Source organism: Hibiscus syriacus, unplaced genomic scaffold (assembly GCF_006381635.1).
Source record: "Hibiscus syriacus cultivar Baekdansim isolate YM2019G1 unplaced genomic scaffold, ASM638163v2 tig00110174_pilon, whole genome shotgun sequence".
Classification (NCBI taxonomy): domain Eukaryota; kingdom Viridiplantae; phylum Streptophyta; class Magnoliopsida; order Malvales; family Malvaceae; genus Hibiscus; species Hibiscus syriacus.
Window position 1 is genome coordinate 837,376 of NW_024062612.1, and position 72,089 is coordinate 909,464.

The 72,089-nt window shown below is 35.9% G+C and overlaps 2 protein-coding genes and 3 pseudogenes across 2 annotated transcripts; 3 read left to right on the forward strand and 2 right to left on the reverse strand.

The window, feature by feature from the left end:
• The first annotated feature begins 13,347 nt into the window (after positions 1-13,347).
• Positions 13,348-17,046, forward strand: LOC120216871 (annotated as a pseudogene).
• Positions 17,008-18,060, reverse strand: LOC120216980 (annotated as a pseudogene).
• A 1,477-nt stretch (positions 18,061-19,537) lies between these two features.
• LOC120216872 (proteasome subunit alpha type-2-A-like) lies at positions 19,538-33,545 on the reverse strand. The gene is made up of 11 exons (XM_039214157.1): positions 33,423-33,545; positions 33,261-33,337; positions 33,088-33,152; positions 32,589-32,635; positions 21,545-21,620; positions 21,243-21,310; positions 20,644-20,713; positions 20,446-20,531; positions 20,163-20,225; positions 19,956-20,021; positions 19,538-19,868 (listed from the first exon to the last, which is right to left on the reverse strand). Exons 1-11 carry the CDS (start codon positions 33,461-33,463, stop codon positions 19,820-19,822), a joined length of 708 nt encoding a protein of 235 aa, XP_039070088.1. The 5' UTR covers positions 33,464-33,545; the 3' UTR covers positions 19,538-19,819.
• Positions 33,546-34,707: 1,162 nt separating this feature from the next.
• On the forward strand, positions 34,708-35,823 carry LOC120216981. The gene is made up of 2 exons (XM_039214234.1): positions 34,708-35,331; positions 35,395-35,823. The coding sequence occupies exons 1-2, from the start codon at positions 34,708-34,710 to the stop codon at positions 35,821-35,823; spliced, it is 1,053 nt and encodes a 350-aa protein (XP_039070165.1).
• A 510-nt stretch (positions 35,824-36,333) lies between these two features.
• LOC120216838 lies at positions 36,334-54,512 on the forward strand (annotated as a pseudogene).
• Positions 54,513-72,089: the final 17,577 nt, after the last annotated feature.

Below are 72,089 nucleotides of genomic sequence, written 5' to 3' on the forward strand. Positions count from 1 at the left end.
TTCTGGCATTGTTTGCTCTTTTCTTCGCTAGAGGTAGAATGAGCTTTATCAGCTTCATGAACCTTTTTAACTTGAGACTGTCCTGCTTGAAAATGTTTCTCTTTCTTTTATTTTAAAAATGTGAAAAAATGTTATCGTTTTCTTTCGACTCACAATCAAAACAAATTGTAAAACGAGAATTCATTGAATATCAAATAAACCAAATTTCTTTCAATACTTCAAAAATTATATACATTTAAAAAGTGTAAAGATTGATGCTGATAAAAGGCTTAGGCTGACTTACGAAGGTAATGTGTTTCAGGTTAATTTGGGGAGGTAATGTGTTTCAGGTTGGCTTATTGAGTTCTCGATTTAGGTGTTCATTGATCTGATGAAGCAATAATCATGCTTCTCTTCTAGAAATGTGCACTAGTTTCCAGTCCTCGCGAGTGCCTTTGGACTGTGCAATGCTTTATCAAGAGCTGTATAAGATTCTCCTTCTGTACAGTGACAATCTTCGTATTCGAGTTGCCTTTTCAGGTTTTCAACTCGAATCCTACTTTGGTTCAAGACATCATCTAAAATTATGCGTCTTGAACCCTCCTTTTTTTTCCTATCATGCATTAAAAATTTTAGAAAACTAATTTTTGCAAATAAAATTAACCCTGAGGGGCGGAATAAAATCTGAAGATAATCTCTCTACTTTGAAATCCATGTATAATTAGAAGGGATTTTTCAGGCATGTAACGTAGACTAGGGCTCATGGTTATGAAAGAAAAGGATAAATGGGCCTAAATAAGTGTTTAAAGGTTATCGAACCAAGGATAAATTCATTCTTGTCATCTTCAACCTTGCTCTACCTTTTTTGAATCTTCTTGCGTGTCCTTTATTTTTCTTTTGGTGTTCTATGGTCTTCTGGTGAATTGATTCTAGATCTTTGAATTGCTCGTCTTGAAGTGTTGGATCTGTCTATTTTCTTCTTTCTTCGTTTTTTCTTTTTTTCCTTTTTTTTTCTTTTCTTTTTTTTTCTTTTTTTTATATCTCTTCTTTTTCTTTATGTGTTGTTAACTCGATTTGATCTTCGGGCGCTTCGTATTTGGACCACGTTGTTATTTCTTCCTATGACTTGACTCTGTAGCGAAATCCAGATGGATGATGTTCACTCATGTGAGTGGATGTCTTCATCTTTGCCCTCCAGTATGGAGGGTGATCCTTGGTTAAGGTTGAATCAGAAGAAACAATATTATAGGCTCAGATGGGGACACCAAGGAATATATATATACATATAAAAGGATAAATGAAACAAAGTCGTTCATCATCTCATACACGGAAGTCTTTGTAAAAGAGGTATTCCCAGGGGGACGAGTTTTCAGGATTAACCTTATTTACATGAAAACAATGCATGATAGAATTTTTCAATGATTTCCTTTATTTCTACTTCACTTTACTCCTAGTATGCCCCAATTATTCGAATTCTCAAAACTTGATCTGCAATACTAAATCTTGTCTTTCTTGAAGCAAAGGTCCACGTCATACCCCCAGGATTTATTGAGGATGGGTAACGAATGTTGGTTCTATGTCTATGAAGGGAAATGTGTGACTTTAAAGTCGTTATTCTGAAAAAGGTAATGTTATTGAAAGGTTATTTCTATCTGGAAAGGTAAAAATACAGATTTTTGTGCCTCGGGGAGGATAAGAGCATGAATTTATTGTTTCGAAGGGAAGAGATATCAAAGTTCGGTCTTTTGGGAGTAGATGTGTGTTATTTCGGGTAAGGAACCCAACAATGGTTATTTCAGTTTTGGATAGGGTATGAAAGGTCTATTCTTGCCCCTTGCCAAATATCTATAATTAATGAAGTAGTAAAAGAATCTTTAATTCATTTGATACTCAAAGAATTACAAGATTAAAACATGATTTATTGCTCATAATCTTAGAAAATAAGTTTATTTAAAAATCCTTTCAAAAAGCTAGGAAAAAAGACAAAAACAAGTTCCAAACAATATGATGTAAATGAAAAAGTTTCATGTTGGATGAAATGATTTCTGCATAGTCAGGATGTCCTTATTACTTATCTGATGCAATGGCGTTCAATTCGATCAGATGTTACATATTGCGCTCTGATGCCCCATTCGAGTTTGTCACCTATTGTTCAACCAACTCTCGAGTTAACGTTCTATTACTGACGAGCATCTCTATTTCTTTCATCAATTGACCGTAACTTTCTGTAGAATGCCCAGATGCCCCCATGTGGAAATCAAAAACATTGTCTTCATCATAACTATTACCAGAAGGGTTCGGTATTACTTTCATCAGTCTCGGAGTGATATGTTGACTTTTAACAAGATGCGGGAATAATTCTGATATGGGTGTCTGGAACACCTCCAATGTTTTTCCAACTCGAGAAATCTTCTTTAGTCGATCTGGGTGACTAGCTGTCCTTCCTCTCTTGCGGCTCTGGGGGATCTGGACGTGACATTCATTTACCTAATTATCTTTTGATTTTTGAGTAGTTGATCCTTCGGAGGTAGTCTTCAAATTTCCCTTGGCGATTACATACTCTATTTGTTCCCCACTTGACACAAGATTTTCAAAATCGTTTGTTGAATTTGCAAGCAACAACTCAAAGAAAGGATCTAAAAGGGTGCTATGAAACATACGTAACATTTCCTTTTTTAGCATCAGAGGCTGTACTTGAGTCGCCATGCTTCTCCATCTCCGTGCGTATTCTCTAAAGCCTTCAATAGCTTTTATCTTCAATTTCTGGAGATCTTGACGATTTGGAGCCAAGTCTTTGACATATTTATATTGATCCAAGAAAACATTGGCCAAATCGATCCATGACTTAATTTGCTTTCTTCTCAAGAGATTATACCACACCATTGTTGGTCCTGCAAGACTTTCGTGGAAGCAATGAATTAGTAAATCATCGTCATTCAAGTACCCCTCCATCTTTCTGCAGAACGTCTTTAAATGGATTAAAGGGCAACTGATACCATTATATTTTTCAAACTTAGGTACCCTAAACTCATGGGGAATGACCAAAGTGGGGACTAAGCTTAATTCTCTTGCGTCTAAGTTTGCACGAGATGCCTCACCAGCTTTTATTGGCTTAATCGACCCTTCTAACTTCTTAATTCTTCCTTTGACATGCTCAATGACCGCGATATCTTTCCCTCCAACCCCATAGGATGCCCCAGGATGGTCAACCAACCTTAATGTGCCAATTTTTTGACGTCTCTCAGCAGACACGTTTTCTCTATTATCAACCAATGTAGCCAATACTTCAGTCATCTGACCCAATACTTCTTCTTGAGAGACTAAGGCTTGACTCTTTATCCTCTATTGCAGAGTAGTTGTTTGATATCGCATTTGATCCTGTTACTCTCCTTGGGACTGCTCTATTCCTTCTAATCTCTTATCCATCGAGAGTGGAAGAGAAATGTAAATGGGTGATCTTGGTATTACTGTCATGTATGCTTTCAAAAATTAATCTGATGATTTTTTTATATTAACAATGTATTTAAAAATTAAATCAAAATAAATGCAATGCATGCAAAAGAAAGGTGTCAATCCAGAGTAACCATCCTAAAATGATTTTCATTGATCACAAAAGGTTTCAGCACATCGGAAAACCAAGCTATAGATATTGAATAACTTTAGCTCCTAATTTTTCTATCTCATTTAGGAGCCAGGTTGTCTTCCAAGCATGGTCTGGTGTTGAGTCATTAATCTGCTTCAAATCACCTGCAAAGGCAGCTAAGTCGACCAACTTGTGAGCCACGTTGCTTGCTTGAGTAATTGCTTCATTTATCGCGTTATCTTTTTTCTCCAGTTTACATTTCAACTCTTGAAGCTGTAGGCGATATTGGTCATTTTCTTTCTCAAAAGACTCGACACGATCATAAAGTACTCATGCCAAGTTCTTACAGTCAACTATTAGTTCGGTCAATGTTTTATTTTCAGCTTTACTAGCTTCTAACTTGGTTTCTGAGTTGATGAAAGCGGTTGTCCACAATTCAATCTTCTTTTTCCAAAGCCCCAAATATTGTAAGGCTATCCTACGTTCACCTTCTGCAATCTGCAGATCTCTAGAGTACTTCTTAGCCCGTCCTTCATGCATTTTACAATTCATTTTCCATCGTTCAACATTATTTTTTAATTTAGAGGCCTCCTTTACCCACTCTCCCGGAGTAATGCCTAAACCAATACTTTGGAAGGTTTGACTGATTCTTTGAAAACTATCTTTCATGGATTCCAAATCTTGGTTCTGAATGTCATTTTCTCTCTGCAACTGTCGTACTTGAGCTTCGTATTTCAGCAGATGCTCTTCATTTTGGCTTTTCTCACTTATGCTTTTGTCATTAGACTTCATTGGCTTCACTTTAATCAGATGTTCAGTTATTGAACCAGGATGACATTCCTTCTCGAATTCCAGTATTCCATGCTCTATTAGGCAATAAACTCGACGTTTAAATGCCACACAGGTATCAATATAATGTCCTTGAGCTCCTGCGTGATATTCACAGTTGGCATTGACATTATACCACTCTGGATACGGAGGTTGTAGAGGCTTCACACACTGAGGGGTCACTTCTCGTGCTTCTAGCAACTTAATATACAAATCTCCATATGCGATAGGAATAAGATCAAAGTCAGGTTCACTCCCTCCTACATCTCGGTCATTCATGAGGCGCATCTCTCATTTGAAGTGATTATATGTTTTTTCTTCCTCCATATTTCCTTGAAATTTTACAGTTGTCACTGTTTCTTTTGTACCTCCTGATACCTTGTTGATGCGGGCAATGATTGTACGAGGCTCCTTAAGTTTTCTTGGGTCACTTTGTTCACAAGTAGCCTCTTGTGTTACTATTTTATTTTTGTCGAGTTCTTCCTCTAATTGCATATCAACCTCTTTTCCTTTGGCCATCATATTTATTCTATCCATTATCTTGGACATTTGTTCCCTCATTTATTGCAGTTCTCTTTGTTTTTCTTTAGACATGTGATCCTCGGATGTACCATTCCCTGCTTTTATTAGAACTTCTTTCGAATGCCATTTCTTGGTTGTATCACGGTTTACCTGAATATGAAACCCCTTGTCCATTGTGAAAACCTTTTAATTGGTGACTACTCAGAATTGACACCTTTTATGTCATGAACATGTGATGCAAGCAAAAAAACAACATATAAATTAGTTAGTACAAAAAATGAGAACAAGATGACAAGAATTATTATTGGAGCAAATAACAAAATAAATAAATTAATAAGCTAATGCAAAACGAGAATGCAAATGCTAATGCAAATACACAAGATGTTAATCCCGAAAGTGACCACCATAGAACAACCTTCATTTAGACAACAAGATTTTATTACACCATATAGTCAAAATACAATTGTAACTTTTCATTTTCTTGAGTCGTACTCTTCATGGAATCTAACATTGCATCCAAAGTTTTTGGTGTACTTTATCACATTTGACGATGTCTGATGTCCTTAAATTGAATCTTGAAATCTCCATTTTTACTTCCAATGCGAATTAGTCTTCATGTCTTTGTGAAGGGTCTTCTCTTCCTTGGTATGATTGTATCTGTCTCCTGAGGGAGCATCTCAACCTTTGCACCTTTAAAGGAAGTCTTCAATCAGCTTTATATTTCTTCATTCATCGGATGACCTTCTTCATGGATCATTTGAACAATTTTAGATCTCCCGATTTTGACTACATGGTTAAGAATTTCTTGTCTCATTATGACCAGCCTTCTTATTAGTCAATCACTTGCAAATTAACACCTTTGGATGACATGAAGATGCAAATACAATAAATCCATAAAACCAAAATAGGTTAGTACACATAATATAAACAAAATAATAAAACCTACCCTCACATGCTGACTACCCAATCATGCTTTAATAGATCCTACCCAACATGATATCTACCCCCATGATTTGTCATTTACAAAAAATCCTAATCGCATGATATTTAATTCGCATACTTTTTTGAAAAACAAACCTAACCACATGATCTCTAATTCACATGCATTTATTCGAAAGGAAAAATATATTCTACGAATTTAAAGCAAAAGGGTTTAGAAACACTCCTCCTATATGTACACTTAAGTTTGAGTACCTACTGACAAACAGAGGTTCAGTATAGTTATACCTAGGGTAGGTCGAACACCTAAAAATGTCTTTTAAAAACAATTTTAAGAAAAATCATTTTAAGACAAAAATTGGTCTGCGTTTACCAAAAATTTGATTAAAATGGGTTCGAAAGTCGGTTACACGTGGGGAAGGATTAGCACCCCCACAACGCCCAAAATTGGTACTGTTTCGCTTACACGTTGTCGTAAATAGTGGAAATCCTGAATCAAATACCAAGTTAAAATATGATACATTTATTAAATATTGATTAACTTGCTTCAAATTAATTAATTTAAAAAAATCATTTTACTCGAGTAAGAAATCTTAAAAACATGAACTTAAAGGATTAAAATAACATAAACGATAATTTAAGGGATTAAATAGCAAAAACATACATTTAAATGACAAAAATAGAAAAATTAAAAATTCGTAGAATAGAACCACAAATATAAATAAAAGAGTTTCTATCATGTAATCTAATATATCAAACCAACCCCCCACTTATGTTCAATAATTGCATCTGTTCTTCTTTATAAGGAAAAAACATCCAATATGAATATAAAGCCTTGTAGCAAACATTAATTTATGGGGTCTAACTTATATGCTATTATTAAATAATGTTTAATTAATTATTTATTTATATTATATGACATTAAAGTCAAAATTGAAAGACAATGGCATGTGAACTATCGGCAAGCATGGTTTCCAACTTTCAAATATCATTAAAATTAACATTATTTTATTCATACTTTTTTTCTCTTACTTTTATAATATTCTAATATTATAAACTAATAAAATAATTATTAAAGCTTATGGACCGCATAAACTATATACTTCGTTTATAATTTTCTTTTGAAATTGAAATCAATTAATCTATTACAAATTTCTTAAATCAAAAATACTAAATAATACCTATACTAAAAGTAAAAATAATCCAAGAATAAAAAACCTTAGAATAAAATTAACAAAAAAATTACAAGGATTAAATAATAATTAAACCTAATGCTAGATATTGACTAAAATGAATTATTTACTAATATGGTATCTAAATTCAAATATTAATAAAAATTATAAAATAAATAAATTAGGACTAAAAAGAAACATGCAGAAATATAGAATCCTAATGTCTAAACAACAAAAATTAAATAAATTAACATTTAGACTAAAATTAAATGAACATAAAATAAAAAAGACAAAATTGTAAACTTGCAAACTATTAATTAGGGACTAAAATGGTGAAATTAAAACATACAGCTTAATTTAAGATTTATCCTAAAATACAAAATAATGACTAAAATACAAGTTTTATAAACCAAGAGAATAATTTATAATATATACGAAATCCATGTAGTAATATTCAAGTGATCAAAATATAATATTTACAAATGTGACACATGGAATATAATATAAATATAATATAATATGTAACCATATCATAAATGTACAAAACAAGGAAGCCGTTTCAGTATAATTAACCCACAATAAAATTACAAACAAGTCCCTTGTTAAACTACGTCGTTTTAACAATTGTATATAACTCTAAAACAAAACCAAAAATTGGCTACACACTTCATTTTACTTAGTTTCAAAACTGAGAAATGGAAAGAATTTCAAATTCTCTCCACTTATTCATCGGAGATGAGAGGAACACCCACCGCCGACGGTGGCGTACGGCGGACTTACGGTGGTCAGAGGGACCAAATGGTCCCAAAAGCTTCCTCTCGCTCCCTACTTCCCGATTATCCCCTTAATTCGGCCTATAAACAACCCTACAAGTCTAGATCTAGAATAATACCTTTCGAAAAACACCACTCCGACGACTTTTTGATGCTTCTCCGATCAAAGTAAGGGTTCTATCCCTCTCTCTTTGTTTTTTTTTCTTTTTTCTGTTCGAAAGCCCCCTATTCGAATATGGCCTCATCGTTTCCCCCTCCTTCGAATGGTTACCTCCTTTTATACTGAAATTTTTTTGTTGCTTAATGGATGTTGCACTGGTATACGAAATAGTGGTAGGGTATATTAGGTGATAATACCTAAATTTCGGGATTTAATTTGGTTTTAAAATGTTTTAGTGGATGTTTATGATGGATGGTTGATTCAGCTGACATGGTTTTGTGGTTGCTGATGTAGGCGATGACGACTATGACCAATGATGACTGGTGACTCAGTGGTGGTTTGGTCGTCGTGGCGTCCGACTAAAGCATGCGGCGGCGTGGGCAGTGAACTGGTCACTGTTGGAGCGGCTGAAGATAATTAGGGTAAACCCTAATCTACATCTGGGTTACTTAAACGGGTCTGGAACTAGGTTTGGGTCAGTATCTTAGTGTTGGACTTGTAATGGACTATTGGCTTTTGATTTGTAATTTGGGCTGCACATTAAGCTTGCCAAATATGTAAATAAAATGATATTAGTAATAATAATAATAATAATAAATAAATATAATAATAATAAATATACTAATAATCTTTTTTTTAAGTCTGGTAAAAAATGGGTGTCTACAACATGGTATCAGTTTCCAGGCTTTTCCTTGTTGGGTTTCTCTGCTTGGCCCATTTCTAAACCGAGTAATGTGGCTCGGTCTCATTCCCACAGCAGCCCTCATCTCCATCGTCTTTCCCCAAATTAGTTTCCTAGGGATTTCGTTCGAAGTTCTCCACTACAATGCCTTTAATGAACGAATCAGCCATGGTTGATTTCAATCATCATCTTTCCTTGCATCCATCAGACACTCCAGGAACTCTGCTAATCTCTCATCAACTAGTCGGATTGGAGAACTACAATGTTTGGAGCAGGTCGATGCGAATAGCACTGTTGGAGAAGAACAAGCTCGGTTTCATTGATAGTGCTTGCTAGAAAGAAAATTACGATCCTGACTTGCATCCTCAGTGGTAGAGGTGTAATGCTATCGTGCTATCCTGGATTCTCTACGCAGTGAGTAAGGAGCTCTCGGTTGGCATCGTTTTTGCGTCAAATGCGGCTTCGGTTTTGGACGATCTGAAGGAGCGTTTTGATAAGGTGAATGGTTCCAGAATTTTTTTCCTCCATCGTGAAATAGATACAATTTCTCAAGGTGAGTTGAGTGTCTCAACTTAGTTCACTAGATTGAAGATGTTGTGGGATGAGTATGTTACACTTGTGCCGATTGCATCCTGTGAATGTACGAGTTCGCAGCAGTACTCCAGGCATATTGCCCAGCAGCAGCTTCTTCAATTTCTCATGGGCTTGGATGAGACCTATTCGTTGATTCGAAGCCAAATCCTACTGATGAAGCCAAATCCTTCGGTAAACCAGGCGTTTTCCATGATTACTCAAGAGGAGTCTCAGCGAATCCAGTTCTCTACTATGCCTTCAAGTCTTGATTCGGTGTTTTATTCCAAAAGCTCTGGGATTCCTGATCGTCGTCGATTTCAAGCCATTTGTGACTATTGAAATGTTAAGGGTCATAAAAGAGATAGATGCTACTGCCTCATAGGGTTTCCACCAGACTTTAAGTTTTCTAAACGAAGGAATACTCAAGCTGCACTAGTTGTAACTGAACCTGCTGTTGCATCTGAACTTGCTGCTGCGTCTGACCCTGCTGGTGCTCTTGGAAAATTGAGTTCTTTGGCTCCCCTGGCACCTACCTTCACCCAGGAGCAATACAACCAGATCCTCAGCCTATTGTCATCTGCTGCATCTGTTGATTCCGCTATGAATCTTGCTGGTATTGTTGATAATTGTCTACCTACTTCTAGTAAATCACTGACTTGGATTTTAGATACAGGTGCCATAGATCATATATTATCTGATTTCCAAAGCTTGCAATCCCCTGTCTTGTGTTCCTCACGGTCCATTCAACTGCCAAATGGTAAAACAGTCCAGATTACATATGTTGGTTCATGTTTCCTAAATTCAACTACAAATCTATCTAATGTGTTATATGTACCAAATTTCACTCACAATTTGCTTTCCATATCAAAGCTTACCCGTGACCTTCACTGTTTTGTTAGTTTTTATCCTAACTTTTGTATTCTGCAGGACCTCTCAAGTGGAAGGATGAAAGGGATTGGTAAGGAGTATAGAGGGCTTTATTTTTTTCAGTCATCAGCTTTACCTACTTGTTTGACATCTACACATACATGTTCAAGTGTGTTGTCTTCTAGTATTTCCTCTAGTTCTTGTGATTCAAATTTCTTTGATTTTGGTCATGTATCATCTGGAAGTATGACAACTGTTTCTAGCAATAATACAAGCATTTGGCATTCTCGTTTGGGACATGCTGCTATTTTGACCATGAATAAATTACCCTTGTTGCATTATGTTAACTTGGATTCCAAGTTATTGCATTCTTCTCCTATATGTCCTTTAGCAAAACAAACTAGACTTCCATTTCCTGTTAGCCTTACCTCTTCACAAGCTCCTTTTAGCCTAATTCATATAGACTTGTGGGGTCCTTATCGAATTGCTACAAATAGTGGTCATAGGTAATTTTTAACTATAGTTGATGACTTTACTCGTATGACTTGGGTGTACTTGTTGAGATTGAAGAGAGATACTATTATATCTTTTTAAAAAATCATTACTTTTGTTAAAACTCAATTTTCAGCCACTGTTCAAATCATTCGCAGTGACAATGGCACTGAATTCTTTAATTCTCAGTGTTCTGAATTTTTTGGCTCTCTTGTTATTCTTCATCAAAGCATGCGTTCAGACTCCCCAACAAAATAGGGTTACTGAACGCAAACACAGACATATCCTCGAAGTAGCAAGAGCACTTCGGTTTCACTCAAAAGTTCCTATCAAAATTTGGGGAGAATGTGTTACTACAGCCTGTTATTTAATAAATCGCTTGCCTTCTTCTGTTTTGAATTTCAAATCTCCCTTTGAAGTCTTTCACCATAAAACTCTTGATTTTTCTCATTTAAGGGTCTTTGGGTGTTTATGTTATGCTACCAAGCTTAACTATCTTGACAAGTTCTCGCCTAAGGCTATTCCTTGTGTTTTCATAGGATATTTTTCAACTCAAAAGGGGTACATTCTATTTAATCTCCAATCAAAGCAATTTCTTGTGAGTCGAGATGTTGTGTTTTATGAAATTATCTTTCCTTTTCATTTTCCTTTTTCAAAATCTTCTCCTTTCTTTCCTTCACATTCTCATATTCCTAATTCTAATTTTTTTAATTCTTGATTCTTCAGTACCAACTAATACATCTCACATTGATAATTCTTCAAGTTCCTCACAAGAAATTCATACTGTATCACATATTCCCTCTATTTCTCAATCTGATTTTTCAACAGGTGCATCTGATAGTCCTTATGTTCTAGAATCTTCTCCGGATGGCATTCCTCCTTTAGCTCAGGATCCTCTTGTGTCTAGAAGGTCCACTCGTGTCTCCAAACCTCCAAATTGGTTAAATGATTATATTTGTACTTGCCAATCCACTTCATCTTCTGCTACTTACCCCATTTCTGAATAAATCTATTATTATCATTTACCTTCACATACTTAACATTTTTTAGCTTTCATTTCTCATTTTCATGAACCCACCACTTATCAAGAAGCTTGTTAAAATCCACAATGGAAGCAGGCCATGAGAGAAGAGATTCAAGCATTGGAATTGAATAATACTTGGACTGTGGTACCTTTGTCATCTGGTAAAATTCCCATTGGTTACAAGTGTATAGAATTAAGTATCATGCTTCGGGTGAGGTGGAAAGGTTCAAGGCTCGGTTGGTAGCCAAAGGGTACAGTCAAAATGAGAGTGTTGACTATATGGAGACTTTTCCCCCTGTTGCTAAACTCACCACTGTAAGACTGATTTTGGCTCTTGCTTCCATGTTTGACTAGCCATTGTGGCAAATGGATGTTCACAATGCATTCTTGCAAGGAGATTTGGTTGAAGAGGTCTATATGTAATTGCCTGAAGGCTTTTCCAGCCAGAGGGAGCATATGGTTTGTAGGCTGCAAAAGTCTTTGTATGGACTCAAGCAGGCTTCTAGACAATGGAACAAGAAGTTGTCTGAAGCACTTATATCAGCAAAATTTTAACAAAGTAGGCGTGATTACTTGATGTTTACAAGGCGATTAGAAAGTAAGTTGGTCATTGTGCTTGTGTATGTAGATGATTTGATGATTACTGGCAGTGATACTGTTATGATAGAAGAGCTCAAGTGTATACTGAATTTTAAGTTCAAGATGAAAGACTTAGGTGAATTGAGATACTTTATTGGGCTTGAAGTGTTAAGATCAAAAAAGGGAATTGTTTTAAATCAACATAAGTATGCTCTAGAATTAATAAAAAAATATCAGGGCAGGGGGAGCAAGGCCTGCTTTAACACATTTGGAGCAGAATAATAATTTATTGGCTGCTTTGGACACTAAGAGCTTGAAGCAAAATGAAGAAGATGTTGACAGGACACAGTTTCAAAGACTAATAGGTAGACTTATATACTTAACTCACACTAGGCCTGACATAGCCTATTCAGTACATCATCTAAGCCAGTTTATGCATCAGCCTGGAAATGTGCATATGAAAGCAACACTGAGAATTATGCGGTATGTTAAGAAGAATCCAGGGTAGGGAATTTTGCTAGATTCCTCTAGTACATGTGGCTTGATTGCCTACTATGATTCTGATTGGGCAACTTGTACAATGTCAAGGAAATCTGTAACAGGGTATTGTATAAAACTTGACAATTCTTTGATCTCATGGAAGTCAAAAAAACATAACACAGTGGCTCGTTCTTCAGCAGAAGTTGAGTATAGAAGTATGGCTATGACCACAGCAGAATTAGTTTGGCTAAGTGGGTTGCTAAACGAGCTAGGAGTGAAACAGAATCAACCTGTTAAGTTGTTCTGTGACAACAAAGCAGCATTACAGATTGCCTCTAATCCTGTCTTCCATGAAATGACGAAGTACATTGAAATTGATTGTCATTTTGTTAGAGACAATATTCAAGAAGAGTTTATTGCAACTGAGGGAGCAGCCTGCAGACATCTTGACCAAGGCGCTTGGTACTCAACAACACGAGTACTTGACAATCAAGTTGGGGGTTTCAAATATTTTTCACCCACCAGTTTGAGGGGAGTGTTGAGTTAACAAATGTTAGTTAGTTTGTTAGATAGGTTGTTATAAATAGTTAGAAGCATTTATATTTTAGTTCTTGTGTAATGAACTGTGTATTATAAATTGAAGTTCAGTTAGATAATAAAATATACGAGGCATTATTTTTAACACAGGTTTTTTTTTAAGGGAGAGTGAGCCCAGATGGATTTTAGTTCATTTCTGACGTCCTTGGGGACGTCTTTTGTAATATTCATTGTTTTGATGCTGCTCTTTGCCTGGCTTTCGACAAGGCAAGGGAACGCTGTGGTGTATTATCCGAACCGCATCGCCAAAGGTTTGGAGCCGTGGGAAGGCGGTTCAAAGACACGAAACCTTTTGCTTGGGTAACCGAAGCGTTGTCTTCTACTGAACAAGTTGTCATCCACATGTCTTGGGATCGACACTGCCGTCTACTTCGTCTTCCTTAGCACTGGTTTTTGTCATTTTCCTTTTGTCTCCTTTTTAGTCTTCTGCACATGTCTAAATTTTTGTACGAATGTTGTTTTTTCAGTTAGTGCACTTGATTTTCTGTCCTCATTTTTACCATTTTGAGTTTGAGATCTGCCTGTGTTTGTTTTAGTTTAGGAGTTTTTACACACACATATAATATGTATTGTGGGGTTCATTCGGCTGTATGAGTGGCTTATAAAGCTGGATCTTTTTATTTTTAATTATTCTGAAGTGAATTTTATATTGACTCATCAGTTTCTATCTAATTTTGGATATTTTTGCTCTTTACTTTAATGATCTGTTATCGGTCAGATCTGCAAAAGTAATCTGAATCGTAATACCAGAATTTGTGTTAGTTTAGTGGATGTTAGTTGCATTTAGGACTGTTTGTTTACTTCAGAATGATTAAGCACCGAATGAAATGATTCAAATGTTGAATGATTTTGAAGTTCTGAATGGTTTGGCTTTGAATGTGACATGCTGTTTGATAACTGACTCTAAATGATTCAAAATGTTCTTCTATGCTGAATCATTCAGTACTATTTTGTTAAATCAGTCAGTACTGAATCATTCAGATGTGCGAGCGGTGAATGATTCTATTAAAAGGCAAACAAACAGACCCTTAGTAAGTATAAGGTATATGGTATACCTTCAAATCGGTGTACCTAATTTTTTCTGAGATTTTCTTTTTTCTTTTTAATATATAACCATTACGTCGGATGCGGCCGTTTTGAGCAAAATAAAGAGCGTCCATCATGTAGTCGTGTTTTAATTTATTCACAAGACATTCCGTTGCTTTTGAATCTTACCTGAACTGTTGATGATGGGATACTGGGAATTACCTTGATTTGCAGTCAAGGTAAGGAATGTAGGATCGTTGTTGTTCCAACTGATACATATAGGAATACCGTATACGAGGTTGACTCCAAAACACAGAAGAAATTTATGTCTGAAATTGCTTAATGTAATGAAGAAAATTGTGTAAAAGACTAATTCTGAATTTTCTTTTTCATGATGAATGTTACAGTATTGGGAATATTGGTTTTGTCTGGCGTTGTACTGCTTCCAGTTCTTCTACCCATTGCTGCTACAGATGATGGTGTAAAGAAGAACGCACATAGTACTACAAGCAACGGGAGTGACCAAGACAAGTTGTCAATGGAAAATATTCAAGTAAGCTATATATAACATTCTTGTCAACGGGATACGTTTATTGTTTTCTCCGACCAAGTACTATTACCGTGTCATGAATGTGTTTTGATATACAAAAGTCTGTTTATCGTTGTCTATACAGGAGAGGAGTCCAAGGCTGTGGGCATTCCTGGTAGCCACCTATTGGGTCTCCGTTGTCACTTATTTCCTTTCATGGAAGGCTTACAAACATGTTTCTGCTCCAAGAGCTACTGCTCTAAAGTCAGATGAAGTGAAACCCGAGCAATTCGCGGTTCTCGTTAGAGACTTGCCGGATGTCGCTCCGGGTCAAACTCGAAAGCAACAGGTCGATTCGTATTTCAAATCTTTATATTCCCAGACATTCTACAGATCAATGGTGGTCACGAACAACAAAAAGGTATGATAATTTGAATCTCCTTCGAGTCTAACCTGTTCAATTTTAAACAAACATTTTGTTGACATGTAGGTTGACAAAATCTGGGGGAGTTAGAAGGGTTCAAGAAGAAGCTTCTGCGGGCAGAAGCAATATATGAAGAGCCTGAGAGAAAAGGTCAAGGCACGAAACCGACCCACAAAACCGGCCTCCTTGGTCTATGTGGCAAAAAAGTATACAGCATAGAGTATTACAATGAAAAGATTAAGGAATTGACACAAAAATTGGAAGCGGAGCAAAAGTTAACCCTCCGCGAAAAGCAGCAAGGATCTGCTTTGGTTTTCTTTACCAGTAGGGTGACTGCAGCCTTGGCTGCTCAAGCCTACATGCTCAGATGGTTGACAACTGGACTGTTACGGAAGCACCCGAACCTCGTCAACTTATATGGAGCAATCTGACCATCAAGTTTTATGAGAGGATAATACGACAATATGCTATTTATTTTGTTGTGTTTCTGACTATAATTTTTTATATGATTCCCATGACGTTCATTTCCGCATTCACAACTCTTGAGAATCTGAGAAAACTTCCGCCATTCTTGAAGCCCGTTGTTGATGTGGTTGCACTTAAGACAGTGTTGGAGGCATATCTTCCCCAGCTTGCGCTCATCATATTTTTGGCCTTATTACCGAAGCTTCTATTGTTCCTCTCTAAGACCGAAGGAATCCCTACGGGGAGCCATATATGTCATAAGGGCTTCATCTGGGAAATACTTTTATTTCATCGTGTTTAATGTTTTCATTGGTGGAACTTTGTTCAGTGCACTTAAGACCATTGAAAAGAAACCTAACTCCATTTTCGAGATACTGGCAAAGAGCCTCCCTAGGAATGCAACTTTCTTCATTACTTTTGTGGCTCTGAAGTAAGCCTTCAACCTTTTTCTCATTGCAATTGCTTTAAAATGTGTTTTATTTTTTTGGTTTCATTGGGTTATTGATTGGCAGGTTCTTTGTTGGTTATGGGCTCGAGCTTTCTCGAATAGAGCCGCTTATCATATATCATGTGAAGAGGAAATACCTTTGCAAGAGCAAAGCCGAGTTAAAAGAAGCATGGTTCCCCGGAGATATTAGCTATGCCACTAGAGTTCCTACTGACATGCTTATTGTCACCATTGTTCTCTGCTACTCGGTTATAGCTCCTGTGATCATTCCATTTGGAGCGCTTTACTTTTCCTTGAGTTGGCTTGTTCTCCTGAATCAAGTAATTCTTTCATTTTCCTAGATTCCCTTTCCATTTCTGCTTTATAGTTATCATTCTTACAAGTCAAACTTAGTTTCATTTTACTTATCTGTTTTATGTTGTTCTTGTAACAGGCACTCAAAGTTTATGTCCCAGCATATGAGAGCTATGGAAGAATGTGGCCTCACATGCATACCCGAATCCTCGGTTCCCAGTCGTTATACCAAGCTACCATGTTGGGTTACTTTGGGATGTCGAAATTCTATTATACTCCCATTCTGATTCCGCTACCAATATTGTCTCTCGTCTTCTTCTTAATCTGTAGGAAGAAATTCTATGGGGCTTTTTGTCACACTGCTCTTGAGGTCACTAACCAAGAATCGAAAGAAACTCCTCACATGGACCAGATATTCAAATCCTTTATCCCACCAAGCTTGAACTCTGAGAAACTAGAAGACGAGCAATTCGAAGATGCTTTATCTCAAGTTTCAACATCAGAATCATTTGTTTGATGTACATTGTTATTGTGCTTGTGTCTTTCTTCTGAGTAACCATGTTTTCTTGAATCACAAGTCTCTGAACTTGTATTTGTTTGTTGATAATATGGCTTTAGGGAACCTTGATGTCTGATCATTTGTTTCTGTAAACATAATCACTTCCTTTGGATCTTCAGCTTGAACATCTTCGATTAGTTCTTCCATGATTTGTTCCGATGCATTCAACTTGTTGTACCTTGTGAACTCGCCCTTGTAACTGTAGATGCTGAGGAACCCACGTTGGACCTTGATATTGGTTTTCCCAAGTGGCTGCAGACTTGTTCTGAGGTCACTGTACCACTCGGTTGGAGCCACTGTACCCCGCCATGCCACGAGGATATCTCTCCTCCCAATTCTTGCAGTTTCAGCATCACCGCTGACCTCATCGTATCCCATCCAGTTGGAATTTTTGCTCCAAGAGCAGTAAGTCCTTTCTAACCATTTGGGAACATCGACACGGGACATGGCATAAATGTACTTGGTAACCTTGTAACCATGTTTGGTAAGGCCTAATTCTTCAAACAGTTTGTGCCGATTGTACCTACAGCTTCAACAAAACTCAGATAAAGAATCAAAGTCGAAAGCATCATAAGTTGCTTCGACAAACTCGTAGTACTTGACAACTTCTTGCCTAAGCCAAGGATGGAGAGGCTCAATAAGGCCATCCCAATTGTGCAAACCATGAAGCTCACGCCATTGAGTGGATATATTCTCGATTGGGGACTTGGATGGAGTCATTGCATCACCGTGGTCTATGAAGTCAGCTGCGGTGAGCGGCAATTGAATGAGTTGGGCTAATGGCACGGTGGGACGAAAGGTCTTCTTCTTCTTCTTCTTCTTCTTCATTACGTGTCAAATAGGCCTAATGATAGCCGTATCATGATGATTAAGTTTCATAGTAGAGAGCTTGTTGAGGTTGGATGCAAGATGAAGATGAAGGCAGTGCCTGAGAGTGGATTTCAAGGCCTTCTTGATCCGTTGCCTACTTACATTAACCTTCAATCTCCATACCCTTTTGGTCCTTGGCTTTTCTGTTTTCTGCCTCTTGACATTTCTCATCGGAGACAATTGCATTTTCTCCATGGAAGGGCAATATTCCAAAGAAAACTTACAAATAAATGAAACACAATGTATCACTCGGTGGCGGCGGAGAGCAAAAGGCAAGAACAGAAGAAGAAAGGTAGATGAGAATGAAAAGAGAGAAATTGTATGATAGATGTAAATTGAGATGACATGGAACTGAAAGGGTATATTATTTATATATATGGAATGTTAATAAGAGAAGCAAGGTTTTTCCAAGTACATGGTAGGAATAAACAGCAACACTTTGGGTTTCTAGGAATCTCCTAAGGTCTAAGTTGCCATCAGCCATCGGCATCTGGATGGTCAATATTCACAATTATGTTTTCGTTTGTTCCTCATAAGTCAATTGGAGACTGAATTAAATAATTTAACTTATAGTAGAAGTGTAATTTAATTCTTTCAACTTATATATAAATTACATCGTATTTACTTGTATCATTAAACATTAGAGCTACGATTGCTAACACTTGAAGGATAAGAACAAGTGAATAAGATAAACGCAATATAAAATAGTATGTGGGGGCAATGGCAGCTTAGCCAACATGATTTACCAAATTGTCTTCAGTGTGGGTTGGCAGGGTCAATGCTTAAAAAACACGTGTGTGGCGTCCCTTCGTAATTGGCCATATTCATAAGTCCCGAATATGATGAGTTCTTGGGGGACCTGACCTCCACATTTTAAGCAGTCTCAACTGACCAACTTTTGTTGAACCAAACTGACCATCCTCATATAACGGTTAGAATTCCTTTCATATAATAGATAAGTTTAATTGGATTATTTCTATATGGCTTGATTGAAAGAGTATTTAATGTTAGAGGACCAAATAGAAAATGGAAAAGGCTTACAAGTTAAATGATTTGTCTTCGGTTTGGGATTTTCCTGTGGGACAAGACAACTGGTCTGTCTGGAACCGTGGGAAATTGATGATTTAGAATCTATCGTTCACGCCTTCCAACCATTCTCGTTAGTTAAAATCTTTTTTTTAACATTTCATGGACCAAATGCTCATATACTCCAAAACCACTTCAGCAGCTGTTACTGTTAGGAATAAGGATATTTCAGTTTTCCTGTCATCTTAATTGGACTGCATAATACATTCAATAACACTAACAACTCTTTTATTCAGGTTAACCACATGATCATCTATGTTTGTGTTTTATATATTTTTACCTTAATGATTTCATAAAGCATAATCTATAATTATTTTTATTTAATCAAAATATAATCACTACAAGTTAACTACCATTAAAAGTTAATGTGACATCATTAGATTGAAAGATTAAATTTATTTTTATTTATTAAAAGTAAACTAAATAAAAGAATATATAAATAATAGAGATCAAATGTATAATTATATCAAAATATTTAACAATATTCAACTCATGATAACAATATCTTAATTAAATAAAAATTAAAACGATCATATATTATGTTTTTTTAATCAGCAAGAAAAAAATAACAAAATGCAAACATGAATGAAAAGCCCCTTTTTATTTTGAAACTCAACTTACAATCTAAAGCTGCCCGTTCTCAGTTACTTCTTACATTCCTCATTTGAACTTGATTGATAGCTGCAGACTAGTAGATAATATTATTCAATTCATTAGGATTCCAGCTTGTGTTGAGATTGTAACCCAGTATGAGTTTAAAGAAACCATAGTAGTACCAGAAAACTAAATGCATTTGACTGAAATGAACGTCTCAAAAACAAAAGTTACATAAAAGACACTTCTAAATAGCCTCCAATAAGAAGATAAGCTATTCCACTTCAGCCAAATAATCATCAATTTCAGCTGGGGTAAGTACCCTGCAACGTAGCAAACACCATAAGCCATCATAAAATAAATAATGTACGTAGGCAAAAACAACCATTCTGAAATAAAGCAGTGCTTGCCTGAATTTTTTATCAGTTCCAATGATCCCGATTTCAATGTTTTTCCCTGAGATTTGTCCTTCAAATCTGCAAAATTGAGGAAAACTGGTTTTAAGATTACAAAATTATAAAGGCAACCCAAGATCAACATTTTTCTCCTGACGTTCTTTCGATACATATAGAAGATCAATAGTCCTCAACGGCAACATTTAGGTGGAGGAAATCTACCCCTCTTTGAGAGTCAAAATAGCAGTATGCACAGCATCGTCAAGCTCCATATCATCAGTGTATCTACAAGGAATAAAATCAACCGAAATAATTTCAGTCTTTACAACAAGAACCGGAAAGTAAGAGAATGTCCAGCTCAATTCTGGAAAAGATAAAAATTTGTTTTATATGATCACATTCTATAAAATTGATATCCATACATAATTGGTCTAACGTATCATACATAAATTTTAGTTTAACTAGTGCTGAATTTTATAAGAACCGGATTCTTCTAAGCAAATACCTCTTCTCAAGAAATGTTTTCGCATTTGAGACATTTTTCCCCATTGCTGAGGCTTTCCATGAGAAATAGGAACCAGATGGATCCACCTACCAACAAGGAGCGAAACCATAAAGTCGAAAAGCATATAAACCATTGTATGTAACCTCTGCGGCTCTACCTGGTCATACAATGAAATGAACTAGTGTCTACGAGGAATACCTGATACAGTTGTGGACCATTGTCATCATATCCAGCAACCAGTAGAGATACACCAAAAGGTCTAACACCACTATAAAGAAAAAGAAAGATGCATAAAACTTACTATAAAAGCCAGAGGATTGCACAATTTAGCATTTCCACTTTTTGATCCAATTTAGATTGACACAAAACATAGCAGCGATACCTTAAAAGACATTTGAAAAAAAATAGGAATCTATAACTTTTCCATTTTTCTAAAAAATTCCATTATCAGGTTCCCCTATCAGCCCTGACATCATGCAAAAAGGCCAGAACAACACTTGAAAAAACTTAGTAATATACAAAAAGTTAAAAAAAAGTCTTCTCAGAGAAACTTAGTATTATACAAAAGTTTTAAGAAAAACTTTGTATTACAATCATGCTACTTCCACTTTGGCCGAATAAACAATGCTATTTTACAAACCAATAACTCAAATGGAGTAAAGCATAGCCTACTTTTGAAAAACGGGATAACTAACAAAGTCCCCAAACATTTGGACTCCTAAGAATCTCTGTCACAACTGTGAGAAAATAGAAGGGAGAAAAATAATGGGTTTTATAGACAAGGCCATAATTCTTACCCAGACTGAGTGAATTCCTGCATAACAGCAGCAGTTTCCCTTACAAGTTGTGTTACTGGAATTGCTTCCTGCAAACAAAAAACTTGCAGGAGTTAGAAACCCATTCAATATTGCCATATGGCCTTTCAGTTTGAACGAAGTTATTGGGACAAATGTGCAAAGGTAACCATACGGATAGGATTAGCTTTGATCGATCGAACAGACCAAGTCTACAATACCATGATTTGAACTGCCATAACTTCTTCCAAGATGCACATAGGTGAAAAATTAAGTAAACAAAATATCATTAAGAGCCATAATACCTTATACAACCTATGATACTGTTCTGCCTGCTTCCTACTTTTCCGAACCAAAACTCGAAAATCAGGGCCCATACCACTGAAAAACAGTATGAAGATTTATATATAAATTGTCAGAAAATAGATTCCTAAATTAGAAAGATTATGTATAGTTAGATAGGATTCTGTGAATATCTTTTTAGTATTTATAATCCCCAACTTTAAGGGATTATATCTTTCCGTAGAATTAATTACTTTCCTAGCCTAAGAGTTTCCTAAAGTTAAGATTATAGCTTGTATATATAACTATACCCCTTCTACAACAAATAAGAGAGAATTAATTGAGAATTACTCTAATTTTAATATGATATCAAAGCTTTTTTTAGCTCATTTCTGGGTCCTGTTGTTAACCTCTGTTTAACAGCCTCTTTTTATTCTTAATTCACCTCCTTAAGTGCGTAGTGTTACCCCAACAACAAAAAAATGATTGAAGTGATTGACACCAGCAGTTTTGAGACTATTCCAGGAGTCACAATGAGTGAAGGGAGTTACTCTAATCCAATGGGTGACTTACAAAATATACAAGCTACCTATAGATTGAATGGGAAGAACTACCTTAAATGGTCCCAATTAGTTCGTACATTCCTAAAGGGAAGAGGTAAATTAAGTCATCTTCTTGGGACTAGACCTAAGCAGGGAGATCCCTGGTTTGATGCTTGGGATGAACAGGATTCGTTAGCAATTTCCTAGTTATGGAATTCCATGGTGCCAGAGATTAGTGATACACGCATGCTCCTCAATACAATCCAAGAAATATGGGAGGTTGTAAAAAAAACTTATTCAAAGGTTAGAGATGCTACCAAGATCTATAAAATCAAGACCAAAATTTCATCCACCAAGCAGGGAAGCAGGTCAATCACAGAATACTCTAACCAACTACAGAACCCGTGGCAAGAGATGGATCACTACCAGTGTATCCAAATGAGATGCAATGAAGAGTTTGTTGGAAAAGATAGAATTTATGATTTTCTTGTTGGACTAAATATTGAATTCGATGCAGTAAGAGGCCAAATTCTTGGAAAGGAAGATATACCCTCACTAAATGAAGCAATTGCAATTATTTGTGCTAAGGAAGGAAGAAGAGGAGTTATGATTGAAAGCATTCAAGTGAAGAGTTCAGTCTTGGTAACTAGAGTTGTAACTAAAAGAAGAATTGGTTTGGAACAGCTGGTTACTGAAGATAATAGGCAACCAGAAGTAGCTAAAACAGCTAATAGGGATTCCCTGTGGTGATAAATGCTAGAAGCTTCATGGGAAGCCTCAAACAACAAATAAGAGTTTTTCAAAGACAGGAGGACCATCAAAAGGGCAGGGAAAAGCATATACAACAAAACAGATACTTGAAGACTCTCAAGAACTGTCTGTTGAGTTCAACAGAGAAGAAATTGAAAAACTGAAAAGCTGTTGGGATCTCTAGAAAAGCCTTCCTCAACAGGTAATTGTAGTATGGTTTTCTCAGGTATATCCTCTTCTCAGGACTCTAAAACCTCAGATTTACCTACCCAAAGCTCTTGGGTAATTGACTTAAGGGCTACAGACCACATTACAAATTCTTCACCCAGATTTATCACCTATACACTTTGTCCTAGCAATAAAAAGATAACAGTAGCAGATGGTACTATGATAACAATGGCTGATCAAGAGGATATTGTTATAACTGAAACTCTTACACTAAAACATGTCCTTCATAGACCTAAACTATTTACTAATCTTATTTCAATCCAGAAAATTACCAAGGACACTAACTCTAGTGTTCTCTTCCATCTCACTCAATGTAATTTTCAGGAACAAGAAACAAGGAGGATGATTGTACATGCTAAAGAAGTGAATGGCCTATGCTACCTTGACAATCCCGGTGGACAAGTCAATGCCTTGAGTTCCTCACCACTATCCCTTTTATCAGAATCTAAAATCAATAAAGATCAAGTATATCTTCATCACCTTCGCCTTGGTCACCTATCCTTTAAAGTTATAAAACTTATGTTTCCTTCTTTGTTCAAATCCTTAAATGTTGAAGAATTTCAGTGAGACATCTCTGAACTTGCAAAACATAAACACAATTATTTTCTAGTGAGCAATAAAAGAGCCTCCACTTCACCCTTATTCACAGTGATGTTTGGGGGCCATCCACCATTCGAAATATAGTCGAAGCCCGATGGTTTGTTTCCTTCATAGATGATTGTACCCAAGTGTCATGGATATCTCTTCTAAAACAAAAATCGAGTGTAAGCTCTACCTTTAAGACCTTTTATACCATGATTAAGACTCAATTTGGGGCAAACATAAAACGGTTTTGATAAGATAATGCCAAGGACTATTTCAACCAAATCCTATCACCCTATTTTCAAGAGAAAGGCATCATACATGATTTTCTTGTGTTAATACCCCTCACAGAACAGTGTGGCAGACATATAGAATGACCACATCCTTGCCATAACAAGAGCCCTTTTGTTTCAAAAACTAAAAAGTATTGCGAGGAATCTATGTTAACTGCCACCTATATGATAAACATACTACCAACTAAAGTCCTTGTGTTCCAAACCCCTATCCAAGTCCTAACCAGTTTCTTCACAAATTTCAATACTTCACATAACCTTAAGCCCAAAATATTTGTTGTGTTGCCTTTGTTTATATACACTCTCATAATAGGAGTAAGCTTGATCCAAGGGCATTGAAATATATCTTAGGGTACAAGTGCTATCATCCACCTACAAGGAAACATTTTGTTTATGCTGATGTCACCTTTGCAAAAGAAGAAAATTATTTTACCCGCCCTTACCTTCAGGGGGAGATTTCAATCAGGGAAGATACGGACAAAGATTGTTTCCTACTTCAGCCACTTCTTGACTTTCCTGTCTACCAGCCTGTTCAACAGCCTGTCCAACAACCTGATTCAGACCAATCTACCGCCTTACAATTTGATTCTAATACAGCTTAGCCAAAGACTCAGAACATTACTCGTCCTCTACTGGTCTATTCAAGGAGGAAGGCACCAGTGCAAGTTTAGTCATCCTCTTCGTCTCCTATACAACCCAAGGTAACTACTGAACCTATTTCTGATTAAAATACCATTGAAAATTCTGATTCTATTTCTGATCATAGGGATTTTGACTTTCCTATTACAATTAGAAAAGGAAAAAGAGCTTGCACCACAAAAAACCCTCTTTATCTATTTATGTCCTACAGGAACTTGTCTCACAACCAAAGGCCTTCCTTACTAGCCTAAACACCATTGTCATTCCTAAAACTGTATCCAAGGCATTAGAAAATGAGGATTGGAAGAATGTCATGCAAGTTGAGAAGGAAGCACTTGAGAAGAACAAGACACGAGACTTAGTATAACTACTAGAAGGGAAAAATTGAGGGGTGCAAATGGGTGTTTACAGTAAAGTACTGGTCAGATGGTTATTTAGAGAGGTACAAAGCAAGGTTGGTGGCCAATGGGTACTCTCAAACTTATGGGATAGACTACGTTGAGACATTTGCTCCTGTTGTAAAGATGGACACTGTGAGAATCCTATTGTCATTAGCTGCCAATCAAGGGTGGACATTACAGCAGTTTGACATTAAAAATGCCTTCTTGCATAGGGATCTTGAGGAGGAAGTGTACATGGACATCCCACCAAGATTTGGTCCAAGCACTAAGCAAGCTGTGTGCAGGTTAAAAAAGGCTCTATATGGGCTAAAGCAGTCCACAAGAGTGGTTTGAGAGATTTACCAAAGTGATGCTAAGGTTGGGCTATAGACAGAGTCAAAGTGATCATACCTTGTTTGTGAAAAATTCACCTTCAGGGGGAGTAACTACTTTATTGGTCTATATAGATGATATCATATTTACAGGGATGATTTGGAAGGAATTGATGATCTAAAGAAGTGTTTGGTGAAGGAGTTTGAAGTCAAAGAACTTGGACGATTATACTTCCTTGGTATTGAAGTGGCATATTCACAGCCAGGAATTTTCATATCTCAACAAAAATACACTCTAGACTTGATGACAGAAACTGGAAAAATAGGGTGCAGACTAGAAGAAACACCAATAGAAGTTAATCACAAGCTCGGAGATTCAACAGAAGATGCAATAGTTGACAGAAGCTCATATCAAAGGCTTGTGGGAAGACTCATTCACTTGTCACACACCAGACTAGGCATTGCATATGCAATTGGAGTTGTGAGTCAATTCATGCACAGTTCTAACGAATCACACCTAAGGGTTGTGACTCAAATTTTACAGTAATTGAATGGCACACCAAGCAAAGGAATTTTATTTAAAAAGGGAGGAAGTTTAACTTTGGAAGCATATACAGGGTCTATAGTTAATAGAAGATCAACCTCAGGGTAATGTACCTTTCTGGGAGGAAATCTAGTGATTTGGAGGAGCAAAAAGTAGAATATTGTGGTCAGATCCAGTGCAGAAGCTAAATATAGGGCTATAGCACTTGGGATTTGTGAATTATTGTGGTTGAAGATTATTTTGGAAAATTTGAAAATCAAATGGGACGGTCCAATGAAGTTCTGTGATAATAAATCAACAATCAACATTGTTTATAATCCAGTTCAACATGATAGGACAAAATATGAAGTGGATAGTGTGATGAATTGATATAGTTTAGGGAATTAGAGGAGAAGTCGTAGAAAAGAGTAGAATAGAGATATAGAAATAAGATTTCATTCAAAAATATGCTTTATTGTTCTTTACACAGTACTCGTTTTTATTTGTTTACAAGGTACCCTCAATTCTAACTAAATGCCAGGTGTAGATTCTAAAATAACCGTTTTGTTGTTATCTCAGATATTGGGCCACCAACTGGGCTTGCTGCTTTGCTCGTGGACTCAGCTCTCCTGATGGTAATTACCTCCTCGTGCTCCTCACATGCTCATTAATCAGGTAACTCTTTCCCCCAATTCACTATCAATCCCTAACCCTTGATTCCCATTTCCCCCAATTTCTTTGCGTCCTTCGTTTCTTCTCTCTTCTCTCCCGATCGTGACAATACCCACCGCTGGAGACGATCCTTGTCCCCAAGGATCAAAGTCTGGAAACTGGCCTCGAAGGACAGTATAATCCTCCCAAGTATCGTTTGTCTCGTCCAGATTTGTCCATCGCACCAACAACCGAGTGACATGTCTGTTTTGGCGATTAATGATTCATCTTCCCAAAACTTTGTATGGTTCTATTCGAAACTGATCATCTGTATTCATGGCAGGAGGATCCGTAGAGGAAACGACAGAGTCTCCAACATGTTTCTTCAAAAGACTGACATGAAGAATGCAATCTCGATGTCTCAGGTAAGCTCAAACGATAAGCAACTTCCCCGATTCTCTCAGTAATCTTGTATGGCCCATAGTATTTTGCTGCTAATTTTAAGTTCTTTCGCAGTGCTAGTGTCGTCTGGCGATAAAGTTGCAGCTTTAGGTAAACAGAATCCCCAACTTCAAAAACTCTTTCAGATCTGTGCTTGTCTGCTTTTTGTTTCATTCTGTTACTTGCAATCTCCAATTGTTCTTTAACTAACATTCAGATATCTTCCCTGCTACGCATTAGTTCATTAACTGACTGGACTGTAGTTTCTGTGTACCAAACCATAGTAGGTGGTTTGTACCCATAAAGTGCTTGAAAGGGTGTAATCTTTAGGGCAGAATGATAGGTAGTATTATACCACCATTCTGAATGAGACAACCATTTAGCCCAGTGCTTTGGTTGAAAAAAACATAAGCTCCTTAGGTATTGCTCCAGGCATTGGTTAACCCGTTCTGTCTGACCATCAGTCTTTAGATGGTAAGCAGTACTAAATAGGGTTTTAGACCCCAATTGTTTCATTAGTTCTCTTCAAAAGAGACCAGTGAATGTTTTGTCTCTGTCAGAAATGGCTAATTTAGGCTGCCTATAAAGCTTGTAGACATTATCCAAATATAGTTTAGCCACATCAGATGCAGAATAAGGATGTGATAATGCTAAAAAATGACTATATTTGGTAAATTTATCAACTACCACCAGAATGCAATTTTTTCTCAAGGATGTAGGTAAATCCTCTATAAAGTTCATAGTGATTACCTCCCAAGTCTGCTGAGGAATAGGTAATGGCTGTAAAAGTCCTGGTTTAGGAACATGCTCTACTTTAGCTGTTGACATATAGAACAAGACCTGATGTAAGTTGCCACCATAGATTTCAACTTGGGCCAGTAGAAACAAGCTCTAATCCTCTGATAAGTAGCCTGAATTTCAGAATGACCCCCATGAGGTGAATCATGTAGGGTTTGAAGAATCTGTAATCTTAGAGCTCCAGCAGCTCCAATATAAACTCTATCCTTAAATCTAAGGATACCTCTAGAGTATTTCCATCTAGAATCTGCAATAGGATTGACAGTTAAGATAGAAATCCATTCAGTAACTCTGAATCCTCCTTATAGCTTTCCTCAACCTGCTGAACCCAACTAGGAATAATCAAGGTAGTACCCAATGCAAAACAGTGAGCTTGATCTTCCCATTGTCTAGAGAGTGCATCAGCTACTATGTTGGACTTACCTTTTCTATATTGAATAGAATAATCCAAGCCCAATAATTTTGTCAACCCCCTCTTTTGAATAGCAGTTGCTAACTTCTGTTCCAACAGATATTTAAGAGGTTCATGATCTGTTTTAATTATAAAAGGAGTGCTTTCCAGATAATGCCTCCTTTTAGAAACTGCTAGTAAAATAGCCAGGTACTCTCTTTCATATATGGAGAGAGCAGCATGTCTAGGGCTAAGAGCCTTACTAAGGTAAGCAATAGGTCTGCCATCTTGAGTTAAAACTGCCCCAATGCCTCCTGAACTGGCATCTGTTTCTAAATAAAACTGCTTACCAAAATCTGGTAAAGCTAGAACTGGAGCAACACACATAGCTTGCTTCAAGTCTTCAAAAGCATGTAAAGCTTCACTGCTCCATTTAAAACTATCCTTCTTAAGCATTTGTGTCAAGGGTTTACTGATTGTTCCATAATCTTTTATAAATCGTCTGTAATATCCTGTCAATCCCAAAAATCCACGCAAAGACTTTAAAGATTTAGGAATAGGCCAATTACGCATAGCCTCCACCTTAGCAGGATCAGTTGAAACTCCAGCAATTGATATAATATGACCCCAAATGCTCTACCTGAGTGTCCAAAGAAACATTTGGACATCTTGGCAAATAACTGGTTAGTTTGCAATATCTCCAAAACCAGTTCCAAATGAGTAAATATGATCCTTCATAGAGGTGTTGTAGACTAGGATATCATCAAAAAATACCAAGACAAATTTTCTAAGAAATGCATTAAACAAGTCATTCATTAGAGCTTGAAATATAGCAGGGGCATTAGTAAGCCCAAAAGGCATTACCTTGAATTCATAATGACCCTAATGAGTTCTGAATGTTGTCTTGTAAATATCCTCAGCCTTAATTCTGATTTGCCAATAACTAGACCTGAGATCAATTTTTGAAAAGTAAACTGCCCCATGTAATTCATCTAAGAGATCCTCCACCACAGGAATAGGGAACTTGTCCTTCACAGTCATACTATTGAACTTTCTGTAATCAACACAGAATCTCCAAGTCCCATCCTTCTTCTTTGTAAGAAGACAAGGAGAAGCAAAAGGACTTTTGCTAGGTTGAATAATAGAAGAGGAGAGCATGATAGCTATCTGTTTTTCCACTTCTTCCTTCTGATTATGTGGAAATCTGTAAGGTCTTAAATTTATAGGAGCAGACTCAGGCTTTAGAGGAATTGCATGATCATGATTCCTTGTAGGTGGTAGACCTATAGGTTCAGCAAAAACAGACTGAAATTTGTCCAATAGAGGCTGTAAAGCTGCAGGAACAACCTTAGAATTTTCAGACATAGAGAACAATACCACATGGCCCAAAATAGCAGAATCAGAGGCTGTCATTTTTAACAGAGTAGCCCCTGAAATTTGTTGCAAACAATTTGAGGGATGCTGGCCATGTATAATAATATTTTCATCTTGGTCAACAAAACTGAGAGTCAATTTGTTGAAGTCCATCAAAATTGGACTGAATAACTTCATCCAATCCACCCCCAACACCATATCACTGCCACCCAATTTTAGGAGTCTAAAGTCATGAACAAAAGAATGTCCTTGCATCTGCTATTCAACCTTATTACACCTTACTGAACTATAAAGTTGTTATCCATTAGCCACTATAATAGCCAAAGGATAAGGTGTATTCACTAAAATACCAGCATCAGCCCACTGAGGTGTTAAGAAACTGTGGGTACTACCACTGTCAATCAAAATATTCAATGGTCTCCCTTGAATAGTACCCTGAATTCTTAATGTGTTATGACCAATACACCCAGTAATAGCATTCATTGATATTTCTAGGCTCTCCTCCTCCTGTAGATTCTGCTGTTCCAAATCAGTAGGTAAAATTTCTTAGGGTATAACAGTGTCATCCTCAATCATCATATTCAACTGTTTAACTTTACACTGATGGCCTGGAACAAATTTTTCACCACATTTAAAACATAAATTGTTCTGTCTCCTGTAGTCTATTAGGTTCTGTTTTTGTGGATTATTGGTTGTATTCTTCTGTGGTAATGGCAGCTGGTTAGGTTTAGAACCAAGTAGAGGGTTAGAATAAACTGGATTTTTAACAAAAGGTCTCAATCTTTTGCTTTCAAATTCAACAGATAGCTCATATAATTTAGCTTGCCTGCTTGCCTCAAACAATGTTTTAGGGTCTAGAGCTTTGACTCTATGTTTAATGTCTTCCCTTAATCCACTAATGAAACAAAGAGACAAAAAATTCCTCACCTAAAGTAGGATTTTGTAAAAGCATGTGAGGTTGTAGTTCTTCAAATCTATCTAGATACTCCTCTACAGACCCTTTCTGGACCAATTTTGTAAACTCCTCCACTATATCAACAAAGGCATTATCACAAAACCTATGACATAAATCTGCCTCAAACTCATGCCATGTCACATGATGTTTTTGCATAATATAACCATCAAACCAAATCTCTGCTTTACCAGTTAAATACATTGTAGCTACTTCCACTCTTTGCTCATCAGCAATATTACATAAGGAAAAATATTTTAGACATTTTTGTAGCCAACCTCTTGGATTACTTCCCTCAAAAAAAGATAACCCAATTTTAGGTCTATGTAGCATAATCCCTGACATACTAGACCCCCTGTACCTCTTTTATCCACCTCTAAAGTCATTAACTGATTTCTAGCAGCACTATTTTCCCCCATTTGGTTATCATTTTTGAAGCTAGATAGATGAACAGGCAAATCGTTTGGTTTAGACTTAAGAATACCGGGTTCATCCGATTTAGAAGTAAACCGAGTCTTATCATTAATTACTGTCACCTTAACAGGTTGTTTGTTACTCATATTAGATGAATCAAGGGTCTGTACATGATCCTCAGCAGATTGTTCTTGGTCCTCCTTCCTACCAGTCAGAATCTTCAAGATTTCCTCAACATATCCGTGATTCGTAGCCATCCTAGACTCCAGTGCAGAAATCATGTTATCCTGAGTCTCGCACCATTTAGGAGGATTAGACTCGTCCTTTCCTTATTTCACCAGTGATGTCAATTCTTCCATCTGTTTCTGCAACCCAGCTAAGTCTTCTGCCATATTCTGAATTTTCTTGGGCATGCCACCAACTTGCCAGAAACCGAGACTCTGATACCAATTTGTGATGAATTGATATAGTTTAGGGAATTAGAGAAGAAGAAGTCGTAGAAAAGGGTAGAATAGAGATACAGAAATAAGATTTCATTCAAAAATATGATTGATTGGTACTCATTTTATTTGTTTACAAGGTACCCTCAATTCTAACTAAATGTCAGCTGTAGATTCTAAAATAACCGTTTTGTTGTTATCTCAGATATTGGGCCACCAACTGGGCTTGCTGCTTTGCTCGTGGACTTAGCTCTCCTGATGGTAATTACCTCCTCGTGCTCCTCACATGCTCATTAATTAGGTAACTCTTTCCCCCAATTCACTATCAATCCCTAACCCTTGATTCCCATTTCCCCCAATTTCTTCGCGTCTTTCGTTTCTTCTCTCTTCTCTCCCGATCGTGACAGATAGACATTTCATAAAGGAGAAACTTGACAGTGACCTAATTTGCACTCCCTATGTGTCCAATGGAAATCAAGTTACAAATATACTTACCAAGGGGCTACCTGGGAAGTATTTTCAGAAACTAGCAAGCAAGCTGAGGATGGAGGATATCCATTCTCCAGCTTGAGGGGGTGTCAGAAAATAAATTCCTAAATTAGAAAGATTATGTGTAGTTAGATAGGATTCTATGAATATTTTTTAGTAGTTATAATCCCTAACTTTAAGGGATTACATCTTTCCCTAGAATTAATTACTTTCCTAGCTTAAGAGTTTCCTAAAGTTAAGATTATAGCTTTTATATATAACTGTAGCCCTTCTACAGCGCATACCTAACCATCTTTCCAAAAGAAAAAAAAGACTCCTTTCTTTTGCTGGAGATGGCAACATGTAACAAGAATAATAAAACCATAAAAAAAAACTATACCACATGGCTAACGATTTACAGAGCTTTCTTACAAAACAAAACAAGACGGCACAATCATAAATTAAAAAATCATTGATAAATCGAACATAAGTAAACCTATTCTTTATACATCAATCAAAAAAGCACAGAACAACGCAATGAAACTTTTTATACAAGAATAACTTCCAAACAAAAGGATGGATATGTACAGGAAATTCAAGAACAAAAGAGTATTCTACAATAGACTACCTTATGAAATGTATAGTAATTTAGGGTGCTCCTTGAGGTCACTAATATCATAGATGCACATGAACTGGTACTTTCTCAAGTCATTGGCAAAACACAGATAATTACAGATGTAAGCTGTTGGTGTATTTTTGAAGCAATTTAACGCAATATACGACTACATGCTAATCAGATTCAATATGTTCCCAACTAAAATAACTAAATAACTGAACTTTCTAGATAATTGAACAAATGAAAAGAAAACCTGTAAACAACTCCAATATTTGGTGTCAGACACTGTATTTTCTGAACCTGAAATCAGACATCACACATCCACATTTCGTGGTAATTAGCAACTATCCATCAGTTTGGAATCAGAATAGATTTTTTAATCAATTTATACATTATAAAGTTGAATTGCTTCAAAGGAAGCAACTTACTCTACCAGGAAAAGAAGAATAAAGCAACATCAGGTGTTTACTTTTTATATGATAATATGGAGCCTCCCAAATTTTCTCAAAAAAGAAATAATAGGCAATGAAGCAAAAACAACCACTGCACTTTTATATTGCTCGGGTATGGGTAAAATTAACCATTCTCTTATCTTTGGTAAACCCAATACCCGAGCTCACATCGATGTAACTAGAAAATAAAGCCGTCAAAAGAAAACCCAGAAATTCAAATAAACCCGTCTAAAGCAAAACCGATAATTCAAATGCAGATAGAAAGGGCGAGCGTATGGTACTAAATACTAATATACTCACAGAGGTTTCATCAACCAAGATTGAAGGCAGTTTCTTCTCAGTAGCAATCACTACCCCATTAGCAGCTGTAATTCAAAACTATTTATTAGCATAAGAGTAAAACCCACCAGCATCTATTTGACTACTTGTAAAATCCATAAACCCTTTCTTTCTCTTAAGAACATGAAAGAAACCTTTGATTCCAAGAGATGTTTGACCAGACCCAACTGCCGTCAAGGCGTGCTCGATCTGTACTAGCTTGCCTGAAGGACTATTAAAAACACACCAAATAAAAAAAAATCTTTTATTAGAAAAAATATTCCATTTACAAAGTTATCAAGGGATGAAGACATTACCTAAAAGTTGTGAGAGAAAATGAATATTGACTGTCACCCATGTTTTTGATCTACGAAGAAGATGGCAATGAGAGAAAAGAAAGGAATTACTTTCGGGGATGTCTTTGAATGGAAAGGGAGGAAGCGAAAGAGAAAATATTGCACTTCCACTTTATATGGTTTCCATTTTTCTTGCTGAGGAAGAATGTTTTCAGAGATGTGGGTTGGGCTTTGTTCACACAAACCATTTTTAAACACCATCGATGATCCATGGGGTAAAGCTCATCACTATATAAATTATGGTTACATATTAAAAATTTTGGTATATATCTCACCCTTTTTACTATGCATCAATCTAACGTCTTATCAATTTAAAAAAAAAAACCTTTTACCAAAGCTTTTGAAACTCTGGTTAAATTAATATTTTTATCAAAATATTAATTTAAATATTAAAATTTATAGTCATTCGCTTCAAATTTTGATTTTTGTAATCAAAATCGTATATCAAAATATCAAAAGAGCTTAACATTTATTAAAAGATTTTAGCATATTTATATCTTATATTTTATGATATGATCTTAAAAATTAAAGTATATCGCTACAAATTTATAATATATTTTTAAAAAAATTTCAATCAATATCAATCAACTTTCGGTTAGAGTTTCTAACTAATACAATTATCAAAACTTTAAGATAATGTGTTAGTGTATTTTGGTTTATCTAAATGTGTTATGGATTAAAATTTTATAACTTTCGTTATAAAAAAATTTATTACTTTCTATCAAATCTTTTTAAGCTGGATAAAAATGTATGTCTTATAAATATATACATATTCAATTTTTAATGAATTATTTAAATATATAGAGTATACATTTTAATATTTTTATTAAAATACCTAATTAATATTACTTTTTATTTTACCAAACATATATTCAAATAAAAAATTTATATCACCTTAATTAATATTTTACCTAAATACCTTAGGATTAATTATAATTTTTTAATAGTTTATGATAATTATAAAAGTAATATTTATTAAGAATTAATTATTAATAATATATATTTTACAAATATAACTATTTAAATTTTTTTAATAACTAATAATAATTTTTTAATTGAACGGGTGAATTACAAATTTTTAATTGAAAAGATAAATTTATTTATTTTATTAAAAAATGTCTAGAATGGTTACCAAATTTGATTAACTTTACCGAGGTGAAGGTGCCCCTTTAGGGCTAGGGGGCTTAGACAAGGGGATCCACTTTCCCCTTACTTATTTGTTTTTGCTATGAATATCTTATCTAGAATGCTCAATTTGGCTGCAAATAAAAAAATCTTTGGATTCCATCCTAAATACAACAAACTAGGCCTCACTTACCTTTCTTTTGCGGATGATCTACTGATTTTTTGTAAAGGTAACGTTAACTCGGTGGTTGGTGTGCTTAGTGTGCTTGACCAATTCCAACCATTTTCAGGTCTTAAGTTCAATTCCTCTAAATCAGAGCTCTTTGTTGCGGGTATTCCCATAAGCATCATTGACATCATTAAACGGGTTTCTGGCTTTAAAATTGGCCCTCTTCTTGTCAAATATCTCGGTATTCCTCTCGTCTCTCATAAGCTCAATGACAAAGATTGTGAAGCTTTAATCACCAATATCAAACAAAGGCTACAAATCTGGTCTGGTAGGAACTTAAGCTATGCAGGAAGACTTGAATTGATTAAAACTGTTCTTTATAGTGTTTGTAATTATTGGTGTAGACAGCTTATGCTGCCAACTTCTATCTTAAACAAGGTGGAGCAGCTAAGCTCCCGTTTCTTCTGGAAAGGCACGAATACAAAGGCTGTTGGAACCAGAGTTAGTTGGGCACGTATCTGTCTTCCCAAGTCTGATGAAGGCCTTGGTCTGAAAAATTTAAAAAATTGGTGCAGGGTATGTACTTTTAATCTTATCAGGAAGATTCTAGCAGGAAATGGATGCCTTTGGGTTGCATAGCTTAATAGTTATGTCTTCAAGAACCAGAATTTCTGGCACTTTCAAGCTGGAGCAACTGTTAGCTGGAGCATTAAACAGATTCTTAAACTGAGAACTGATGCTTTCTCGCTCCTCACTACTGGTCATTTGCAAACCAAAGATTTTTGGGAAATTACTCGAACGCAAGAGCAGAAGGTTCTTTGGCATCAATTAATATGGTTCCCAATGCATGTTCCCAAGCACAGTCTGATTGCTTGGATGGCTCTCCTCGATCGTCTTCCTACCAGAGATCACCTCAAACGAATGGGAATCTGTTCTGAAGGTATTTACGTCAATTGTAACTCCTTCCAAGAGACACGGGACCATCTCTTCTTCATCTGCCCTTTGGAAGCCAATCTCTGGAGAGCTATACTGTTGCATAATGGTATGAATACCTCTTTCACGTCTTAGGATAATTTTATTGATTAGGCAATTTCTTCTTGGAAAGGAAGTCTCTTATCACTATCATATTGAAGCTTGCATGGTCTGCTTACATTTACTTTCTGTGGCAAGAACATAACAACAGGATTTTGTCGGGACGTCAAAAAAATGTTGAAGCCTTGCTCAAAGATATTAAGGATGTCGTAGCCATTCGTATAAGGGGCAAATCCATCAATAGACTTGATAGCATTAACCTTACTCTATGTAATCCTTGGAATATAACTTAGTCAATCTTTTTTTGTTTATTTTCTGTTAATAGTTTCGTTTGTTGTTTGATTGGTTGTAGCAACTCAACTATTTTGGGTAATAAATTTTTGAATTATAAAAAAAAAGTGCCCCTTTAAACGAATTTTACAAATTTGGTTAGAGAAGTAAGTTAACTTCCCACCATAACCAAATGCTAACCACTTTCTGCGCAGTCGAATTTCATCTTCAATCTTATTCATTGTCGGAATTCGTTAAGAGATTAGCAGCCAGGGGATGATAAGAAATATCCGATCGAGGCAGTGACCACGTTACGACGCACAGGCATGTGCAGTGATCTCAGCTCTTCTCCTCTTATTTTCAGTATCTATCCTCTACACCCATCTTTCTCTCTCTTCCAAATCGGACATGTATCCTCATACCTCCTATATAGACGACGGCAACAACAACAACGCCGTTTTCCCCCACTATCTCTCTCCTCTCCGACTCCGAAAATGTTGCCACCAGCACCATCACCTCTTCAACCGACGACAAATTTGACGAAAATGACACCCTCGAAGAAAAAGAAATAACTGATGACATCGGCAATGAAGTTGAGCAAGAGGAGCCAGAAATGACGACAATGAATAAAAAAGACAAGATCGTTTCCTCTGGTCATTTTTAATTCGACCATTTAAGTGGGTCAATTAGAAGAGCTTTCAATAAACGTTCGACCCAAGATTGGGATTACGATGGTGGGTTTTTGAACGATGGGTTTGGAGGGGATGATGATAAAATTAAGGCAGCCTTTGTGGAAAGTATTGAAGATGCTTTGTTGGTGAAGAAAGTTGCTGGGAGAAAAGTGAATCCTTTGAGGGTGAAATGGGGTGATTGGTTTGATAGGAAAGTGATTTCTTGAGAAGGGATAGAATGTTTAAATCCAATTTAGAGATTTTGAATCCATTGAATAATCCTTTGTTGTAAGACCCTGATGGGGTTGGTGTTACTGGCTTGACTAGAGGGGATAAAATGGTGCAAAAGTGGATTTTGAGTGAGTTCAAGAAGGTCCCTTTTACTGGGAAGAAGCCCTTAGGGATCTTCAAGACTGGCTCGGAGGTTAAGAAAGGCAGTATGAGCAAGAAAAATAAAAATGCGAGGAATGTGTTAAACGAAAGAGACAGTAGCAATAGTGATAAAGATGATTTGAGTTCAAATACAAGTTGGAATGAGAGTAAAATTAGGAAGAATGAAGCCAAGAATGTAGATTTAGAGGCTCATAAGAGTAACACCGAGTTTTTTAGGCATATATATGCTGACGGAAGGAGATGTGGTTACTATCCTGGATTGGACTCAAGGTTGTCTTCTACTGATTTTGTGGATGCATTTTTTAAGAAAGGGAAGTGTTATATTAGAGTTTTTATGATATGGAATTCCCCTACGTGGATGTATAGTGTTAGGCACCAAAGAGGACTAGAGAGTCTGTTTGCTCAGCATAGAGATGTTTGTGTCCTAATGTTCTCTGAAACTATTGAGCTTGATTTTTCCAAAGACAGCTTTGTGAAAGATGGGTAAGTTTTGTTCTGGTTCTGCATTTTGATTTATCATTTTTATGCTTCTATTAATGGTTTCTTGTTCATCACAGTTACAAAGTTGCTGTGGCAATGCCAAACCTTGATGAATTATTGAAAGATACACCCACGTATTTGCTTCCGTGTGGTTTGAATGGAGAAAGACAGAGTTTTATGCTACCCATTATAGTGAGCTTGTACGACTTGCTGCCCTTTACAAGTAAGCCTGTTCATCTATGCACATGCTTTTGTGAGGTTTATGATGCAATTTTTAATGGTGTTATCAATTTGCTGCCATAATTGTTTTAATCGTTGCTACATGGCAGACTTCACTTGGTAGGCTGCTACCATTTAGTTTCAATGTTTACACTGTTTTCTTTCTGCTCTTATTACTGCATGTTTATCTGTTTTGCAGATATTGTTGTCATAACCATTTTTTTTTTAAAAAATCAATATTATTTTAAAAAATAATTATGACTTTTATTTGAAAATTAGAGATTTATGAATTAAATTGAAAAGGAGTCGACATCGACCTTTGGGTTAGGTAGGTCGAATACTTAAAAATGTCTTTTAAAAAACAATTTTAAGAAAAACCGTTTTTTAGACAAATTTTGGTATGCGCTTACCAGAAACTTAATTTTACGGGTCCAGGACTCGGTTACGCGTGGGAAAGGATAAGCACTCCCACAACGCCCAAAATTGGTACTTAAATCGCTTATACGTTGTCGTAAATGGTGGAAAGTATGAATCGAATATAAAGTTAAATTATGATCCATTTATTAAAATTTGATTAACTTACTTCAAATTAATTATTTAAAAGAAAATCTTTTTACTCAATAAGAAATCTTGAAATTCACAATCCTCCTTCGGGAGAGCTATCTCAACCATTTCTCATTCGTAAAAGAAAATTTTATCTTCGAATAACGCATATCGAAATAAAAATGAATATTGATATTTGCATAAAAATAAAATAAATTAATAAAATGCATTAAATCATTCACATAAAAATATTTAATTAATAAAATAAAATAAATTTATTTCAAGTCTTATTTTGTTCGAAAGTCGTATCGAATTGTACCACTTTGATCAAGTGATACTTTTCACGCCCGTTCTACAAATATGTGCTCTTGAAAATATTCGGATAATATTAATCGATAGATAATGAATAAACACTTAAAACAAATACAATTTGAAATCTATGAAATAAAATATTCACAATACACATAGCTAATAATGTCTATTTAAAATAATACATATATATAGCCCTAATATACAAAATATATATACATGTAGGATTAGAACAAATTAAGATATTACAAATCAAAATACAAATAATAAAAACAATAAATAATCATATTCAATTTAAAGAACCAAAATAGCAAAAACAGAAACTTAAAGGACTAAATAGAAAAAATAAAAACTTAAAGGACTAAAATAGAAAAAATAGAAATTTAAAGGACTAAAATAACAAGAACAAAAATATAAAGGACTAAAATAGCAAAAACAAAAATTCAGAGGGTTGAACTAAGAATCTAAATAAACCAAATTCCCAATATTGAAAATATTAAATAGTACAGGTACTAAAAGTGAAAATAACCCATAAATAAAACTTAGGACTAAAATGAATTAAAACATGAACATGAAGGTCGAATAATAATTAAACTAAATGTAAAACAATGACTAAAATAGAATATTTACAAATATGATGGCCAAATTTGAAAAACAATAAAGATTATACACTACATGGAATCAGTGACTAAAAAATAAGAATGAAAAGATAAGGGCTCAAATTCGAATGTTAGTAAAAATACATAACCTATGCAACTAGTGACTATACAAATATCGTGACTAAACTCAAATATTAACATGAATAATAAAACATATAATAACGGGACTAAAACATAAATAATGAAACATAAGTGCTCGAAATCAAACAAAGTAAAACTTCATTAAATGTCTGAAATAAAACGTTACAAGGTAGCAGGGACCTAAATTATTATTAACCCATCCTTGAAAACACGTTGAAGGTCCCCTTAAACGACACCATTTCGGCTATGCTATATATATTTTACCTAAGCCAAAATAGGCTCATTCATCTCATTTGTTTAGCTTCCCATTTCTGAAAGAGAGAAAAGAGAGAGAGAGAGAGAGAGATTCAACCAAAGTAAACGAACCTAGAATCTGGTGGAGTCTCCGCAACGTCGGCCGCCATCTATGGGTGTCTGAAAAGAGAGAGGAATACATTATTCGAAGTGTCTTCTCACCCTGGGTACGGGTCCGAGCATGGTTTGGCCTAAAAATGGCTCAAACGTTGTGGATCTATGAAGAAACCCTTCGGTTTCCATGGTTTTGGCGACCCTTGGTTTTCATCGACGTTCAACCAAGGTAAAGGGGTTTCTCTCTTTGCGATTTGCTTTTATATATTTTTCGAATCTCTATCTGAAAACTCAACCCCCTCCTCTCTGTTTTATTTTTATTTTGGCTTCCCCGAAAATCCCCGAATCCATTCTCTCTTTTTTTTCTTTCTCCTTTTTAATCTGATAGCCCCCCGTGATTTGAAATAACCAGAGATTTTCCTGGGGATTTTCTGTTGCACAAATAAAATTTTATTATTTTTCTCTTTAACCGATTTGTCATGTAATGACTGATGGGTTGATGGTTGTCATTGTGTTGGAGCAGGTGGGAACAGTCGACGACAGTATCAGAACTGGCGGCGGTGGCAGACATCATATCCTTAGGGTTAAGGTTTCAGAAACCTTAGGGGGTCGGGTCGGATTCGCATTTAGGCTTGGATTGGGTTGATGTAATCGAGTCAGAGCTAGATCTGAATTTGGGCTGAAACCGAGTCTAAGTACTGTTGGTCTTCGGTATTGGGTCGGGTTGAATGATGGGTTGGCTGTTGGTAATCTGGTTTGTTGGGCTCATTGGGCTTCGGGTTGTGAAGCCTGCAAAATGTAAATAGATTTTGTAGTAGTAATAATAATAATAATAATAATAATAATAATAAATAATAAATATTATTTTTAGACCCGGACAAAAACGGGTGTCTACAGTTGCCCTTTTTTGCACATTCTTGTGTTAACAAGAATAGGGCAAAGATGAAAAACACAACAAGTTTTTTTCCGGTTCTCTTTTTTCGTTTTGAATTTTGATATGTTTGTTGGTGGGCTGTCCCTTTTTCCCATATATATGGGGTAAGGGGGAGGTAAGATAGTAGGCTACCTCCAACACCAGGTTGAGAGCAGCTTCCGTAAGAGACCTCTGAATTATGAAATACCCTCCGTGGGACTCGATCCCACGACCTCAAGGTTAAGAACCTTGTGCTCTACCAACTGAGCTGGATGGTCATTTCTAAACCCATCCGGCAATGACATCCAATCAGTTGCACGGCGAAAGTGACCCACTGCCACCACCAGTCTACCTTTGGGAATAGGCAGTGCTTTAAAAAAGTATTGAGCATCTGGGTCGGTGTTTTTTCCTTAGGGACTTGAAGTGTGAGCATATATATTTTCATCTAATTTTCTCGTTTTATTTGTTCTTTTTTATTAACCTAAAATATTCATAATCATATTGTTGTTTTTGTTTTTAGTTTTTAGCTTGCATTTTTCGCTTTAAACGTGAATGCTGATTTTTTTTCCTGTAAAGTGTATGCAGTTTGAGATTTTTTTTTTTACGAACTGTAATTTTACTTTGATTCTGAATTTATAAATTTTACGAACTGTTGGTGGTTTAAAACTTAGTTTTGTAGTTACCTTTGTTTAAATCCGTTTGGTTACCCGTTTGGATTCCTTTTTCATAGTTCCTCATAGCTTCGGCTATAGATGATTACTTGAGGTCATGTCATTCTTTTAGATCTCATAGGGCGTATAGGGGGAGGGTTAGACAGAGTAGGGTCAAAGAGACTAGACTTAGAGTTTGTTCGTTGAATGTAGGCACATTAAATGCTAGGCTGCTGGAGCTGACCGATGTACTTAGTAATAGGAAAATAGATTTTGCATGTATTCAGGAGACTAAGTGGAAAGGGGCTCGAGCCAGAGAGTGTAATGGGTACAAGTTGTGGTATTCAGGCGTAGATAATGCTAGAAATGGGGTGGGTATCTTGGTATCCTCTAAGCTCAAGGAAAATGTAGTCGAAGTTTGTAGATATCGGGATAGGATCTTGATGATTAAGGTTATTATAGAAGAGGAAGTGGTGAATGTCCTTTCAGTGTACGCCCCACACGTTGGCCTAGGTGAGGGGGAGAAACGTTGCTTCTGGGATCAGTTAGATGATGTACTTAGGAGCATTCCAGAGGACCAAAGAGTTTTCATAGGGGGAGACTTCAATGGCCATATAGGTAGTGCAACCGACGGGTATGACGGTGTTCATGGGGGTTTTGGTTTTGGCAGTAGGAACGAGGAGGGGAATTCGTTGCTTGATTTTGCTACTGCACACGATATGGTGGTCACTAACTCTTTCTTTAACAAGAGAGATGTGAACTTGATTACGTTCCATAGCGGGGGACATTGTACCCAAATCGACTACATCTTGGTTCGAAATCAGGATCGATGGGCTTGTATTGACTGTAAGGTGTTCCCTGAAGAGGCTTGTGCATCACAACACAAATTATTGGTTTTGGTGTTTCGCGTACGCCATGGGCGGAGTACTCATAGGAGGGCTAAACTTGGTAAACCTAGGATCCTTTGGAAGAACTTACATGGAGCGACAGCTGATGACTTTAGGAGTAAGGTTTTGTCTAATACAGATTTTAGAACTACAAACTCAAATAATGCTGATATGTTATGGAAAAATATGGCAAGTTCCATCAGAGAGGTGGGCAAAAACACACTTGGGTTGTCGACAGGGAAGGTCAAGGAGCATAAAGAATCGTGGTGGTGGAACGACGAAGTCCAAACTAAGGTGAAGACAAAGCAAACTTGCTTCAAGGAGTTTCTACAATGCAATGACGACGAAGAAAGATCGAGAGCTAAACAAATATACAAGGAAGCAAAGCGGGAAGCTAAGAAAATGGTGGCTAAAGTAAAGGAAAAGGCATACGAGGAAATGTACAAGAGATTAGACACCAAGGAAGGACAAAACGGCATCTTCAGACTTGTAAAATCCAGGAGAATAGGAAAAAGGATCTAGGTAGCATTAGGTGTATTAAGGACAACAATGGTGTTCTTTTAGTGAAAGATCATGATATTAAGAGGGTTTGGGGTAGTTACTTCTTTGGCTTATTTAATGACAGTGCCTCTCCCTGTAGAGATAGTACCGTTGATGGGCCAGCCGACCATCATACTACGGCCAATGACTGCCCTACAAGTAGGATTGGGTTTGAGGAAGTCAAAATGGCTCTTAGAAAGATGGGGAGGGACAAAGCTGTCGGTCCAGATCAAATTCCTATCACTGTGTGGTTGGCCCTAGGAGAAGAGGGAGTTAAGTGGTTGACCAACATCTTTAATATTATTTTAGAGACTGCCAAGATGCCAGAGGAGTGGAGAGAGTCTACGGTGATACCAATCTTTAAGAATAAAGGAGATCCCCAACGTTGTGGCAACTACAGAGGTATTAAACTACTCAGTCATACCATGAAGCTATGGGAAAGGGTGTTAGAGGCTAGGTTGAGACAGGTTACTAGGGTTTCGGAAAACCAATTTAACTTTATGTCAGGCAGGTCTACTACGGAGGCGATTCATCTACTTCGACGGCTTATGGAGAAATATAGGGAAAAAATAGAGATCTTCACACGGCGTTCATTGACCTTGAGAAGGCGTATGATAGCGTTCCCCGTGATACGATCTGGACGACCTTGGAAACGAGACGGATCCCAACTGCTTATATCCGGGCGATTCGTGATATGTACTGTAGATCTACTACATACGTCAGGACTATAGTTGGCGACACCGAGGCATTCCCGGTGGAAATCGGACTCCACCAATGGTCGGCTCTTAGCCCTTACATATTCGCCTTGATTATGGACGACATCTATTGTGCGACACCAGACGGTGTTCCATGGTGTATGCTTTTCGCTGACGACATTGTCCTAGTTGCTGAAACAAAAATTTAGCTGAATAGTAGACTGGCTACCTGGAAGACTGCTTTGGAAGAAAAAAGGTCTAAGGATCAATATTGAAAAGACAGAGTATTTATGTTCAAACTTCAGTGGGAACCAAAACGATGAAGATGTAGAAGTATGCATAGAAGGACACGTTCTACCCTCAAAGGATTGTTTTAAGTACCTAGGGTCTATGATACATAAGGATGGGGGTGTAGATGATGACGTTACACACCGTATAAAGGCGGGATGGCTAAAGTGGAGGGCAGCTACTGGAGTTTTGTGTGACAAGAAGGTGCCTCAAAAACTTAAGGGAAAATTTTATAGAATGGCAATAAGACCAGCGTCGTTGTACTGGATCAATATTGAAAAGACAGAGTATTTATGTTCAAACTTCAGTGGGAACCAAAACGATGAAGATGTAGAAGTATGCATAGAAGGACACGTTCTACCCTCAAAGGATTGTTTTAAGTACCTAGGGCCTATGATACATAAGGATGGGGGTGTAGATGATGACGTTACACACCGTATAAAGGCGGGATGGCTAAAGTGGAGGGCAGCTACTGGAGTTTTGTGTGACAAGAAGGTGCCTCAAAAACTTAAGGGAAAATTTTATAGAATGGCAATAAGACCAGCGTCGTTGTATGGATCAGAATGTTGGGCAATCAAGAAGGATCACGTAAGGAGGATGGAGGCCACAGAAATAAGAATGCTTCGATGGGCATGTGGTAAGACTCTATGGGACGTGACACCAAACTCTGCTATTAGGATGTCCTTGGGGGTGGTGCCTGTATCCGAAAAATTGAGAGAGGGAAGACTACGGTGGTTTGGGCATGTTCTTAGGCGACACCCGTCGGATGCGGTCAGGAGGGTAGAGTCGATTACAGTCGACGGTGCCAGAAAGAGAGGACGACCAAGGCGGAAGTGGGAAGACTGCTTAAGATCTGATTTGAAGGATTTAGCCCTTACCGAGGACATGACCTCTGATAGGAAATTATGGAGACTTATGACCAGGGTAGTCGATTAGTGCGGGTCACATCCATAGGGTGTAGCATTTCTGTCTTCTTTTAATGTCTTTATAGTAATTCTCATGACTTCTACTTTTTATACGTTTCTGTCATTGGAATTTATGAAGGCTTAGAACTAGGGTAGCGGATTAATGTTTTTAGGTTTTAACCCATTTAAATTTATTAATTCTCGTAGCTTGCTATCGTTCAACTTCTGTGTATCATTCTCTTCATGTTTCCTCTTTTTAAATTTAGTCGGGTCTTAGGTTTTTGTCTATATGCTGAGATTATTATGCAGGGATTTATTAGCAAGGATTACTTCCCATTATATGACGCGCATATGAAGATTGTATATGAAGACTGTTCAAATATTTATTTACTTATTTATTTATACATGCATTGCATTTTATTTTTATTTTTAATTTTCTGACTGTCGGAGGTCTTCCACGGAAGCTACTCTTAACCATGCGTTGGGGGCAGCCTACTACTCTACCTCCCCCTTACCCCATTGCATATGGGAATAGGGTTTTGTTGTTGTTGTTGGTGGTGGTGGTGGTGGGGACGACACTGCTCATACGTGATGAAGAGTTCTGGTCGTCTAATGGTGACACAACTCTTACGCGATGAGGAGATCTGGTCGATGGATGACACAGTTCCTACGTGATGAGGACGACTGGCCATCTTTAGGGAGGGTGATAACTCGGTTCCTACGGAATGAGGACGGTTGGTTATCTAGGGGTGACACGGCTCCTACGTGATGAGTAGGTCTGGTCGGGGGATGACGCGATTTCTACGTGATGAGGACAACAGACCATCTTTAGGGATGATAACACGGTTCCTACGTGATGAGGATGGCTAGTTATCTATGGGTGACACGGCTCCTACGTGATGAGGAAGTCTGGTCAGGGGATAACATGGTTCCTATACGATGAGGATGATAAACCATCTTTAGTGATAATGTTTCAAGGGAAACAGACTCAAAGATGATGCTTCAAGAGAAGCTGTCTCAAGAGAGACAAAATTCATTTCAAGGGAAACGATCTCAAAGATGGGTGTTTCAAGAGAAACAGTCTCAAGGGAGACAAAACTTGTTTCAAGGGAAACAATATCAAAGTTTGGTGTTTCATGAACTGTCTCAAGGGAGACAAAATTTGTTTCAAAGGAAACGATCTCAAAGATTTTACGTTTCAAAAGAAACTATCTTAAGAAAGACAAGAACTTTGTTTCAAGAGGAACAAACTTAAAGATTTTTTCCAAAAGAAACTGTCTCAAGAGAGACAAAACTTTGTTTCCAGAGAAACAGACTCAAAGATTATAAATTTTGTTTCCAGTGAAACAACTTCAGAATTTGTATCTTAAAGAAAAATTTTCCCAGTGAGACGAAATTTGTTTTAAGAGAAAAATGTCTCAAGTGAGACAAAATTTGTTTTTCAGAAAATTTTCTATAGCGAGACGACACTTTGTTCTGAGAGAAATTGTCTCATAAGCGACAGACAGTCTGCTTGTTCCTGTATATATCATGGAAACCTTCAGAAGATCTAATCGTTTATTTAAGGATGTTGAATCTCCAAAGATGCCCCAATATTTGATGTTGATTACTTCAGCACTGATTCTAAGCATGAGCTTTATGTCTTAGAGCCACATGTCAACTACCAAGATCCACTCCAGAGAGATTGTCTTGTTTGAAAAACGTTTTTCTATTTCTTTTATTTTCAAAAGTCTAAAAATACCAATTAAAAGGATGTTGAAAAATGTTTAATCAAAAGTTTGAAAATATTGCCCCTTTCTAAGTTTCACAATTGAGACAAATTATAAAATAAGAGTTCATTGGATATCAAAGAATTAATTACACTTTTAATCCTTCAATAAATTATAGCTATTTGACAAGTGTCAAAATTAATGATATCTTTGAGGTATGGTTAAGAAAGGAGGGGATAAAAATGTCTCATGTTGTTGTCTTTGGTTAAAGGTTTGGCTTTCTCATTTATTTGATGTTCACTGCTCTGATGGAGAAGCTTTTATGTTCTTCTACTGGAAGTGTTCTCCGACTCCCAGCTCTCATGATCACACTCGGGTGTGCGATGCCTTATCAAGGGATTTGTGAGATCGCCTTCTATACAACAACTGAACAATATTTATATTCGAGCCACCTTTTCAAGTTTTCAACTCGAATCCTCATTTGGTTTCAAGATGTTATTCAGAATTTACGTCTTGAACCCTCCTTTGTTATTATTTTTCTCAATCATGCATTAAAGATTTTAGAAAACCTTTTGTAAATAAGATTAATCCTGATGGGCGGGATGAAATCTGAAGATAGTCACTTCTGTTTAGAAATCCATGTATGATTAGAAGGGACTTTTAAGGCACGTAATGTAGGCTATGGTTCACGTTTATGAAAGAAATGATAAATAGGCTCAAACAAGTGTTTAATGGTTATTGAACCAAGGATCAATTCATTCTAATGCCTTCAATCTTGTCTTGTTTGATTTGAATCTACTCGTATGCGTCCTTTATGATCTTCTGGTAAACTAATTCCGGAATAATTATGCTTGATCAATCTCATGGTTTGAAGCTCGATGCATCATTTGACTCGAGGAATTCTTTACATGTGCTTATTAGCCTCTTTTTTCTTTATTTTTTTTCTTTACTTTGTCTTTCTTTGCTTTGTTTCTATCTTTTTCTTTATTTTTTTTCTTTTTGTTTCGATTGAATCTTCGCACTTTGCATTTGGTTCACCTTTTGGTATCTCATCTAGATTGATGGTCTTATCGCGTCTTCACTCATGCGAGCAGATTTCCTCCACCTTGCCCCAGTGTGGAGGGTGATCCTTGGTTAGGGTAGAATCAAAATAAAATACAATTTAGGCTCAAATGGGAACACAAGGGATATATTTTCTCTTTTTGTGAAGGGATAATGAAAGAATGTCATTCATCATTTCATACACAGAAGTCTTTGTAGAAGAGATATCCCCAGGGGGATAGATTTTTAGGATTGATTTTATTCACATGAAAACAATGTAATTAATGCATGATAGAATTATTTTGAATTAATTTCCTTTTTTCTGCTTCTTGCTTATAGCATGTCTCATTTGTACAAGCTCAACTTCAAAAAGTTGATGTGAGATGCCCCACGTTGTCTTCTTCTAGGAAGTTTCATGTTCAAGTGAACATCTTGTACTAAATGTCTTCAGGTTTTATTGGTAAAAAATGTCAGTTTTGTGAATAAGAAGACGTTAGTGACTTTATTGGCTCAACAAAAGGTAAGAGTATGACGTTTTGTGTCATGAAAAAGATAAAGGCAATATTTCAAAGTCTCAAAAAGAGGTAATGTCAAAATTTAGTTCTTTGGTAGTGACCATGAATTATTTCGGGCAAAGAATCGGGAGGTTTTATTTTGGGTTTTAGACAGGATAAGAAAGGTTTAATCTTACATATATCAAAAATCCATAATTCTTGAAGAATTAAAAGAATCTGTAATTCATTTGATATTCGAAGAACTAAAGATTAAAACTCGTTCAATTATTCAACCTTAGAAGGTAGCGTAAGTTCAATCATTAAAAGATTAAAAATATTTTAGCAAATTTTAAAGATGGAACAAAAATGAGTTCAAACGAAACAATGATCTCAATGCAATTGCAAAAATGCTTCAGTTTTCAGCGGAATGTCTGGAGCTTCCTATGTGGTAGTTGTATGTGGCATCAACATCCTATACCTCAAGATATGGGGACTCTTTGGGCTTGGATCATCTTGGAAGGTTCAACCCTACGACCATCTGAATAGGCTCCCACCGTATTGATTTCATCTTTTTCTTTAATTGTTTAAATCTTGCTTCCGTGTGGTGTCACGTGGTTAGGACCACTTCATCGAATCCTCCATGAATTAATTCCATTTATTCATTAATGTTGCATGTAAAAATGTTTAAATGAATGCCATGTAGAATGCAATAATGCAAATGCAGATGCAAAAATGTTGATCCCAACGATGAATATTATAGAACAATTTTCACCAGAGATAAAAACCTTCACATTATATGAAAATCCACTTTAAAGACATGCCTTCACTTAGATGTTGAGTCTGAAATGGGTCACTGCTTCATCTTGGATCTTCGTCCTTGAAAATGATGCCCCTCAAGCGCTCTCTAACCTAATTCTGTTAATGGCCCGACAGTGCTGAAGTCAGTGTGTCGCTCCTTGATGGTTAGTGAAGGAATGATCGTAAATAAGACTCCAATACTGGATTGCATAGGATCAGTGGATCATCATTTTCAGTCTCAAATACTGCACGATCTTCAAGCAAGTCTCATTCTTGTACTCTGAACTTCTTTTTGCCCTCGATGCATGTTTGTATATGCTACTGCTTGATTGAAAACTTTTACCTCTTCTTGTGAAAATTTTCTCTTGAATATCCCCTTGAGGATCAACACTCTTGCATTATGTCATGACAATGCAATGCAATGCAATGAAAAATAACAAAAAAAAGTTAGTATATGTATGATAATTGATACAGATAAAAATGTTATTCAGAGATGAATATAACACCTACCATGTCATGATATCTACCCAAGCATGCTTTTATTAGATAGCAATCCTACCCAAACATGTTGTCTACCCACAATGATTAATTTCAAGAAAATAATCATAACCGCATGGTATATAGTTCGCATGTTTTTATTCAACAAAATTTAAAGCAGAAGGAAAGGATCAGAAACGCTCCTCATTTGTGTACACTTATTTTGGGTACCTACTGACGGACAGTGGTTCGATATGTCTATACCTAAGGTGATCGTTCTACGGTTCACTATACGCATGGTTTCGGCTCTAATGGGAAATGGTACTTGAATCGTCCTTGATGTTGGTGCCCCCTTGGGCTGCCAGACCCTCAATTCTAACCCATTATAGGCGTAAGCGGATCGAGTTCAATTCGAGGAGATTCACTTCCTTATACCCATACGAGGAATAAATTCCTACGAAGGCGTAAGGCATATGTATCCCAGTGATTATTTGCTAAAACTCATACGAAGAATAAATTCTTACGAGAGTAAAGCGTTCACCCCCACTTACTTAGAACGAAGCTCGAGTCTAGAGCTTATGTCATGCAAATACATGTGATGTGTGTGAGGAGGAACGTGCAAACCTTTGACTCACACAGAAACAAAAAAAACTTGATAGAAACATTGACAAAGCTGAAAACATAAATTAAAACGTTAGTGAGATAAAAATCAGAAATTAAAAAAAATCAATAAATGGATCATAAGCTAACTATAGACTCGAACTCATGATTTTCACCACAACAACAATATGTAAGCGACTTACAGCCTGACTCTATAAAAAAAGGTCCCCAGTGAAGTCGCCAAGTTTTCATAACCATTTTTTATAAAAAAATTAAATATTATTTTAAAAAACAATTATGACTTTTATTTGAATATTTGTGGATTTATGAATTAAATTGAAAAGGAGTCGCCATCGACATTTGGTTAGGTAGGTCAAATACCTAAAAACATATTTTAAAAAATAATTTTAAGAAAAATCATTTTTTAGACAAAATTTGGTATGCGTTTACCAGAAACTCAATTTTACGGGTTCGGGAGTCGGTTAGGCATGGGGAAGGATAAGTACCCCCACATCACCCAAAATTAGTACTTAAATCGCTTAGATGTTGTCATAAATGGTGGAAAGTATGAATCGAATATAAAGTTAAATTATGATCCATTTATTAAAATTTGATTAACTTACTTCAAATTAATTATTTAAAAGAAAACCCTTTTACTCGATAAGAAATATTGAAATTTGCAATCCTCCATCGGGAGATCTATCCAACCACTTCTCATTCGTAAAAGAAAATTATATCTTCGAATAATGCATATCGAAATAAAAATGAATATTGACATTTGCATAAAAATATATTAAATTAATAAAACGAATTGAATCATTCACATAAAAATATTTAATTAATAAAATAAAATAGATTTATTTCAAGTCCCATTTCGTTCTAACGTCGTATAGGATTGTACCACTTCGATCAAGTGATACTTTCCACGCCCGTTCTACAAATACGTGTTCTTGAAAATATTCTGATAATATTAATCAATAGATAATGAATAAACACCGAAAACAAATACAATTTGAAAGCTATGAAATAAAATATTCACAATACACATATATATAGTTGTAATATAAAAATACATATACATGTAGGATTAGAACAAATTAAGATATTACAAATCAAAATACAAATAATAAAAACAATAAATAATCATGTAGGATTTGAAAGCTAATAATGACTATTTAAAATAATACATATATATAGTTGTAATATAAAAAATACATATACATGTAGGATTAGAACAAATTAAGATATTACAAATCAAAATACAAATAATAAAAACAATAAATAATCATATTCGATTTAAAGGACCAAAATAGAAAAAACAAAAACTTAAAGGACTAAAATAGCAAAAAATAAACTTAAAGGACTAAATAGCAAAAATAGAAACTTAAAGGACTAAAATAGCAAGAACAGAAATATAAAGGACTAAAATAGCAAAAATAGAAATTCAGAGGGTTGAACTACGAATCTAAATAAACCAAATTCCCAAGATTGAAAATATTAAATAGTACATGTACTAGAAGTGAAAATAACCCATAAATAAAGCTTAGGACTAAAATGCATTAAAACGGAAACATGAAGGTCGAATAATAATGAAACCAAATGTAAAATAATGACTAAAATAGAATATTTGCAAATATGGTGGCCAAATTCAAATAACAACAAAGATTATACACTAAATGGAATTAGTGACTAGAAAATAAGAACGAAAAGATAAGGGTTCAAATTCGAATGTCAGCAAAAATACACAACTCATGCAATTAGAGACTAAAATGAAATAATTACAAATATCATGACTAAAGTCAAATATTAACAAGAATAATAAAACATATAATAACGGGACTAAAACATATATAATGAACCATAAGTGCTCGAAATCAAACAAAGTAAAACTTCATTAAATGTCTGAAATAAAACGTTACAAGGTAACAGGGACCTAAATAGCTATTAACCCATCCTAGAAAACACGCTGAAGGTCCCCCGTTAAACGACACTGTTTCGGCTATGCTATATTTATATATATATTACCTAAGCTAAAATAGGCTCATTCATCCCATTTGTTTAGTTTCCCAGTTCTGAAAGAGACAAAAGGGAGGGAGAGAGAGATTCAACCGTAGCAAATGAATCAGAATCCGGTGGAGTCTCCGTCGCATCGTCCGTCGTTGACCGGCAATGACCATCGTCCGTTGGCATCAGAAAAGATAGAGGAAGACGTTATTCTAAGCGTCTTCTCGTCCTGGGTGTGGGTCGGAGCATGGTTTGGCCTAAAAATGGCTCAAGCGTCGTGGATTTATGAAGAAACCCTTTGGTTTCCTTGGTTCCAGCGACCCTTGGTTTTCATTGGTGTTCAACCGAAGTAAAAGGGTTTCTCTATTTGCGATTTACTTTTATATTTTTTTGAATCTCTCTCTGAAAACTCAGCCCCCTCCTCTCTGTTTTTTTCCTTTTGGCTTCCCCCAATATCTCTGAATCCCCCCTCTGTTTTTTTTCTTTCTCCCTTTTAATCTGATAGGCCCCCGTGATTTGAGATAGCCTGAGATTTTCCTGGGGATTTGCTATTGTACAAATAAAATTTTATTGCTTTTTCCCTCTTATTGATTTTCCATGTAATGACTGATGGGTTGATGGTTGTCACCATACTGGCGTAGGTGGGAACAGTCGGTGACAGCATAGAATTGGCAGCGGCGGCATGCATCATATCCCTAGGGTTAGAGTTTTAGAAACCTTAGGAGGCCGGGTCGGATTCGTATTTGGGCTTGGATCGAGTTGATGTAATCAGGTCAGAGTTGGATCCGAATTTGGGTTTTATTTTGGGCTGAAACCGGGTTTGAGTACTGTTGGGCATCGCATTGGGTCGGGTTGAATGATGGGTTAGTTGTTGGTAATTTGGTTTGCTGGGATTATTGGGTTTCGGGTTGTGAAGCCTGCAAAATGTAAATAGATTTTGTAATAATAATAATATTTTAAACCCGGACAAAAACGAGTGTCTACAATGGTAGCATTTATCTTGATTCTTATATTATTGTTCTGAAACCATTATTGGCACTAAATAATACTATGGGCTAGGAGGATCAGGGAAGCTCTTTGAATGGAGCTTTAATGGCATTCAGAAAGCATGGGTAAAGGCTGCACTTGGTTCTTATGATCTCAATAATTGTTTCCAGTTTATCTGGCTTGGATTTTTAGGTAATACATATATATATATATATATCAGAAAGGTAATACAAATGTTTTGTATTAATTTAAATTATGTGGATATTATTTATTAGGGTACAACTGTGGAAATTGGTATTTGTCTGAAGGTCTTTGGCAGTTCGAGTATTTTGAAGAATTGTATTGCTTCTCTGCCTATTGTCTTTATCTCGGATCTTCATGTTCATTCATTGTAAAACAAAAAAGATGTTTCGTCTTGTTTCATTTCTTTGAATGATTTTTACAATAGAAAGCTGTTTACCTTTTTCTGTTCTGTGTTTGGGCATATTCTATAATTCCTTCGACTCGTATATTTATGGATACCTTGTTTGAGAATAACCATGGTGCATTCTTTTGTCTATGATTTATATTTAGTTTTTGCATTCTTTTGTGCAGTCCTTTTATAATGGAATGTTTGAAGGAATTTTATTCGACGTATGATGATACCCAATTGAGAGCAAATGGGGCTGATCTTCTATCAAGAGTTGCAAAAAGGTTTTTGAGCAAAAAGAACATATCCATTAAACAGCCTGAGTTGAATGTGCAACATTCCTCTGTTTTCTTCCCTATTAGTTCTAGGCATATTACAAGGTATTTTCATGTATATCTCTACTCTTGAAAATGATCCTCTAAATTCATGCGTCTCTTATAATTCCAACTCACTTTGGGAAATAAACATGTATGCACAAATAAAAATGTATCAAACCCTATTCGTACAAGATATTTGGCCCTTGTCATTGCAAAATCTGACTAGTGAAGCATATCAAACTCCAACTTTATATTTTTGCTCCATGGCAATTGATTTAGTTTGCAGGAGTTTGCCTGATTGATTTTCTTTTGTTATCATATTCATTTCTGGCATCTGGATTCCATCTAACCGAGTTATTCTGCTAGGTTTCGGGTAGAACTAGATTTTAAATAAGTAGAGCCTTGGGTTTCCCATGGTAAATTTCTTATTTTATAATAGAGTCATTCAATTGTGTCCATTATCATTAAATCTCTTTAGAATGTTAGGTTTTTCTCTCAGTTTGCCTACCTCTGTTAGAACCTATAATTCCGTAGCCAATAAAAGGTATTACCTATAATAATGATCCTCACCGGCCACACTAACGTTCATTTTATGAGATCAGATGTTTACAGTTTGCACTTGAAAATTTTCTCTAGCTTGCCTTATGACTCTGCAGTTTTCTCTACACTAGTTGCACTTCTTTACCTGTGAAGTCTTAAATTCTTCTCTTCTGTAATTACTAATTTGGATCAAAAACAGGTACTTTGTTGCCCCGACGACAGAAACTGAGAAATTGCAGCAAGATGCTTAATTCACCAAGATTCTGACCGAGTCTTTGACATTTCATTTCTGGAACAGCATGGCATGTTCCCTCATTCCAGAGCCAGAGAGCCTTGTAGCCAGGATTATTAACCATACATGTATTCATTGCTCCGAATTGTTGTGAGTTTCACATCTATCTCACTTCAGCCCCGCCCCAGAATTAATCAAAGCAATTCTTTTTTAACACGCGGTCGCAAAATGTTTTAATGATATTAACCATCCATATGTATTCATTGCTCCGATTGTCATGTTAGAAATTCTCATGTCGTAAAGTTTCTATAATGATTAGGCTCCCCAACCAAGTGAAATCAATCTTCTTTTGTAATTTATCTGCCAATTGGCATTGTGCAAATAGAACATCCTTATTTTCAGGGCATGGGATGCCTAATGAATAGAAGTAGCAATTATGGATAATCAGTTTCTTTATTTACTACATTCATTTTTTACCTATCAAAATCTTTGCCACATTGACTTGTTGCTAAATGACGAAAGCCAAGGAAGAAGTAATGAAGTTGGTCTGGTACTGAGAAGACAAGTATGCCAGGCAAAAGTAACTGGTGTTTCAATTTATAGCGTGCATGATTTTGCAGCCGCTTATGCTAAACTGTTATACGTGCTACACTTTTAATCCATAGCATTAGGTCCAAAGCATCTTCTCTTCACAGGATTCCACACCCAATCGTAGCCATTCCCAGCTGCATCCGTTGAAACTTGACCCTCACCAGCACCGTAACCATACATACCTTGACACATTTCACGCGGTGCAGTTGGATTATTACCAGCGTACCATCCATTTAGCAGTGAGTTACTGTAACCCCTCATACTGATACGGGTGGCCCGATCCGATCCGGGGTGTCACATTAGAGCCACCGGAGCGACTCACCGTAAAAATCTCAAAAAAATTAAAAATCTTGTTAAAACATATAAAATCATAAAAACAATTTATAAATACAAAAATAAAATTTGCCAGTATTCAGAAATAAAATAGATTTCAAACTCATATATATAAAACAAAATACAACCTACATGCCCCTAAACACAGGCACCGTACTCCACAAGCAACGCCGGTGGAACTCCTTTACTGATATCAATCGTTGCACTGGTTCAATCCTTTTGACCTGAAATAGTGAGTAACAGATTGAGCTTTGGAAAGCTCAGTAATACAGAACTACTAGATGATGCTGAAGAACATGCATATAACAGATAAGCATATGTTTCCTTATTGATTCGAACATATACAAATTTTTATGTTGAGCTGAGGTCCCAGTGATATTTCATGTAGTAAAAGATAGTGTCGAGATATTTCTCTGACCTAGCGACGGAGAGTGCAAATAGTACACCCCAGAAGGTGTAACTAGCCTCGAAAAAGTAAGTGTTTATCCTCCATGAATTAGATTAAACACCAAATTGTAGAGTCACCACCAATCTTTTTATATGGTGAGATTGGTCACCAAAATGTCATATTATTTTAATAAAAATTCCTAAGAATAATATTAAAATAATACAATTCGGGTCTGCTTTACCAGAAAAATGAGTTTGGAAGTCGGTTACGTATGGAGAAGGATTAGCACCACAAAACGCCCAAAATTGGTACCAGTATTTATTAATTAGTGTCTTTGCAGTAATTGATAAATTTTGTATAAAACAATTTACAAATAATCGATAATTACTAAATAATATTAAAACCTATTATTTTAAAATATACTAATATTATATTATTAATGCAAAGAATACAAATTTTAGATACTAATATTATAATATAAAAGATTAAAAGATATTAAAATAATATGACTAATTTGTATAATATTATAATAATAATTTCTATTTCAAAACATTATAAACTATATATACTAATAATATAATTAACCAAATATATTAATACGAGACTAAAATATAAATGATTAAAAATAATAAGGACTAAATACTTAATTTATCCTAAATATATATGTATATATATATGCTGACTATAATATAAATAATTAAAATTTAAAACCCAAATTATAATTCGAAGGAACCTGATTTCGGTGACCAAATTGCAAAATTACAAAGTTAGAGGGATCACGCGTGTGATTTATCCATTGTTTAATTACAAAGATACCCTCCCCCAAAATGATGTCGCACGAGAGAGGGTATTTAAGCCCTAAAACCGGCCATAAGGCCTTCATTCTCCCATTTCTCTTCTTTATTTTCTCTCTTTAGACGAGAGAATTCTTTTGCTTCTATCTAAACTCTCCACCGGAGAGTAGCCGATCACCGGCCGGCAGCCTTATGCCGTCGCATTCCGACATCACCAGCCACCACCTACGGTGGCTGGAAAACATATAATACCCCCCAAACAATTTCTCTTTCTTCCCTGAAGCTAGATCCGAACCTAGTTTTCTCTAAAACGCCTCTCAACAACATAGATATGACTATTTAACTTCGGCGTTTCGCCTTCTCTGGTGGCGCGTGGAGGCGTTTGGGTACTCTAATAGTGCTCAGTAAGGCTCTTCTCCTCATTCTCTCGTATATTTCTCTATTTTTGGTTGCTTGCTCTCTCGTTTTGGTATGTGGGTACTGGTTGTTGCCTTCGTTTGCAGGAACAAGGCTATTTATAGCCCTCATCGAACCACCTTTCGGACTGGTTAAAGAAGAGTACCCCATTGAGTCGCCAAGGCTATGGCGATGACTCGCCTAGGGGTAGTGAGGTGTACGGCTCTCGTTGATCTTCTAGAGTCTTCCATCGGAGGCGGTGGCACCGTGGCAGTAGGTGATTGGAGATGTTGGAGGCGGCGACCAAACATTGGCCCTAGGGTTATGATGCCCTAGGGTTTCTGCTGACTAGCTATGAACCCTTGGATCTTCATCTGGATCGAACGACTATGGCGTGCTGGCGGCTGGAGATGATGAGCAGAAAACCCTAGATGAGTTTCTCGTGGACTTGTTGGATGCAGATCTGGCTCGAGTAGCTGGGCCTGCATCTGACTCGGGCTCGGGCTTAGTTGAAAATGGGCATGTGTGCTTTGTAATCTTGGACTTGTATGCCTCACTTTGTAATCGGGACTTCAGGCTATATAAATAATAATAATTATTATTATATATAATAACATATATAAAAAATTATCGTCACTCGGACGAAAACTAGTGTCGACAGCTACCCCTATTTGCTTATTTTTGTGTTAACAAGAATAAAGCAAAGATAAAAAGAGAAGTTTTCATCGAGTGAACTTCTTGCTTTGATGGGAATTCGCTCCACTACTCTTTTGTGGAGATCGAATTTTGATTTGATATTGCTCTTGCTTCACTACTCTTCTGTGAAGGCGGAGGATTGGCTTTGCAAATGATTTGCTTCATTACTCTTTCGTGAAGGCTAAATTTGCATGACTTCATTACTCTTTCATGAAGGTTTCATCTGGAATGAATTGAAAAGAATATGTTTCACCACTCTTCCGTGAAGTTTAGACTCAAACTTGGATTACTCCACTACTCTTTCGTGGAGTTCTCGTACTTTGCTGAAAAATCCGTTCCACTACTATTTCGTGGAGAGCGAATTTTGATCTTGCTTCTGCTTCACTACTCTTCCGTGAAGTTTGAAAATGATTGACTTGACAAGAATCTAATTTCACTACTCTTCCATGAATATCAGATTCAAAGTTGGATTTGCTTCCACTACTCTTCTGTGGAGTTCTTATACTTTGCTGAAAAATCTGTTCCACTACTCTTTCGTGGAGTTTAGATTGAATTTGCTTCTGCTTTTGCTTCACTACTCTTCCGTGAAGTTTGAAAATGATTGATTTGACAAGAATCTAATTTCACTACTCTTCCGTGAATATCAGATTCAAAGTTGGATTTGCTTCCACTACTCTTCCGTGGAGTTCTCATACTTTGCTAAAAAATATGTTCCACTACTCTTTCGTGGAGTTTAGATTGAATTTGTTTATGTTTTTACTTCACTACTCTTCCATGAAGTTTGAAAATGATTGACTTGACAAGAATCTAATTTCACTACTCTTCCGTAAATATCAGATTCAAAGTTGGATTTGCTTCCACTACTCTTCCGTGGAGTTCTCATACTTTGCTGAAAAATCCTTTCCACTACTCTTTCGTGGAGTTTAGATTAAATTTTCTTCTGATGTTGCTTCACTACTCTTCCGTGAAGTTTGAAAATGATTGACTTGATAAAAATCTAATTTCACTACTCTTCCATGAATATCATATTCAAAGTTAGATTTGCTTCCACTACTCTTTTGTGGAGTTCTCATACTTTGCTGAAAATTCCGTTCCGCTACTCTTTCGTGGAGTTTAGATTTATGATTGAATTTGCTTCCACTACTATTCCATGGAGTTTGATACTTTGCTGAATAATAATCATCTTGCTTGAGACATTTTCAAATATTTCATTTTCTTGAAAATTGAATGAGAAACTTTGAAATTCGTTTTCTCATTCTTCGAACAACTTGTTGGTTTGGGCGTGTCCCAAAATTAATGTTTCCTTTGTATGGATTACATTCATCTCTTCTTCAGGTGTTTGCTTCTCCAAACATGTTTCATGTATTCGAGATTTGGATTCTACCTTATACTCATAAGGTATTTCGTCCCTGTATCTTCCATTTTTGAATAATCATCTGGTCAACTTGTATCTTCATATATTCTTTTATTTTCAGAAGAACTGTTCATTTATAGGACTCTTTCCACACTCAGAATTATGACCTGGTTGCCCCACTTCTCTTGATAACAACAATTATATCTATCTGAACCTGAGTAGAAATCTAGTAAAGCTTTCGTCTTTGAAAAGAGAATATATCGTCTTTGAAAAAAGAATCTATCATCTTTACAAAATGTAGACATAACTATGCCAAACTCATCAGATATTAATCAAGATATCAGCCACATCTGTTCTGATTTGACTCTTGAAACACATCACAAGAAGGATTTATCTTAATTTATTTCATGTCTCCACATCTAATCATATCTCGAACAAGGTTCTTCAAACCATAACCCATTGTTCAATCTTAGTTAGCTCCACTAGTTTCTTGTTGTTAACGTTCCAACGTCTTTTGTGGAAAGAAATCTTCATTATTTCTGAATCAAGAATATTATATGATTGCAACATTGGTTCAACACCATAATTATTGGTTTGTAAAACATTTGACAACATACTCATCCTTTCCTGTGGCTTATGTGGGGATGATATAATCGTATGGTGGACAAAATAGTAATGTATAGTCAACTCGATTGTCATTGTTTCACCATTTTCATTCTTCATACCTTTCTGCTTTAGTGGAAATATTTTCTCTAAAATGATAAGGGTCCAACATGTCTCAACATTTGCTTCTTATTGATAAGATCGTTTGGAATACCCATTTGGATCATTTTTATTTGAAATGGGCCTTTAACATGCCCCAACATTCTTCATATTGATGTGATTGTTCAAAATACCCTGTTGGGATTATTTTTGTCTGAAATGGGCCTTCAACATACCCCAACCTTTTTATATGAATGTGAGCCTTCAAGGTATCTGAACATGCTAAGTTGTAAAGCTTATTCTCGATGTCCATTTGATTTGAATCTCATGCTTCTCACAAGGTCCAACTTTGATACTGTCTCATCATGGGTACTTGTGGCTTTCTTATTGCCAAATTTGTTCATCTTGAAGATTTTCATCCTTTTTTGTAAATGAGGCGATCATCTTTTTTTGACAGGTTGTCATACAGGAACATTATAAGTCTAATTCCTCAGACTTTTGATTTCTCATGCCACTTGCTTGTGAAAAGCTTCATTGTTCTGGCCTTTGCTTATTCTAAGGGTAAAATATGTACCAAATTGCTTTAGGATCCTTTCTCATTTGAGACTGACCTGTTTAAAAATGTTCTTCCTTCTTTGTTATGAAAGAATTTTGGAAAATATTTCCCCTTAAAGGTTCACAATATCATCAAATCATAAACATGAATTCAAAAAACATTAAAAGAATCAACAACTTTTACTATTTCAGAGTTATAGTTCTTTGACAAGTATCAAGATTGAAAGGTTAGTTTCAGGTTGGCTTCCTTATTTTCTATGGTTACATCTTAGCGAAGATGTCACTCCTCTCTCGCTCTTTGTGAACATTATCACATGCCTCACTTTCTTTGACTTGGTATCTACAGCCGGATGCGTGTAAAATGACACAATCTAGTATAACAGTTACTAGACCTTTTAAAGTACCTCTATTTCAATTCTTTAAAATCTTTGAATTTATCCAGAATAGTGTGAAAACATCGGTCTAATAATGAGATTTATGTGTTTACGTGTGTGAAATAGACTATAACGTGTAGTATTTCACTTTTTATAACAACTTCTTTTGCCATTTTGGCTAGCTGAATTCAACTTTCTTGAAATTAACCATCATTGGGCCAATTGAAACTTATCCATAAAGCCAGGGCTACCAACCAATTGCTTTAGAGGGACAACTTTATTGTACATATGACTCTTACTTTTTAAAAGAACTTGTTATAGTCTATGCGTCAGGTGAAATTCAAAAAATCTTATTGCCAAATTTCAATTTACAAACATCTGACTTAGACTAGATTTATCAAAGTTTTCATCGTTGAACCTCATCAATAGAAAGGTAATCTAGTCAGCTTCGTAACGTTACGAAAGATGCCCCACATTGTATGCTTCTAAATATCAATACCAAGCCTTTTGTCTAATTCCTTACATTGGAGAAAGCTCTCTCATTTTTATGGAAATGATAGTATTTGGGATGAATTTCTTCTGAGGTAAGGTCAGGGTCCTTTTCTTTCTAGTTTTCAATCTTGACACTTTTGTCAAAAATGTATAACTATGATTGTAAAGAGCTTTTAATCTAATGATATTCAAAGAACTTCAAGATTGCAAAATTGATTCAATGCTCAAAACCTTAAAAGTAACATATTATTCTTTGGATGTTGGATGTATAATCAGACCAGGATCTCTATCTATATTTGCTCCCCATTTCTCGATTATTTCTTGGGTAGCTTCTTTAGATGAGCTTTTAGGTACACTAATTTCACTTTCCTCTGAGCTATTTATTGATCAAATCCCATCATCTTTCCTAACTGGCAATTAGGCTCAGTTTGAATTTCAGGACCAATTTCTTTAGTGACGATAGTTGCATCCTGATTCCGGATATTTCTTACAGTTCTGCTTGGAGTATCATTTTCTTTTCTTTTTGAAGTATCTTCTGCTTCTCTTAATTTCAGAAGATCTAACATGGATGTCTTCAAGATTGTATCTACCTTGCTTTTTTTTTAAACCTGTAGGCCAGTCTCGAATTACATTTTCTTTTGCTTTTTCATTGCTCATTCTTACATCTTCTTTTAGCTTGAGAGAAGTATCGAGAATTAAATCTGCCATACACACTTCATCTTCCTTGGCTTTGCCTGATCCTTCATTTGTTTTGACACTATCAACTTTATTTCTGTAGTTGACTCCCAAATGTTTGAACAAAATGGATTGACTGTTGGCATCCACTTCTATAACTCTATGAGTCAGAAGATCTTGAACTCGTCGTTTGAAGTTGCCATAATTTGCAATGGAGTGTCCTCGGATTCCATCATGATACTCACAAAATACCCTTTTGTTATACCATCTAGGATAAGGCGGTACCAAAGGTTTAGCCAGACATGGAGCAATAAGTTAGGCTTCATGTAATTTGGCATATAACTTGTTGCATGAGATTGAAGGAAAACAGGGTAGAGATTCCCTTGATATGATCGTTTCTTTACTATTGTTTTCCTAAAAATATTTGCTTTGAATGTCTTCTTTTTTACCAATATCTTGAGAGATCATCTGACTTGAAATTTTCTCTTTCTCAATCAGCTCTGGTTTCCTGAAGAGCTTAGATTTCCCTTTTTCGAAACATAACAACCCTTCTGCCATAAGGTCTTGGACTTTTAATTTCAGCATTATGCAATTTTCAGTAGAATAACCAAAATCTCCAGAATGATAATTGCATGGATTCTTGATATTTTTCCAATTTGGATGCAAATAAGTACTAGGAGGAGTGGGTGTTACAAGACTACTTTCAAAGAGAAATGGTAACAACACTGAATACAAAATTGGAATTGGAAAGAAATGTGTCATCCTTTTTTTCCTTCTTGCCTTTTTTATCCATTTTCAATGAGACTTGTTCCATGTTTCTCTTTTTTGTACCAACTTTAATATCCATGCTATCTGTCATATTTCCTTATTCGTGAAAATGAGTTGGATTTCTATATTTCACAACAGGTTCTTGGTCATTTGTCATATTGAAATCCAGACTTTTTCCTAAGGCTTTTATCTTTTCATGCTCAATAGGGTCTTCTGACATTTTCTCCTCATATAACAAAGTAACCATCATACTCTTTATATGGGTCATCTGTTCCCTGGACTTAGCTTGGAACCTTCTTGTTTCTTCAAGCATTTCTCGTTGGATTTCCATAAGTTATTCTTGGATTCTCTCAATCCTTCCAACTCGAGCTAATATTCCATTCATTACTTTCAATATTTTTTAAGACATACCCCTAATTTTCAGAACTCCTGATTTTAATATCTTCCACTGATTACTCTCATGCTTTCATGATTGATACATGTTATCATGCTATGCAGGACATGATTGTGAATGTAAAATGTATATGTAAATGCATGTATGAAAAGGTGTAATTCAAGAGCAATTATCTTAAAACAGCTTCCATTGAACAAAAAAAGAGCTTTTCAATATATCCAAAAGATCATTACATATAAGGGATATCTTTCCCTCCTAATTTCTCTATCTCCTTAAAAAGCCAAGTTAATTTCCATTTATGCTCCAGAATCATATCGTCATCCTGTTTCAGTTCCATTGTAAAACCAGCTAAGTTCACCACCTTGTCGGCTACCTTGCTTGCTTGAGCGGCAATTTTCTTCAAGTCATTATCTTTTTCTTGAATCTTACCTGCCATTTCCTGAAGTTGCAGACAATATTGCTCATTTTCTTTTATCAGAGAACCTTTATGTTCAAAAAGTTATTGTACCAGATCTCCATAATCATCCACCATTTTCAGCAATGTGTGATTCTGAGCTCTAGTAGATTTTTATTCAGCATTAATCTCCCATTGATGGACCAGATATGAAGTTTCCAAGTTGGCTATATCCTTCTTCAATATCTGGTTTTCATCTTTACATTTTTTCCAAATTGGTAATGGTTGCATTGTATATTTCTTTGACAATTTGAAAGACGTAAGAGAATTTCTTTGCTTGATCCTCTTGTATCTTTTTCCAATACTCAGTATTACTCTTCAGTTTAATGATTTTTGTTATCCATTCTTCAGGGGTATTTCCTAGTCCAACATCTTTAAAGGTTTGACTAACTTTTCGAAAATCATCAAGCGTGGCTTCGACCTCTGTGCTAAATTTCTTGTTTTCGTCTTTCCGAAAACAGGCTTGAGCTTCATAAAAATTCTCTCCCTTGTGACTGCTTCTATTAATGCTCTTACCATAAAAAGCTTTTGTCACCAATCTACCAGGATTTTTGTATACAGATCCCTCCATTATTTTAAAAGCTTCTTCTAGATATTCTTCTTTGGCTGCTTCACAGTTTACTTGATCATGAAACCATCTCTTGACAAATTGTTCCTCTTGCCCCGATCTCATGTCTTAATATTTTGGAAGCAACGTTTTCTCTCTTGAATTCTTATCGTGGTCATATATATAATCGGACGCCCTATTTGTCCTTGACTCAATTTCTTAATCAAAGTTGTTTCTTAGGACCCCTCTAGCAACTGAAACATGAATGATTTACTTTTCTAAGGTAAACTCTTATTGTCTTCATATTATGCCCATATCATCTTAAGTGATAAAGCTCATCTTCAATGTCTTCTTGATCTGAATCTTGTTATCTCAACATGATTTGTGCTTTTCGAAATGGCCCAATGTGAATATTTCATGGATCAATCTCACTTGAATGATAAGAAATTCAACTTCAAATAACCTCTTCCTTGTAATATTTATCAACTATCACATGATATCAACTTGGAAAATAAAAATGTCATCAAAAGTTTTTTTTCCTTCTTATTTTGATCTAATAGTTTAAGGGCTTCTCTTTTATGTGGTATCACAATCAGATAGACACTTAAGAAGTGGTCGATGCTTCAAGAAAAAAAAATTCTTGAATCTTTTCTACGAGCTGAGATACTGGAAAATCTCAAAAATAATCCATGCTCTTTCTTGTTAAGGTGATCGTCTATTTCTTGATTTTCCTTGCTTTGACTTTTGTTTGATGCCTTACCTGCTCATTTAAGGCAAAGTAAACCTCATCAACTTTAGAGATCTTCTTTCATTCTCGAGAGATTATCATATTTGAAATTATTTTTCTCCTTTCTATTTTTTAGAATTCATAAGAACAAAATGTTGTCCCTTACTTTAAGCTCACAATTGAAGCAAATCATCAAATGAGAGTTCACTGAATATCAAAAGAATCAACTACTCTTTAAATTTTCAAAGTTATAACCTTTTGATAAGTGTTAGGATTGACAGGTTGGTTTTAGCTTGGCTTTTAATTTTTTCTAAGGTTTCAGTCATCGAGTCTTCATTCTTTTCTTTTTCATTGGGAACGTTGTACACGTCCCTCTTTTATGGCTTGGAATTTAATTTTATTCAAACAAAATGACACAACTAGCGTAATCAATTGCTAAACCTTTTAGAACACTTCTATTTATGTTCTCTAAAATCTCCCATATATTCAAGCTTCGTAGACTCTTTTAGCAGAGTTAGTGTAGAAATATCGGTCTAAAAATAAAATTCCTGAGTGTTTGTGTGAAGTCAAATATAACAAGTGTTTTTCAACTCCTTTAGTCTATTTTCACCGATACTCCTTATTGACTCAAACGCTAGGTATTATTGCCTTTATTCCTTGAAATTTATCAACTTTAAATTTGTTTGCCTTTATTTGGCATAATTGAAGGATTCATCTCTTCACAGAGTCTTCGACTTGACAATCACAATGAAGCAAACACCGAATTATCAAGTATCTGATCTATGTCATGGTTTGAATGTAGCCTATTCATAAAGCCAATGCTTTCAAATTACTTCTATAACCAATTGCCTTAGCAGAATAGCTCAACTTTATTACATTTACCTTATGATACCAATTTATTAACTTTTTGGGTATACAGATTCGATTTCTAAAGCACATTGAGAAGAACATGTTATAGTTTAAGTGTCCCTGAGAATAAAAAAATTTATCCTTAGAGTTAAATTCCCAAGAAATTGACCTAAACTAAATTTGTCTACTTCGTTATTCCATCTATGAAGATTATGATCATCATTGAACATCCTTAACGGAAGTGCGATCCAATTGGTTTTGTAACTTCATACACAAGAGATACCCTATTTTGATCGCTCTTATACATAACTGAATATCAAACCCCTTTATTATCTTTAAGAGGAAAAAGCTATCTTGATTCCTACAAGATAAGGGTATGGTGTTCTAGTGTATCTTCTAGAGTAGAATTAAGGGTTGTCATTTTACAAATGTTCAATCTTGTCACTTTGTCAAAGAGGCTATAACTTTAATTCTCGAGAGAGCATTTAATTCAATTGATATTTAAAGAATTTCAAGATTGAAATTTGTTTCAATGCTCATAACCTCATAAGGTAACGTTTTATTTAATAAGTTTACATGCCAAGCGACTTACAAACTTTTGAAAAAAAGAAGAAAGAAAAACAAGTTCAAACAAGACAATATGCTTGCAAGTGCAATAAAGATTCATGGATACAATGACTCGTTTATTTGCATTAGAATGCCCAATTACTCATCGAAGGACCATGCCACTAAATCGATCAAATTATGAACCTTGTACTTTAATGCCCCACAATTCTCAATGTTTCCTATGTGGTACCTACACATTGCATGAATATCATTCGGGAAACAGAGGTTCCTTTGGCTTGGACTGCACTAGAGTCACCAGGTTCTTCTCAACCAGTGCTGGGAGCAATTCTTCATGCGTCATAGGAATCAAAGGATCAATATGAGTTTTTTCTCGTATCACCTTATGATAAATGTTCTTATAATTAACTGAATAAGATCCCACTCCACTGACCTCAACTCTTATTTCAATATCAGCATTGTCATTGTCCCTTATCTTATCATGAATGATAGTTTTTTCGATCATTTCCCCACACATGATGTGAGAGAAACTCTTAGTTGTTACTCGTATCATGTGATCAATATAGGGAGATTTTAATGTATTGATAAATAGAATGGTAAACTCATTTTCAGTCACTAGTGGATGCACTTAGGATGCAACATCCTTCAATCGTTGGGCATACTGTCAAAATCTCTTATTGTTCTTTATTTCCATATTTTACAGCATTGTTCGATCAAGGTTCATATAAGTCATGTGCATGTATTGACCTAAGAATACCTGATCTAAATCCTTCCAAGAACATATTTGAGTACAATTTAGCTAGTTATACCATCTGGAAGTGGGCCCAGTTAGATCGTCTTGAAAATAGTGGATAAATAGTTTTTCATTCTCTATGTTGCCAACCATTCTCCTACATAACATGGTTGATATTGAATGAAGTTCCAGCTTGATGTTGTGATAGATTCTCAATAGCAAAGAAAGCCGACAAATGAAATTTTTTGTGCACAGGGGTTCACATAGAGACATGGATAGGTGTAAAACCTGCAGGATGCGAAGGGTATTCAGCAACACTCTTAGCATTAGTCACATGCTTCCTGAACATTTCTTCTATTTTTTTCAGCAAATTTGTAACCCTCCAGACCGATGCGGTTAGCCCGATCCGATCCGGAAAGTCACATGGGTTTAGCCACTAAACTTCCTACACTTCTTAAAACGGTCTGCCAACTTTAAAATCTTACAATTTAATCCCCTATTTCTTTCAAAATACCAAATTAAATCCACCACTTTATAATTTCTAAATTTTAGCCCCTAAATTGGGGTATTACAATTCTCCCCTCCTTAAAAGAATTTCGTCCTCGAAATTCATTAATGTCACATAATTGCAGAAATGAAACTTCCATCAGTTCTTTCATATCTTTCATGTAGCTTTTATAGAAACACAAATCCTTCACTAATCCTTAACCAATTGAGTATACATTCTTATCAGAACTTTTCCTCATTTCAATAAAAGAATCTGAACGAAAATTTTCTCGAGTAATCAATCTCTTCAGAATTCTCCCTCAGTCTAAGTAAATAATCAAAAACAACTTTATCCTTGTGAAATCAATTCAGCCTTGGTTATGTGAATAGGCTAGTAGAGCAGCAACATATCTCAATTTTATTTCTGGAGTCGAGTCAGAATTTCTCAGATGAATAACTCTCACATGGCTAAGGTACTTTACTACGTTAAGACAGATGTTACTGGTATTCCTTTTTGTACAAGTATAGCCTTAACGGATAGAAACTTCGGTTTATTCGTTACCGATAGGGACTCAGCCTTGGAGTTCCGGTTCAGAGAGGTATGATTGTAGTCTAGGAGCATGTACTGATCAGACATGTTTTGACATTCGACCGGCTGGTCTATCTTGAAAATCTTGACTCAAACCATAGCTCTGATACCACTAAATGTAACCCCTCAGACCGATGCGGTTAGCCCAATCCGATCCGGGAAGTCACATTAGGGCCACCGGAGCGACCCACTGTAAAAAATGGTGAAAAATTTAAAACTTTTTATCAGAACATGTAAACTTATAAAATCAGTTTTCACTATTTAAAAATAAAACAGATTTCCAAACTCGTATATAAATCAAAATATAATTACATGCCCCCTAATCATATGTACCATACTCTGCAACAACACCGGACGAACTCCCTTACTGAAGTCGATAGATGCACTGGTACAATTCTTTTAACCTGAAAAGGTGAGTAATAGAGTGAGCTTTGGAAAGCTCAGTAATACAGAACTACCAGATGATGCTACATGACATGTAGATAAATAGAAAGCCATATAATTTTCTTATTGAATCATACGTATACCAGCTTGCAGAATAATTTGGGGTTCCCTTAGAAGTTCATCGAGTAGAAGCCATGAATCTCAGTTCATAAGAAACCTTTCAAAGTATGACATTTTCAGGAGATCGAATAGGATGTCTAGTGTGTTCCAACAGTATAATAAAATCATAATAGGTACAAATCATAGTCCAGTAAATCTCACAAATTCATAAAAGAGTTTAACTTTTGAAAATCATAGTTTAAACCCTTTTCTGGTACACCATCAGTAGTTCCTAAAATTATTTTTCATATAGCTTACTTTATGCACATAGCAAAAAGAAAGCCGACTTAAGGATAGGCTATGAAGCTTGTATCCTTAAGCCCAAGTCAATAAGTCCATATAGCTTACCCTAAGCACACAGCAAAGGAAAGCCGACCTAATGAAACATCTTGGGGCCCTCAAGAGTCACATTAGGCCCATTTAGCTTGATCAGAGCTATTCCATCGAAATTCAATTCCAAAATTCAATTGCACCGTGACATAAATTCCATAAAACCAAAAACATGGTAATCATATACCATTTCAAAACAAAAATTAGATAGCAGCCATATTCCATAAATTGTCACATTAAATTGGTGCATCCATAAAACAATAACCAATGAATTCGGTGTACCACATATTAAAACCAATAAAACAGTTCAGTAATAAGTAGGGAACAGACTAGAGAATCCAAGTATTTTCAGAGGCCATTGTAGTTATCATTTTGGATAACATGAAACTTATGAAATTTGATCGAATTCCAGGAACAAGGTCCTATTGAGGAGAATCGATTACTAACCGATCTAGCCAGACATTTAAGGTTGATATATTAGAATCCCACTATATTTTTGTGTGCTTTAGGAAAACGTTCAGGAACCTTTATACATAATAATTCTAAATTCATATTTACTGCGAGTGATTCCATTACCCAAACAATCAGGGGTATTCAGGAATATACTTTAAATTCATAGGATTTCAGCCCAATTGAACCAAATGAGATATTCGGAATCTTTTCCATCTGCGTTACTTGTTTTTTTTTTCAAACATGACCGAAGTGATTTTAGATGAAATATAGAATCGAAGATTCAAGTCATTTACAATCTACGACTATCGATCATATTATCAAACAACTCGAGTTACACAACTCTCAAACTGATGCATGTCAACAAGTCAATTCATTATCCTTCCAGTGTATTCACTCTTTAATACCATAATGCAGATCCATAGATCATCCCCATAATCATCACTGAATAAATCTTCCAACAGTCTTTATTTCATTTCCACGTTTCAACAATATCAGAAAATACTGACGTACTTGATCCATGGCTCATAACCCATAATGACAATTCATCATGTAAGTTCAACAGTGTTTCCAAACTCATCAAATCGCCTATTTAATCCTTAGTCATTGATGTTACTTAGTTCGTTTGGTAAACAAGTCTATCCCGATTACTTTAAAGTTTTCCAGAATAATTCAGACGTTTCTGAATTTCAAATACACGTTGTACTTCATTTCATTTCAATTTATTCATATAATAAAGTCATTCTGGTATTCGTGGTTGATTTGACTAACGACTACCCACTTATTAGTACTGTATGCGCTCTAGAGTTGAGCTGAGCCAAGTACTTCCAGAATTATCATCGATCCAAATTTGAGAAGATGAACAAACATTCAAGTGATACTTATATCATTCAGGTAATGATATAGTACTAACGTTGGTTGATCACTTAAGTTGCGTTCCACAACTTTTACTGGTAGCACAACATCCATGTTTATTTGGATTTCTTAATTAATCCAAGACATTTACTTATTCTAGGTCATAAGGGCATTTTGGTCATTTTAGTGCTTAACATTTTTCTATTCATTTCAAAGCTTGAGTATATCCATTCATTCCTGAGCTTGGTGACATTCTTGAGTCATTTCCATTCCAGGGGTAATTTGGTCATTTTATAATTATAGAATATTTCAATCATTTCCTTCCATCCGGTCTTATTATTAAATTCCAATTTATTATCTATTCCAGTCCGTTCGAACAATTCTGATAAAAGAGCAGCCTCCGATAAATTGTTCTTCAGGTATTTACTCATAACTCGGATATTTTCGGGTCAAGTGCCTTCTTGGATTTTACAAACGGAATACTATGAATTTTTCTTTACAAAGACATAATATTAATAATTAAATTTGTACTTAATCGAGTTAAGTACAAATCCTCAAAGTACTTTCTCCTTCAAGGTCAACTCTGACTATTTTATCTCTCAAGGGCATTTTCGTAATTTCTTTATCAGATAATTTCGATATTAGCTCTTAACGAAAATTATATAATATAGAGATCCTATGATTAATTGATTCCTCGAACATTCTTTGATCTTGAAATGATTCCTTAAAAGACTTCTAGTATCTAGCATAAACCTTCTTGGGGTTAAAAACCAATTATCCATAATTTCCAAGTAAAACTAACATTTCTTATGCACATCAATATATTTATCGTATCAATATGTCTTTTCAGATTTATTAATCTACTTCCAGGGACAATTCTTATCATTTTCAAATATAAGGGTAATTTCGTATTTTTACCATACCGAAGTATTTTCATAATTTTCCATCCACATACCTTTAACATTTAACCTTTGATGATGTAAAATATAATTTACAAATCCATGTCTGATTTCTTTATCACTATTTACAAACTTGTAATTTAATTCTAGCGATCTTTCAATCTCTTATATTAGTCATTCGATCCGTATTCAGTTACAGAATTTCTACCACATTCATATCGAGTGAATAAATTATTCAACTCCACAAAAGTGACCAACATTATCTTATTCATGCATTTACCAATATCAACATGTTCCATAAAGCATAAAGAGGTAATAAAGTATTACCTCGATTTCCGTGCAATACTGATCGACCATAAAAATTCTATTGGAACGCCTTTGATCTTCAATTCAACTTCCAATAATTCCTCAGATACATATCACCATAAATTATATCAGAAACGGAGCTTAATTACGATAAACGGATCGAATCGGGTGATAAATCAGTGAAAGATGGCTTATCGGGTTTGAATTTGGTGAAACGAACTTCGGATTCGGATTCAGGACGTCGAAAGCATAAAATATGACTTTTTGGAAATTTGGAATATTCGGTTAAAATCAAAGTCAACGGGTTTGACCGACAATTTCGAGGTCTTCGGGTTCGAATTTCAAAAAACGGATAGCGGAATCGGATTTGGAACGTCGAAAAATGTCAGGATAGGTATACTCGGTCGAAGTCAAAGGTCGTTTAATGCCCGGTCAAAGCCAGTCAAAGTTTTGGTCAACAGTGGTCAACGCTGGTCAACGGGTCAACGGTCAACGGGTCGGGTCAACAGGTCGGGTCGGGTCGGGCCGGGTTATAACCGGTCAAAACAGTTCCAAAACCGGTCAAACCGATCACTTTTTCCTTCCCCATGCGCAGTGGCGGTGCGTGGGGGCGCGTGAACAGTGCTAAAATCCCGGAAAAATTTCTAAAAATTATTTTGAGCGATTTCGAGATACTTACAAAGCTCGGTACACAATTTTGAACGGCGGAGAGCTCGATTTCAACAAATCGAAAACTTTGACCGCTTCACCTTCTCACGCGCCGCCGTCGACGGAGACCAAGGATGACACCGGCAAACTCGTAACGATGCAACGAACACGATGGTGCGGGAGGTATCGTAAACGGATGACCCGATCGTCGTGAATCGATGAAAAACCAACTAAAACCGAGTTATTACCGACGATACTTCCGACTGAAATTCACGATGAACGGCGATGATTCACGACGAAAGGTTTGAGGGGTTTTGTTCCTCGATTGACAACGAACACGATGGTGGTTTC

Excerpts from the sequence above, each read along its gene's own strand:
- LOC120216872 (XM_039214157.1), bottom strand. The coding sequence starts at position 33,463 with ATGGGTGACAGTCAATATTCATTTTCTCTCACAACTTTTAG. Across the intron at positions 33,153-33,260 it reads AACATCTCTTGGAATCAAAG|CTGCTAATGGGGTAGTGATT; the intron begins GTTTCTTTCATG and ends TTTGAATTACAG. Across the intron at positions 20,714-21,242 it reads CAGGAATTCACTCAGTCTGG|TGGTGTTAGACCTTTTGGTG; the intron begins GTAAGAATTATG and ends TTTTCTTTATAG.
- LOC120216981 (XM_039214234.1), top strand. The coding sequence starts at position 34,708 with ATGCTCAATTTGGCTGCAAATAAAAAAATCTTTGGATTCCATCCTAAA. Across the intron at positions 35,332-35,394 it reads ATTTAAAAAATTGGTGCAGG|CTTAATAGTTATGTCTTCAA; the intron begins GTATGTACTTTT and ends TGGGTTGCATAG.